This window comes from Bufo gargarizans, unplaced genomic scaffold, assembly GCF_014858855.1.
Source record: "Bufo gargarizans isolate SCDJY-AF-19 unplaced genomic scaffold, ASM1485885v1 original_scaffold_1973_pilon, whole genome shotgun sequence".
NCBI lineage: Eukaryota > Metazoa > Chordata > Amphibia > Anura > Bufonidae > Bufo > Bufo gargarizans.
In genome coordinates, this window is record NW_025334591.1 from 138,843 (window position 1) to 197,104 (window position 58,262).

General features: G+C 44.6%; 1 protein-coding gene and 1 pseudogene across 2 annotated transcripts; one reads left to right on the forward strand and one right to left on the reverse strand.

Annotated features, from left to right (window-relative positions):
• Positions 1-5,620: 5,620 nt before the first annotated feature.
• Positions 5,621-47,535, reverse strand: LOC122923838. 2 transcript variants are annotated; one of them, XM_044274679.1, is made up of 7 exons: positions 47,461-47,535; positions 28,126-28,209; positions 19,402-19,665; positions 15,727-15,750; positions 14,480-14,754; positions 11,268-11,356; positions 5,621-5,943 (listed from the first exon to the last, which is right to left on the reverse strand). In XM_044274679.1, exons 2-6 carry the CDS (start codon positions 28,187-28,189, stop codon positions 11,276-11,278), a joined length of 708 nt encoding a protein of 235 aa, XP_044130614.1. In that variant the 5' UTR covers positions 28,190-28,209; positions 47,461-47,535; the 3' UTR covers positions 5,621-5,943; positions 11,268-11,275. The 2 variants fall into 2 exon arrangements, with proteins under 2 accessions (XP_044130614.1, XP_044130615.1); XM_044274680.1 differs by lacking the exon at positions 47,461-47,535 and adding an exon at positions 32,229-32,302.
• LOC122923842 lies at positions 24,259-24,418 on the forward strand (annotated as a pseudogene).
• Positions 47,536-58,262: the final 10,727 nt, after the last annotated feature.

Below are 58,262 nucleotides of genomic sequence, written 5' to 3' on the forward strand. Positions count from 1 at the left end.
TCACTGCGGTGGGGCGGGCGTGGGTGTACGCACGTGTGGGCGAGCGATCAGGCCTGATCGGGCAAACACTGCGATTTGAGTGGAGGGCGAACTAAAGTGACACTAGTGCAGTGTCCCAGGGGGTCAGTAGTGTGTGCTGGGCTTTGTAGTGCAGATTGACCACTAACCTGGGATCCACTGTCGTCTTCAATTGGGGCAAATACTGGAACAGGCAGGTATTTAACAGTTCGTGACGCCAGTGTCAGTTAAACGGTGACACGCCGTGTAAAGTATGGTGGAAGAATGAAGCAAGCACAGGATAGCCAACAAAAACTGGAACTTTTACTGAATATCAGTCAGGATAATACACGGACACTGGTAGTGCACAGTTCCATAAAAGACGGTTGGTTTTAGAAGAATAAAGATGGTTCTTGACATTACAGAAAGGCCGGTCTTAGCGATGAATTATACAGAGTGTTAATTACAGGAGATGCAGTACAGGCGGCTTGCACACTATTCCTGACTGGTCCCGCTATATGTGAATTTCTCCAAGGTCTAATGCCCTTTATCTGGCGTACCCTTGCAGCTGTCCTTATCTAGTACCTCCTCTGTTATCTTGAGTACCTCTCGCTTTATCTGATCGGCTTCTGTGGTAATCTGTGTCTTGGCTTGTGGCTCACTTATGCTGCTTCAGCTGAACGGATGGTGACTCAGGAGGGGAACCTTTTCCTTGGATCCGGAACCCGGTTACAGGGCCTTTACTACCCTCTCCTAGCCGACAGGCTTCAGGCCTGCTATGCTCTCACAGGCCCATAGCCTTGCTTTCTCTCAGACACAGGATCATTTCTGACCTCTGCTTCCCACTGTCTGACTCCTCAGCCTGCTATTACTTCCTGACTGGGCCTTATATAACCTAGGGTTCCCTAGCTCCCTCTAGTGACTCAGAGCTGGAACTACACCCTAGCCGGCCTGCAATGCACGTTTCACAGTAACAGGAAATACATAGCATGACATTATAGGATATTCTATACCAACTTCCCCATAAATACAGGGGGAACGACAGTACCCAAGTGACCCTTCAGTAGTGACGGGCAACTCGCTCCTGTACACTACATACCCCGCTGCTTTAAGCTGAGTACGACCTCGTACTCCATCAGGGCCCGTCCAACTGGAATCATGACCTGCAATAGAGGAAGACACATGCACGCATACAGATATGTCATTTACACTCTTATCAGACCCAATTGGAAATGGCGAAGTGCGGTGACAAGGGGCGTCGTTCTCTTTTTCACAGGATAGTGAGTGGAACGGGGGCGCTGACCTGGCACAGCGGATGTTGAAAGAACCAGGATAGTCCATGACAATAAATAAGTCCATAATAAATTAACCTCTCAGAGGCTTGCACATAGGAAGTCCATCTCTGGGCACATATACTTGAATAGAAAAACCGGTTATTAAATACTGTCAGCAGCACATATATAAAATGACAATACAGGACTCTGACAATACCAGGGCCTTGTTATCCTGGCAAGTCCTGCTTACCCTTTAAAATAGTGCTGACATAAAAATGTCTTTTCAACCTGAAATGGGGGTAAAAGGGGTAAATTTGTGCAAAACTTCAAGGCACAACCGGGAATTCAGCAGCAAACCGGATGTCCCAAACAAAACAGAGGCAGCTGGAAGCCTTGGTACACAGTGGCACATCATTCAACTAGGAGGCCACCGGCCGTGGGTAACTGGCAGCGAGCTTCACCAGCTCTGCCAAACTGGAGGGACAAACGGCCATTAAGGAAAGGAACAAGAGGGCAAAAGTACTCACAGCCGGGTATCGTGCTCTTCCTCAGACGATGAGTCTACATATGGCACCTGCAACAGTTGCTCCGGCAAGGACGGCCACATTTGAAATCCATCTCCTCTCATTATTTTCAGAGGAGGAGGTTTGTCCTTCACGGCCTCCCTCTCGGCCTCCGTCCTCGGGAATGGGAACCACTGTATGCCTCCTGCGATACCGAGGTCCGCCACCCAATACACCTTTTTCTTCAGGGCCTCTAGTTCGGCCTTGGAACAAGTGGTCGGATCCACCGGGAGTTCAGGGGGTCCGGACGCTGGGGGAGCACTGTCAGCTGCTGCTTGACTCTGGGCCTCGGCTCTCTCCTCGGCTCTCCGGTAACTATCCTGCCTCTCCTGCTCTTCCGCTCGTTTCACTGCAGCCGGAGGGGGGTACCGCTCTTCAAGGCCCTGCAGCACGATCGGTTCCCAGAAGACATCTGGGCTGAGGTAGGCTTGACTGTGAAGATGGGTGGACCGGCCCTTGTCCACGCTTGTGCTGGCTATCTCACCCAGGTCGGCCTTATCTTTTTCCGGATCCCAATTTTCAGCCGGCGCCCTCGGGCGAGTCACCGCGGTGGCGTAGGGGCCTCTCAAGCTCTCAGCAGGAGTGTACTCCACGATTTCCCCCATGGTGAGATTGTGGAGATGTTCTGGGAGGTAATGCCTTTTCACAGATCTCCGGTTGACATAAAAGTCCCGGCCAGTCCCCAGCTCCTGGATAAATCCATAGCCCTTGTCCTTGTCGAAGGACACCACTATCCCTCGGCGCCTTTCAAGCTGGGGCTTACCCGGGAAGGAGTCTCCCTGGATCGACTTGGCCATCTCCTCGAAGCGCTTCTTCCGGCTGGTATTCTTTGCGGCTACCGCGGCTTTCAGCTCTTCCATGATAGCCGGCCACTCTGCATGCCGGCGGCGGATCGGTGGGGACTCGGGCCGGATAATACTCAGATCCATGGCCTGGGCTCCGGAATTGACCGTCCAGCCTAAAGGATCCCACGGGCCCAGCTCCGGAAAGTCCGGTGGAGTGTCGCCCCACGCGCACGTGGTCTCATCATCACTCTCAGCAGCGCACGCCATTTCCTCTCTTTCTGATTGCTGCATCGCTTCTGCCTCCTCCCACGCACTGGGCCAGTCTATTTCCATCGGAGTCCCGCCTTCCAGGCGTAATTCTTCAAAGTACTCAGCCGCCTCGCCACTCCTCCAGGTGGGCGGCGCTCCAGGGCAGTCATCCCCTCCTTCTTCTTGGAAGGTTTCGGCGCCAAATATTCGCGCCACTGCACATCCCGATGGCGCAGTAAAAAGCCTCATGGCGCCGGCGGCCATTTTAACTGTCGGGAAGCCGCAATTCACTGCCAGCAAGCAGGATAATGAGAAATCCAGCAAAACACAGTCCACAAATACGATTTCTTTCTCTGGGGGTAGCGCAACACAGTACAGCGTCTCTGATTCCTCCCAGGCGTAATTGTAATCCACAAGTTAGGAATAAAGGTTACAGTCTTTGTAAAACGGTAGTGGAATGATTAAAGCACACAGTTCACACTTCTCTGCACTTCAGAAGTATGCGTATCCTGTTCGTGACGCCAAAAAGAGCGATGCAGTGTCCCAGGGGGTCAGTAGTGTGTGCTGGGCTTTGTAGTGCAGATTGACCACTAACCTGGGATCCACTGTCGTCTTCAATTGGGGCAAATACTGGAACAGGCAGGTATTTAACAGTTCGTGACGCCAGTGTCAGTTAAACGGTGACACGCCGTGTAAAGTATGGTGGAAGAATGAAGCAAGCACAGGATAGCCAACAAAAACTGGAACTTTTACTGAATATCAGTCAGGATAATACACGGACACTGGTAGTGCACAGTTCCATAAAAGACGGTTGGTTTTAGAAGAATAAAGATGGTTCTTGACATTACAGAAAGGCCGGTCTTAGCGATGAATTATACAGAGTGTTAATTACAGGAGATGCAGTACAGGCGGCTTGCACACTATTCCTGACTGGTCCCGCTATATGTGAATTTCTCCAAGGTCTAATGCCCTTTATCTGGCGTACCCTTGCAGCTGTCCTTATCTAGTACCTCCTCTGTTATCTTGAGTACCTCTCGCTTTATCTGATCGGCTTCTGTGGTAATCTGTGTCTTGGCTTGTGGCTCACTTATGCTGCTTCAGCTGAACGGATGGTGACTCAGGAGGGGAACCTTTTCCTTGGATCCGGAACCCGGTTACAGGGCCTTTACTACCCTCTCCTAGCCGACAGGCTTCAGGCCTGCTATGCTCTCACAGGCCCATAGCCTTGCTTTCTCTCAGACACAGGATCATTTCTGACCTCTGCTTCCCACTGTCTGACTCCTCAGCCTGCTATTACTTCCTGACTGGGCCTTATATAACCTAGGGTTCCCTAGCTCCCTCTAGTGACTCAGAGCTGGAACTACACCCTAGCCGGCCTGCAATGCACGTTTCACAGTAACAGGAAATACATAGCATGACATTATAGGATATTCTATACCAACTTCCCCATAAATACAGGGGGAACGACAGTACCCAAGTGACCCTTCAGTAGTGACGGGCAACTCGCTCCTGTACACTACACTAGTACTATTATAGATCTGACTGTGATCAGTTTTGATCACTTCCAGATACTATAAAAGTACAAATGCTGATTAGCGATACGCTAATCAGCGAATCAGTGACTGCGGTGCGGTGGGCTGGGCGCTAACCGATCCCTAAACTACCTAACCAAGGGGCCTAAACTATACTAAAACTATCAGTCAATACCAGTGAAAAAAAAAATGTGACAGTTTACCCTGATCACTTTTTTCACTTTCACTAGTGATTGACAGGGACAAGAAGGGGTGATCAAGGGGTTTATTGGGGTGATAGGGGGTGATCTGGGGCTAAGTGTAGTGTTTGGTGCTACTCACTGTGAAGCCTGCTCCTCTGCTGAGACCAACCGACGAAAAGGACCAGCAGAGGAGCAGGGAAGCCATTTAACACACCATATTTACTAATATAATGTGTTAACTGGCTTCTGAATGGAGATTTTAAAAATCGCCAGCCTGCCAGCCACGATCATTGGCTGGCAGGCTGGTGACGTGACCCCCCTCTAACTTCTGCCGGCCCGCGATGCGCATGCGCGGGCCGGCTAAGCGCGTCATCGCGCGTCTCGCGAGATGACGCGTATATGCGTGTGACTGTTTGCAGAGCTGCCGTCTCCGGACCGCGATCCTGCGTTAGGCGGTCCGGAGGCGGTTAAATGATAATAGCTAATAATACTAAAAAAAAGTTTAAAAGAACTTCAAAAAGCATACATGCAATTTTAATGATTTTTTTAAATTAAACAAACTATGATTTTTAAACAATGTAAACATGATTTTTTTTTCTCCCAGCATTTTCTCCCCGAAAAAGCAAAATAAAATCTTAGGTACTCGAAGGCTACTTTCACACTTGCGGCAGAGTGATCTGGCAAGCAGTTCCGTCGTCGGAACTGCCTGCCGGATCCGTCAATCTGCATGAAAACAGACAGCATTTGTAGACGGATCCGGATGCGGATCCGTCTTACAAATGCATTGCAAGAACGGATCTGTCACTCCAGATTTCATCCGGAGATGATGCGCAGACCAGAAGGACGGTTCCGGCATTGTGGTATTTTTAATGCCGGATCCAGCACTAATACCTGTAAATAATGATAATGATCCGGCATTCCGGCAACTGATCCAGAATTTTGGACAGAGATAATACCGCAGCATGCTGCGGTATTTCCTCCATCCAAAACGCCGTTCAGTGACTGAACTGAAGACGTTCCGATGCATCCTGAACGGATTACTCTCCATTCAGAATGCATGGGGATAAAACTGATCAGTTCTTTTCCGGTATAGAGCCCCTGTGACGGAACTCTATGCCGGAAAAGAAAAACGCTAGTGTGAAAGTACCCTAAAACTGTGCAAAAACATACAAATACAAGGCGTCATACAGCCAAATTAATGAAAATCTAAAAGGAAAATTGCTTTGGAGGCAAAAACAAAAAATTCTTCACATTTCAGGAAAAGATGGGACAGATGTATGATAATGACTACCATCAGCAGATGATAATACTTTCTGGTTCTGGATTCATTCTTATGGCTCAGTCATACGATCTTTTTAGATCTAAAAAAAAAAAAAAGACCAAAAAGGAAGTTTAGACATAAATTCTCTCTTTTCACTCGTAATAAGCAGTTTGCAGATATCATATGCATCTTTGGGGCTATATGTGAGGGACTATTTTCTATGCAGAGAAGGAAGGGGTTAACAAAAGATAATGGCAATGTATTCTGGGAGATACAGGCAGTGGCGTACGTGCAATAGGTCATGCAACTTCCATGGGGCCCTGCACAGAACTTGTTTCTCTCTTCCCGGATGAAAACACAGCATTTTCATTTAGCCACCACTAGGGGGAGCTCAATGCAAATAGTTTATTAAAGCTCCCATGGTCGTTGGTATTAATTCCTATTCACTGTGCTCCCCCTAGTGGCGGTTGCAGCCAGCCAGCTTTGTAATAGAAGAGAAGCAGGAGATTTATCAATGTATTTTTGCCAGTTTTCTGGTGTAAATACATTGAGAAATATGAGTGCCATATATTTGAAGCACCTGCTTCATTTTTTTCTGACATAAAAGTCAGATAAAGTGGGTCAGACCAAAGGGAACTTTTTTGTGAGCTGGTATTTAATTAAAATTTCTTCCACTTGAAAAAATAAAATAAAAATTACATTTGTCAGAAATCTGGAGTGTTGCACATGTTCTGTATTGCCTAGAAGTGACTGATGCACATACACTGGGAAACTAGGTGCAGGGGGGCCCATACTAAGTTTTGCTATGGGGCCCTATGAGATCTGCGTACGACACTGGGTGCAGGTGCTTTTTTTCATGTGGGCTTCTGCCCACTCACAGAAAGTGAAGAAAGTCATATAAGATATGCAGATAGGTGAGTAAAAGAAAGAGTTTTGAATTCATGGAATAATTTGTGTAATGATGTGGCAATACTTCCAAAAAATACCAAGGGCCATCTAGTGGTAGAAATATGAATTGCAAATGTATTTTTTTATTTTCTTTTAAACATTACACACATATCCTAGCAATTAATGACTAAAGAAGATGACTTACAGTCCTTTGATTGTATCTATATTTATTTTTTTGTAGGTTGGAATATGATTTACCTCCTGAATTTCGCATACTGGAGTTTCGGAGTCTTTTAAAAGGGATGTACTTTTCTACTAATAAAAATCAGTACTTTTTTGTTATCTCTTTTTATTTTCTTTGATTGTAGTTTTTGTTTGATATGTGCTTGATTATAAGAGAGGTTGTTTCGTTTTTGATGGTGAAGGATCAGATAAAGGTCTACTGACTTCTATGGGAGCGTGAGCATGCACAGCAGTCACTGCGCAGGTCGAGGTAGGAGGAGCTAAACTCTCTCCCCTTCATCTATTATCAGTGATGTCATCCTGTATTAAACTTTCCTGTTTGAGCTCTAGTAAAGCTGTCTAAAACACTATTCCTCCCAGTCTCCCCATCATATACACACCCAGTTGTGATTAATTCACTGCCAGACACCTCTCTTTTGTGAACAAAAGGATTGGGCATGTTGAAATCTAACAGCCTGATCCTCACTCTTCATGGCATCTGCCATTGGGGGAAAGCGAAGACATCCTTACACACACTAAAAGTTTTTTTATCGTTGGGGGCCTATTGGGCAGCCCCATACCCGGTTGGACCTTCAGAGGAAAGCATAATGACACAGCAGAAACAATAGAAAGCATAGAGTTAAACTGTTGTTACTGAGCAGGAGTCTTGACCAATCACAGCCAATCTTACACTCAGCCTGTGTGGGAAATTCCCCTAGCTGGAATCATTATACACCAGAGGAGAGGAACTGAACAGACATTTACTCCACTAAGAGCTGTGTTTAATGGAAGCAAGAGGCCAAAATAGGTATTTAGAACAGTTATATAATGTTACTATTGTTATTGTAGTAATTAGAACTGTATACTGAACCAGTTGTGTGTTTACTTACAGTTCCACCAAACCACAAATTGCAAACTGTAAACTGCAAACTGCTCATACCAGATCACAATCAATTGTATAGAGCAAACTGCAAACCAAGTTGAGCAAGTAGAACTATTGGTTAACCTCAGATATACCTCTCAGAGAGATCATAAAGTGCTTAAATAACTTAAAGTGACAGTACAGATACTGAAGAGAGAACCACCATTTTATATTGAATGACCAGATTGAACAGTTGAACCACCATCTTATGCATACCACCATTTGTGATACTTTATTTTGTACATGGACTATCTGCTGCGCAGGCGGCAGAGTTATATATGAAGAAAAGTTGAAGTTAATAAAGAAGTTATTTCAAGCGTTTGGTGTGCTCTTTAAACCTACTGTTTCCATAGAACGGCGCTAGAGGAATTACAGAGTAATAGACAGTCTGGTTAGATTAAAAAGTTAGAGATATCAAAATTCTTCTAATGCCACAGCGCAAAAGGCACTTCTGCTGCGCCTGCCACACCTTGTCATGTGACCCATTGACATGCTGCAAAGTGAATGTGTCACCACTCGCGAGGAGCGAAGGAGCTGGATCCCAACAATGAGGAACATATGAGTCCAGGGAGGGGGGGTTTGGAGTCTGTCCAAAAGGAGCCCTGAAGAAGGAAAACCCCTTAAATTGCCATCTGGTTCCACTAAAATCTACTAGCTTGGCTGACATTTATCTAATGCACTGCTAGCTTAACGCATCCTTCTCCTCCACCACTGGGTGATACATGGTGGGTACAGCCATCCAGCCAATTGTCCTACCTGACCTCCATTACCTGGGTCTGGATTGTCTGACTACACTTCTGGTTACTCCACAATACCAAATTACTTTAAGGGGTTGTGCCATAAATTACTTTTCACTGTAAATTTTATTTTTAGGTTCTCTAGCTCTCTTTCATCATTGGATTTTTTTTCCAATTTTTTTTTATTCACCTCATTTGCAGTTTTCTCTTATTCCCCATGCTTGAATCCTACTTCCTGGTTTGTCATGTGTCAGCTGTCCCTTAGGGCAGTGAGATGTGTAACACTAACCGGTTCATTTTTTATATGCACATTGTAATGCTTGTAGATAGGGACAGACACGGACAGTGAGCCCTTACCTGGAACCCAGGCCACTTTCCCTAACTACTGAGGTAGCAAGACTGCAACTGGTTGATGGTCCCTATGGTACTAAGGTGCAGAAACAGACAAGCACCAAGAGACAAAAACACCACAAAGGTATGGTCATACGAAAATGGGTTAGAACCAGGCAGACAATGCAGTACAAATCAAGTGAGACAGAGAGTGGTTAAAAGACAAGCCGAGGTCAAAAGCACAAACAAATCCAAGAACCAGGAACCTAGCTAGTGAGCCCAAACAAGACTATTACTCGCAAAGGTATATGGCCAGGAAGGGGTTTAGATAGAGCACCGAGTCGCAGGATCAGACCCTGATAGTCCATGTCTTGGCGCTCCATTAGCCAGAACACTAGCACATAGGAATAGAGCAGCTGAGCAATCAGCCCACTGCTAGTCTCCTCCAGCACATGCCCCCCGTGGGGAGAAAGAGCATTGCATCCTGATGCTATGGATGCTGTCGCGTCACCAGGCGGCATGGCATAGCAGTGTGTCTCTCACAGCTGGAGCTCTTGCTGCTGGAGCTCGGACATATTGCTCTATCTGTGTTTGTCTGTATCCATCCATAACTGATACTGTGACGGACATTGCACATAGAGGAATGGTCAATGAAGGGAAGTAAAAGAAGCAATGTGAGCATATGCATCCTGTATTACAAGACTTTACTGCAGGACATAACCAACATCAATGGATCAAAACTGATATGACAGGATGCAATGGTAGCTAAGAACTTTACAATAAGACAGTTTAATAAACAATAGTACTTGGGTAAAGTAATATAACAGGAGTATCTGTTAGTCAGGATACATTTATATTACTGGCCCCAATAACTCCCTGACCAATGTTCAGGGGCGGACTTGGAACTTAATAGGGCCCAAATTGATGGAAGGCAGGGCCAGCAATACCATATTGTGGCACATTATACCGCCCCAACAGAGCCAAATACCACAGTCCATCAGAAAATACTCCCGCCAGCAGCACAAAATACATCCTCAAAAACTTCCACTGGCCGGCTGTGAGAAGGGTCCAGGCGGCCCCCTGGGCATCGCCCACCGGGAAATTTCCCTGTGAGGTCTATGGCCAATCCGCCCCTGCCAGTGTTACCAACTCTACCTACAAGTACCTGCATCATCACCTCCAGATAACTGCTCCCAGGAGCAAAGGAATTCCAGCAAAAGAGGTCAGGTGAGAAGAGTCCGGTATGGGGTCTGTTTTTGTTTAAGCGGTATGGCCTGGCCTAGGGTCTTTATTTTGCTGCTTGGTATGGATTTATGGTTTCTATGATTTTCATGGGGGTCTGATCTGTGGTCCAGGGGGAGGTCTGTGTTTGTATAGGGAGTCTGGCCTGGTGTCTTGCTTTATTTAGAAGGGAGTCTGGCCTGGTGTCTTGCTTTATTTAGAAGTCTGGTCTGTATTAACGAGGTCTATATTTTTGAAAAAGTACGTACTGTGGTCTATTTGGAAGTATGTATTTGTTTAGGAGTCAGATATGGGGTCTGTGTTGTTTAGGGGACCTGGTCTGTTTAATTGCAGAGTCTAGTCTGGGGTATGTGTTTATTTGTTTGTGGCCTATATTTTTAGAGAAGCTGGACTGGGGTATGTATTGTTTAGGGGGCCTGTTTACCAAGCGTCTCTGGTCTGGGGGTCTGTGTTTGTTGGTGGTCTTCATTTTTTAGAGCAGCTGTACTAGGGTCTTTATTTAGCAGCCTGGTTTCTATTTAGGGGGTGTACATTTCTGAGGGGGTCTGGTCTGCAGTCTAGTTGTTTTTATGTGTTTGTTTAGGGGGTCTGGTCTAGAGTCTTTATTTACTGGTCTGGTGTGAATTTAGGGGAATCTGTATTTTTGAGAAGGTATGATCTGAGGTCTATTTAGAGGTCTAGAATTTTAAGGTCTAAGGTCTACTCTGGGGTCTTTATTTAATGTATCTGGTTTTGATCTGTATTAAGAGGGTCTGGTCTGGGGTCTGTATTTGTTTAGGGAACTTGTCTGAGGTTTGTATTTGTTTTCCTTAGCCACCTGTAGGGGGAGCTCACTATATGAATTTCTGCAGCTAGTATTCAACTCAAAGTAACTCATAAATCTAGGTGTCATCTGCTGGCATCTGTAAAGGCAGTGTCACTGCGCAGGGGCTGCAGTTCAGATTATGGGCCCCATAGCAGATGTAGGTGCACCACTGAGTTGGGCACTCTGCATAGAAATTACGGTAATATAATAGAAATATAACAGCAGGGACAATGGCAAAAACATATCATGTCTGATCTACAGTACATTGCAATACTTACCAAAGCCATTACAATTTAAATAACCATGATGCCAATACCATGGCAAACGCCGATCCCAGATTGCCAGTGTGACTGCTTTTCCCGTGATTCTGAGGAGGACAAAATGTTATATATATATATATATATAGTGATAGGTTATAAAACGCTATAATTTATCACCAGATGATAAGAGAACAGGACTCATGGTCTGTGTCCGAAGTAAATTGCATCATGTGCTGTCAGATGGCGTTGCTTTGTGTTAACAGGAAACACCTGGAGGTCAAAACATGGAAACCATGGGCTTCGAGGGGAGAAATATGAGACTGTGGAGAAAATTATGAATGCAAAGAAAAAAAAATGAAGACATTTTACAGTTTGTATCTCTTATATATCTCCAATTTTGAAGACTAAAAGAAAGGGCTTCATAGAGCAGGGATTTTTATAGCAATGATTAAAGGGCATCTGTCAGCAGTTTTATACCTATGACACTGGCTGACATGTTACATGTGCACTTGGCAGCTGAAGACATCTGTGTTAGCCCCATGTTTATATGTGCCCGCATTGCTGAGAAAAATTATGGTTTAATATATGCAAATGAGCCTCTAGGAGCAACGGGGGCGTAGTCATTACTCCTAGAAGATCTGCTCTCTCTGCTGCTGCGCCCTCACCACTTTGATTGACAGGGCCAGGCAGTAAAAACGTCATCACTCCTGCCTAACCCTGTCAATCAAAGTGGGGAGGACGCAGCAGTTGCAGAGAGAGGAGAGCAACTAGGTGTAATGGTAACGCCCCCGTTGCTCCTAGAGGCTCATTTGCATATATTAAAACTTCATTTTTCTCAGCAATGCGGGCACATATAAACATGGGGCCAACGCAGATGCCTTCAGCTGCCAAGTGCACATGTAACAGTTCAGCCGGTGTCATAGGTACAAAACTGCTGACAGATGCCTTTTAAATTGGGCTCCATCAGTCCTATAGAAGTGAATGGATTGGTGGACTGATATGCACAAGACAGCTCCTTTCAGAGAAGGGACATGTAGACCTCTCATTTTCACAGGGGATGGAGGAGAGTGGTCCTGGCCATCTGTAATTTTACGCATACTCCACCTTTTTGGGGCGTTCCAGGTGGGACCGACTGACAGCCTGTCATTTTTAATATATTTTTCTACATTTTGGTAAGTTCACTCTTATCATGTGGGAGTTGGTCTGTGTGGGATATTTAGCAATCAATTGGGTATTACTTGGCGAGGTATATAATAATAATATTTTTATTTTTTTTGGGGGGGGGGGGCAGATTATGAACTTGTAATTTTAATAGTATAAGTGTGTTGGCGATTTTATTAATTTTACTTTGCATTTAGCACTTTATTGCTGGGGAGGGGGGAGGTCATAGGTCCTGACATTTGTCATGGGTTTTACATCACTCATACCCCAACATATATTACTTTTTACACGGTCTGTTATTAAGGTTAGTAGCTATTTAAGGGTTTTTTGATCTGGTCAAGGCACATTCCCCTTACCATTAGCCCATAATTGGGGTTTGGTTGTGGAGACTGTGTCTTACCCACCATGCACTTTATTGATTGATAGTCATGTTTTACCATACAATTTTTTCACAGGATAGCACACATAGATTTTTGAGCACTTGCACAAATTTTATTTATTTATTTTTTTATATATATTTTTTTACATATACACTTAGTATATACATATGTGTTTATATAGTCACTATACACATATATACACGCAACACAGGGTTTAGATATAATATTTATTATATATATATACACTGTATATATTTTTATTTTATTATTAATCAAGATATTATGGTGTGCACTGCAGTTTTGTTATTTTATGAGTTTTATATAATTGAGATGATAATACTGTAGTGCACATTGAGTATTATGCCTGCCCAGTGCATATTTAATTATGTGGTACATACCATGGATTATTCCCTTATTATATATCTTAGAATCAGTGTGAAAAGATTATATGGACTATGTATTTATAACTACATTTCCTTATGACAATCATGTAATTACTGTGTTGCGCTCCGTGATGTCATTGTATGCGCTTGGGATGGCGTGGATGCGCTGAACGGTGGAGATGCCACTGCTTGCTCTCAGGTGACTCCCTCTATTCATATCCCTGGTTTTTAATCATACGATTACCTCCAGACGAAGCCGATAGAGGTAAAACGCGCGTCGAGGTGTCAGCGCTCGGGGCAGGACTTTTTCCACTTGTGGTGCATCATGTCACAGGGTATGTTCCTTATATGTATATGAATACCTTTGAGTTACAACTGTTTAGGGTTTGACTCAGGCCTCCTGGCATGATTGTGGTGGCTAGTGATGAACCATTTTGTGTTTATACCTGTGCCGTTATTTGTTAATTGGAGATTTTACTTTATGATATTATACACATGCTCAGGGTATACTTTCCGTGCATGTGGGGGCATATGTTTACATGAAGTGGTTCATTACTTTACATAACGCACATGCATGAGAGGACAGACATCTGTAGGGAGTGTATCCTTTAAATATTTGTAATCTACTGTTGAAGATATAGATCACCCTGTGTACCTGCCCTTTGCTATGTTCCCTGCATCCTTTTCCATCTCTGCCAACTGATCAGATATTTATATTTTGTATATAATATTTTCATATAATTTTTAATATTTATGTGTCCCATTGGCTTTTTCTCTTTTTTGGTGTTTGAGTTCAGATTTACAGGTGAAACTCGAAAAATTTGAATATCTTCTAAAAGTCCATTTATTTCAGTAATGCAAATTAAAAGGAATTGCATTAATGCAGATTAAAATTAGAATTTTGTGAAAAGGTTCTATATTCTAGGCTCAAAGTGTCGCCCTCTAGTCAGCTAATTAATCCATATCCCCTGAGCAAAGGGGACCTCAAAATTGTGACTTTGGGGTTTCATAAGCTGTAAGCCATAATCATCCAATTTATAACAAAGAAAGGCTTGAAATATCTCGCTTTGCCTGTAATGAGTCTCATATGTTAGTTTCACGTTTAAAGTTGCATTACTGAAAAAAAGAACTTTGCACGATATTCAAATCTTTCGAGTTTCACCTGTATGGTATCTATGGGCGTGATTTATTTAGTATAGGATAGGGAGGTGTTTTGTAGGTTTTGTCATCTGTAATTTATCACCTATCTTCGGGATAACCCCATCAAACACAATCATAAAGTGGTCAATGGCAGTGTAGCACTTACTTTCACGTTAAGAATAGTCGGCTTTCCATGTAGGCTGTCTTCTGCTATGTTCTTTGCTCTTCCTTTGCATTGGTATGAATCAATATCACTTATATTCACATTCTTCAACGTCAGGGTGAGAGACAAAATAGTACCAGAGATATCTAATCGACTGCGGTACTCTCCGGGGATCACAGAAAGAGATGCGATTTTCTTGCTTCCGTTATTAAGAATCACGTTGGTTGAGGATTCATCCGGAGAAGGGCAGTCAATTTGGTTTGTTTTATGAACTCCCTCTAGAACAGAAATAAAGTACTTCATTAAAATAAACTTACATTTATAGCAGTGGTCTGCACCCTGTGGTTTACCAGCTCATGCCAGGCCAAGCTGGGAGTTGTAGTTTTGTAACAGCTGGAGAGCCACAGGTTAGTGACCACCGAATTATATCATTACAATGCAGAGTAGCTTTACAAATACTGGATTGATCTTGAAATGCGTGACTTCTTATGGTCCGTTCGCATCCAAATTGATGCTAGTTTCCTATAAGCAGGGGCGGACTGGGAACGTAAAGTGGCCCTGGAGAACAACTGAAACATGGCCCCATGTTGTAGGTGGGTACAAATTGACAACCTATTTAAGCAGGGACAACAGACGTAGGGGGGGATCAGCACAGGGGTGCACCTAGCCTTTCTGCTGCTTGAGGCGCCCTTCCCTCCTCAATGCTAATTTTATAACCTAACCCCTTTAGCCCATGGCCCTTCCGTTGCCCCCCTCTGACCCCTACCTGGTGCTGCCTAAGGCGATCACCTGGCCTCATTGGTGGTGCACCCCTGGATCAGCAATACTGTAGGGCAGACCATATTATCACCCCAGCACAACCAAATACTACAGTACTGCACAAGATACTGCCACCGACACCACAGTATGAAACTGTATTATCGTCCAGAGGTTGGTAATACAGTTGACTTCAGGAGGGCACCTACGGCGGCTGGCCAGGTGCATAAAGGTCTGATGCTCCTACAGTTAATTAATGCATCCAATTTTTATGTACCTAGGATGGTGGCCATAAGGAGGGCTTGGGTGGCCACCTGGGCATTGGCCCACTAGAAGATTTCCCTGTAGGGTCTATGGCCAGTCCACCCTTGCCTGTAAGCTGTCATACTGTGTGACTAGCACCTCACCACAACCATATCTTAGTTGAGCTTTGACTGGATGGATAACAATAGAATATTTACTATAATTGCTAAAAATCTCTTTGTCCTACGTACCTGAAAGCTTCAAGGCGTTCATTTCTGAAGAAAGCAGAAAAGAATTAGTGCATTTCATAGTCTGACTCATTACAATACCTCCAACTCTCTCTAATCTACAACTGTCAATTATAAAGGTAAATTCCTACCCTGTATATACTATGCTATGTTCTGCCTGGCTGGCTCGCCAACATTATAGTATGTTCTTTAAGGAGGATGGACAGTGTTCTAGAGAAAATGTCTAAAGGGATCACTTCTCATGTTGGCTCTTACTATCCCACACCCCCTTTTTGGGTTAAGAGTAGCTAATACTTTTTTACCCACCTACAACTACTGCTACTCCTCATCCTATGCAATAGACAAAGTAGAGAAAATAGAGAAGCCTCTACAGTTTTTTACTCCTTTGTATGCTTATAATGCAGAACCTGTGAACAAGGACAGCCAGGTTCTAGTTTCTCTACCTATTGGTGATATCAGAGCTAGACCCCAATGATTTTTGTACACAAGGCAGCTTCATGGCAGCCTCCATTGTATGTATGGCCTAGGCCAGTGATGGCGAACCTTTTAGACACAGAGTGCCCAAACTGCAACTCAAAACCCGCTTATTTATTGCAAAGTGCCAACATGGCAATTTAACCTGAATACTGAAAAATATCGGCCAATTTAAGCTTTGAAAGCGTGGTTTAATACGGGCCCCAGTAAAATGAATGCCCCCGTTGGCGCCCCTAGTATTAAAAATGTCCCATTAGTGGCCACCTGTATTAATAATGCCCCAGTAGTGGCCTCCAGTATTAATAAGGCCCCAGTAGTGGCCTCCAGTATTAATAAGGCCCCAGTAGTGGCTCCCAGTATTAATAAGGCCCAGTAGTGGCCCCCAGTATTAATAAGCCCCCCATTAGTGGCCCCTAGTATTAATAAGGGCCCCAGTAGTGGCCCTCAGTATTATTAATGCCCCAGTAGTCTCCCCCAGTGTTATGAAGGTCCCATTAGTAGCCCCCAGTATTAATAAGGCCCCCATTTTGAACACTTGCAGGGCATACTTGCTGCTAACTGGAAGCTCAGCACAGGACCTGCGCTCCAGCGTGATGATGTTTCGCAGATCCTGTTGCTTCCAGTCAATGCTGCGAAATGTCATCATGCTGGAGCGCAGGTCCTGTCCTGCGCATCCAATGAGCAGCGAGCGTTCCCCGTTGCATGAACAAATGGATGAGATGAGTATTATTTTTTTCCCAAAAAAATAAGAATGAATCTGGATCGCACATCGTCATACTATGCTTTGATCTAATACCTGCTTCTCAGCATAATAACATTGCTTCACAGCGAAATTGATCGTATACCGCCCCCTATGTTTCAAGCTATACATGAGGTATTATTATACATTTTGATCAAAAAGCATAGGCCCACTCACCACAACAAGGTTGCCTCCTCAAGTGGGAACCTACTCTAAATTTGTTGCGGCACTGCACAGTAACCACCGGCACCGTAGCACCGCACAAGCAGGTGGTGGGACCCAGCAGCCAAACAGCACCCCTACTGCCTGGCAAAGCCACCATGGCACAGGGCCCCACCAACCCACCAGCACAGTACCAAAGCAACAATGGCCGCTGCGCAGCACCGCACCATGTGAACAATTGTCAAAGCTCACCTTATTATATGCTCTTATGAACTCCAACTGAGAGCTGGTAGGAATTTGTGAACCCTTATGCAGACTCCTGCTATTCATTCTTATTTTTGGATATATTTTTGTAGAATCTGTCCCTTTTTTCCTTACTCTGGTATCAGCAATCCTCCCCATTCGGCCCAGGTGATTTTAATTAGCATGCAACATAGCGGGCGGTATACTATCAATTGCGCTGCGAAGCTATGTTAATAATGCTGAGAAGCAGTTATTAGATCAAAGCATAGTATGAGTATGTGCGATCCAGATTCATTCTTATTTTTCGATGTAATTTTTTTTAACACAAGCAAAAGAGGCTGCACATTGGAAGCGCTCATTAGTAATAGTGCACATGTGGCAACCCTACGCAGGGTCCACTCCACAGAGAACCGCATGAGAGGGCTCCGAGTGCGCCCTCTGGCACGCGAGCCATAGGTTCGCCACCACTTCCCTAGGCATGTAGCTTGTTACATACAATATATTCTCTCCCCAATGGTAAAGATCAGAAAAAGATCCAATCTCCCACGTCACCTGGCAAATATCAGCTCTGTCTTAGTGAAACACATCTGATGACATCACCCAACATTGCTTGCCCAACCACTCCGTTATGAAGAAGTTGATCCAGAAGAGACGGTGAGAATTCATTTTTTTCCCTAGACACCTACCATTGTCTTTAAATTTTGGTGGTGGAGGCAGAGCCACTGTCTAGTTAGGAGACTGGGAAGATGTTTAAACATCAGGGAGGTCCCTGGGCAACTATCTGATTGAGGTCGCCATGCCACTTCTGGGACAAGATCCTGCCTGTCCATTCTTATTGCCACATATAAGTAGTGACTGGATATATACAGTACAGACCAAAAGTTTGGACACACCTTCTCATTCAAAGAGTTTTCTTTATTTTCATGACTATGAAGGCATCAGAACTATGAATTAGCACATGTGGAATTATAAACATAACAAAAAAGTGTGAAACAACTGAAAATATGTCATATTCTAGGTTCTTCAAAGTAGCCACCTTTTGCTTTGATTACTACTTTGCACACTCTTGGCATTCTCTTGATGAGCTTCAAGAGGTAGTCACCTGAAATGGTCTTCCAACAGTCTTGAAGGAGTTCCCAGAGATGCTTAGCACTTGTTGGCCCTTTTGCCTTCACATGGTTTGGGGTCCAGCTCACCTCAAACCATCTCGATTGGGTTCAGGTTCGGTGACTGTGGAGGCCAGGTCATCTGGCGCTGCACCCCATCACTCTCCTTCATGGTCAAATAGCCCTTACTTTCAAAGTTTTCCCAAATTTTCGGACTGACTGACCTTCATTCCTTAAAGTAATGATAGCCACTTGTTTTTCTTTACTTAGCTGCTTTTTTCTTGCCATAATACAAATTCTAACAGTCTATTCAGTAGGACTATCAGCTGTGTATCCACCTGACTTCTCCTCAACTCAACTGATGGTCCCAACCCCAGTTATAAGGCAAGAAATCCCACTTATTAAATCTGACAGGGCACACCTGTGAAGTGAAAACAATTTCAGATGACTACTTCTTGAAGCTCATCAAGAGAATGCCAAGAGTGTGCAAAGCAGTCATCAAAGCAAAAGGTTGCTACTTTGAAGAACCTAGAATATGACATATTTTCAGTTGTTTCACACTTTTTTGTTATGTATATAATTCCACATGTGTTAATTCATAGTTTTGATGCCTTCAGTGTGAATCTACAATCTTCATAGTCATGAAAATAAAGAAAACTCTTTGAATGAGAAGGTGTGTCCAAACTTTTGGTCTGTACTGTATATCTGGACCTCTCCACTGCCATCTATAGAAGGTGCAACCAGCAACCCCCTTAGACTTCAATGGAGAACACCTCTGCATCTTTTCTTGACTTCATAGTATCACCAGATGACCATAAGGAGACCCATTTTCCTTGAAAGGTGTGGTTCCCAGAGATAACCAGTATATACATGACCCATATAAAGAGCGGGTTGTCTCTGTTTTTATCACAAAATATAAAATCTCCTCATTAACATTCATATCCATTCTTTTACCTGTCTTGGCAGTACATATATATGAATCCGTATGTTCTCCATCATCTAAAATCCATTTGAATTCACCAAAGGTGCCAGAAAATCTAATCTTGGAGGAAATGTCACTAGTCTGTATTGTCAAATTGAGAAGATTTTCCTTGTTCTTCCAAAACTGCATTTCTCTGATGTCAATATTCTTTTCAATGGAGCACGTGATGGTAGCAGACTGACCGACTCTTAGGGTTATTTCACTCGGCGTTTGTGTTAGGGATGTATCTGACGTCACTGCAATATCAATAAGATAACATGAGAGAATTCTATGTGCAATACCTTATTTCTCCTGTAGTAGTGCTCTAGGGAACACTTCATCACAGACTACAGCTGATTCATCGGGATCCCAGGACACCCTGTGATTAACTAACCTTTCAAATTTAAAGCCTAAGAGAGCAAAACTAACCCTAAAATGTTTTTCAATTATATAAATGGTAAAAGGTATAAATCTGAAGGTGTTGGCCCTCTACAGAGTAATGAGGGGGGAGTTGAAGAGAGCGATGAGGAGAAAGCAGTTATTAAATATTTTTTTCTCCACTGTATTCACTGAAGAAAATAAACTGTCAGATGCACTGCAGAATGTTAAAGTTAATTTCTCATTAAAAGTGCCCTGTCTGACCCAGGAAGAAGTACGGCGGCGTCCTAAAAATATTAAAATAGACAAATTGCCAGGACCAGATGGCATACACCCTTGTATCCTAAGAGAATTAATTATGTCATAGCCAGACCATTATTTCTGATATTTAAAGGGGTTGTCCAAGTTATATTTATTGATGACCTATCCTCAGGATGGTGGCTTTATGCTATCCAGACAAACGACATAGGTTCTCCTTTTTACTGTATCCTTATCCGTGATTGAGGCCTGCCCCTGGTTTTACTTTGTGGCCCTTTAAATATTACAGCAGTCACATGTGCCTCTATTTAATTCAAGTGTATTTTCACTCTCCACCACAATGTGGCGCACTTTCCCTGCCAGGTGCTAGATCACGAGCGTTACTTCCTGTGTACTTGAATTTTCACTTTCATTTCTGGCTTATATGCATTTTGTATTTTTGTGGTGTAGACCTGTCCACAGGGGTGTACACAGGAATCATTGGGACCCTGCAGCAAAGCTTAGAATAGGTCTTATACCGACTGAGAGCTCTGACTAATGTGCTATGCCTGTATTAAAGTTTATGCCCCCCTTCCAATTTTAGGTCCAATATGCTAATGCTATGCTGATTCATTTCATGATATATTTCCAGGGGCGGACTGGGAACTTAACGTGGCCCTGGAAAAAAGCTAACAGTGGCCCATGTTGTAGGTAGGCCCAAAATGAGAGAAGGTGGGGGCAACACAAGTAGGGGGGTCAGCAATACTATAACGCAAAATACCATCCCAGCAGAACCATATACCACAGTGTAGTGCAATATATTGCCCCAAAAGCTGTCCCTCTGTGGTGGCCATCAGTAGGTATCATTTTTTGTCCTCCTCCTCCAGTTGTTTCTGTTTAAGATATTGGACAGGGGGCTTACGAGGTGAGATGCAGGCCACAGCAGTTGAATTCAGGAGGCCATCTGTGGTCGCTCGCTAGGTGCATGAGTACCTCAACTCTCACAGTGTTAATTACCGCTGAGAGCCTATTATGTACCCGGCCAATGGCAGAGTGTATGGCTTGGGTGGCCCTCTGGGCATTGGCCCACTGGGAAATTTCCCTGTAAGGTCTATGGCCAATCCGCCCCAGTATATTTCTTTAGGGGGTTATTTTTTTTTCCTATAGTGTTGACTATGGTTTCAAACAACCACACCATCTGCCCTTCAGTTTGTGACTCCTAAGTCCACACAGGAGAGGGGCATCATTGTATACTACTGACCTGTAAGGGGTATAAGTAGAATAATGGCAGTCCCCCTGGAAGACAATATTCACTTGCGCATACTAACGTTATTACTGTTGCAATGCTGCCATCTAGTGGTGAAGCTTTGCAATAACTCTTACATACTGAGTGGAGAGGAATCCTGGGATGTGCAGTACCCCAGTACAGGGAGTATCTGCAAATCATGGTTTGTAATGTTATGTTATGTACTGTCATTTAAAGGGAATCTGTCACCTGGATTTATCATTTTAAGCTGTCACCATTGCCATGTTCAATAAACTACCTTATTTCCTGCAGTGGTCTTCTTTCTTCATTTCGTGTTGTCTTTCTTTTTTTCTGTTATGCAAAAGAACCTCCAAGGTGCCCAGAGGGGCGTTTTTTTTCCCATCTCTGGAGCCCAGTAATGCCCCTCTGCAATGTACAGCCCGCCTTAATTTGAAACCCAAGCACGCCTCCTGATCCAGAAATATCATCCCATAGCCAAGGCAAACGGCGCTGCCCTATCCACTACATCATCTTTAACCTTCCAGATAAGCCCCGTTATTCTTCATGTCTGCCGCTGAAAATCTGGCGCAGGCCCAGACTGCCTGCGCCTGCGCGATCATAAAACTCCTGAGGGCAACAGCCTCAAAATTGTCACTGGGCCTGCGCCGAGTCCAGTGACGTAATCTGAGCGCTGTTGCCTCAGGAACTTTATGATCGTGCAGGCGCAGGCAGTCGGCGTCAGATATGAAGCATCAAATTAAGGCGGGCTGGGCACTGCAGGGGGCGTTACTGGGCTCCAGAGATGAAAAAAAACGCCCCTCTGGGCACCTTGGAGGTTCATTTGCATAACGGAAAAAGAGCTCTTTTTTTTAATCAAAATGACAACACGAAATGAAGAAAGAAGACCACTGCAGGAAATAAGGTAGTTTATTGAACATGGCAATGGTGACAGCTTAAAATGATAAAACCAGGTGACAGATTGCCTTTAATGTAATGCATGACCTGGTATGGTTGACAGGGACAGGGTTAACTTCCCTGTCCCACCCGGCCGCTAACGCACTCAGTTCCTATATGGACTGTTACTAAGGAGCGCTTCCATTGTGCAGCGCTCATTAATACAGCCTTTCACTCCTTCCTCCCCTTGTGTTAAGAAAAAAAAACGCACCTCAGTCATTTGATGGCGCCGGGGTCAGGATCTGCGCTCCAGCATGATGATGTTTCACAGCATTGACTGGAAGCAGCAGGACCTGATAAACGTTATTATGCTGGAGCGCAGGTCCTGTGCTGAACTTCCAGTGAGCAGCGAGTGTTCACCGCGGCACGAGCAAATGGAGGAGATGAGTTTCTTTTTTTTTGCACAAGCAGGGAGGAGGGTATTATTAATATGGGAACATTAATAATTCTGGGGTGCACTAGTGGGGGTATTACTATGACTGGGGGCACTAATGGGGGCAATACTATGACTGGGGGCACTAATGGGGGCATTACTATTACTGGGGGCACTAATAAGAGCATTAATATTACTGGGGACGCTAATGGAAGAATTATTAATTCTGGGAGGCACTAATTGGGGCATTTATATTACTGGGGCACTAATGGGGGCATTAATAATTCTGGGGGGCACTAATTGGGGCATTACTATTATTGGGGGCACTAATGGGGACATTACTATTACTGGGGACACTAATGGGGGCACTTTTAATTCTGGGGGGCACTATTGGGGGCATTATTAATTCTGGGGGGCACTAATGGGGCATTACTATTACTGGGGCACTATTAATTCTGGGGGGCACTAATAGGGGCATTATTCATTCTGGGAGACACTAATTGGGGCATTAATATTACTGAGGGGCACTAATGGGGGCATTATTCTGGGGGGCACTAATGGAGACATTACTATTACTGGGGGCACTAATGGGGGCATTATTAATAATGGGAGCCACATTTTGACATAACAACGTAACAACCTATGTTAAGACACGCCCACAACCACACCCCCTTTGGGAGGTGGCTTAACTTGGCAGGTATTTTTTGTTGGGAAAGGTGGCAACCCTACCCCCCCTTTTTTTGGTAGGGGTGGACTGGTTGTACTTCCTGCCTGGAGGGAGAGAAGTAGTCTGGTGAGTGAAGAGGGAGGAAACAGGTCCATGTGCTCCTTCTTCTTAGGCCTCAAAATCCGGAGACTAACAGATCTCTGTGAAGATTTATTACTTCTACTACAGCAAGAAATAGAGAAAGAAACAATAACTCAGAATCTGTATGATCAAGCATAGGAGTCAGCAAGGTAAGCTGCAACTACAGCTAACCAGACATTGCTGCTTTTGAGGGTCTTCAGTTAAGACACCCCCCCCCATACTCAACCATGTCCTGACCAGATGTGCCTCTGAAACCTGTATCCCGCAATGGACACTACAGCGACAATTGCCAGATTACAGCTTCTAGCCAGAAATTCTAGAGAGAGACTTTAGCAAGATAGCATGCCAAGAGTGTCATTATCTGCAAATCTGGGAAAAGGATTTGCAATGTGTCAAGATTATTGTTGGATGTACTACAACTCCTATTTTACATTTATTTTCTTCCTCTGGCCTGGTTTCCTGACTCCTACCACACTATATGCTTGCCATTACACTACTACAACTCCTGCCATCATCAATAGCACCCCAAACTACTATTATGCCGGAACCCCAGTGACAGGGAGTGCCCAGAGGGAAGAAAGGGTATGCCCTCCATTCACTATACTGCCCCTGGTAGCAAGGGCCTGAGGGAAGACACTGTCGTAGACTGTGTTGCACCAAGAGCTACTGCCAGTCTCATCCTTTTCCTAGACCTCAGCAGGCTCTGGAGGATGTGGGAGAGCAGGGTCTGAGAGCTAAAAGAGGGGTGTAGGTCAGCTCTGCAAATGAGAGTAACTTTAAACTGTGTTTCTGGGTAAGGTAGCATCCTCCAATTAAACACAGAGGGTGCATTCAGAGATAGAGACCGACCGGGTATCGCTTCTCGGCCTTTTGGCTAAGATCAAGTGTAGTATCTGTTCTTAGCCGTCCGGTTGAGTTTACTCCCGGTTTGTAGAGCAGAGAACCACTGTCTAGTACCTGTCCTTCAGTGTAGCAGCACTGTACTCCATCTATGGGGAGGAGTGGTTACCCAACCCATGGATGTTGAGCGGGACAGAGAACCACGGATCAAAGCCATGAGGCTGGGTTGTGTTGAAAGCCCAAACTGCTCAGTGCCTCAGGGGTGGTGACCCTGGGGTGCCTGAACTCACTGGGAACCTTGACCCACAGAGTAATGGCACATTTGCCCAGGCACTTTTCTTTCTGACATTTTTAGCGCACACACCTCTATTTGCTAGGTTCTGGCCTTGAAAATATTAGGAATTTTTATAATTCCGGTCGAATGTCTGGGCCGTAATGGCACACGTTCACTTTATTTATTTTTTCTGTTCACTGTGCACTTTTACACGTTTGTAGTGTTCACTAGGATTTTCAGGGTTGCGGCACCCTATACGGGTACCCCCCCTGAGGTCTAGGGGGTGTGTGTGTGGCTATATTGGTTCTTCACCCCCCTGCCAAACCCCTTGGGCTCTCCCTCCAGGGAAGCCTAGACCTTTGTTGAAGCTCCTGGCGGACGCCCTGGGTGGCAGCCAGGGCCGTTTCTACGGGGCTTATCACTCAGGACAGAAGAGGGGGTGCAGGGCCCAGCGCCGTAGGGGGGGCATTTCTGTCCGGAGGCAGAAGGAGTGGAGATGAACGCTTCCATTGTGGAAGCGCTCATCTCCATATTCATCTGTATCGCCATCCTCAGGACAGCGATACAAATGAATGGTGCGGAGTAGCAGGAGAGAGGCGTCTCCCTTATCATTCCTTTGATAGGCTACAGGCCTAGTGCCTGTAGCCTATCAGGGGCCGGTGCAGGCGGCGCTATGACGTCATCGCGGCGCCTGAGCCGTACAGAGCAGGACACAGGGTGAAAGAAGCCTGCATCGCATCACTGACAGCAGCATAAGGTAAGTGTATGTGTTTATTGTTTTTATTATTTAGAGTATACTGTGGCAAGAAGTGGGGTGGGACCGTATATACTGGCACAATATGAAGGGCCACTATGGGGGCCACTATGGAGAAGAGGGGAAGCACTATGGGGGCCCTATATAATGGCACAATATAGGGGGGCACTATGGAGAAGAGGGGAAGCACTATGGGGCCCTATATAATGGCACATTATGGGGGGCACTATGGAAAAGAGGGGAAGAAGAACTATGGGGGCATCTCCTGGGGGCCCTATGTATTGGCACACATTATTGGGGGCTCTATGAAGAAGTGGGGGGGAAGGAACACTATGGGGGCATCTACTGGGGGCCCTATTTACTGGCACGCATTATGGGGGGGCACTATAGAGAAGTGGGGGAGAAGAGCACTAAGGGGGCATTATATAGGGGCATTTAATACTGGCACCTATTTTGGTGCCACTATGGGGAAAGGGGAGAGGAGCATTATGGGGCATCTATATGGGGCAGTCTATAGGGGTATTTTATACTGGCACATTATGGAGGACTGGGGAGAAGCACTATGGGGCATCTTCTGGGGGCACTATATAGGAGTATTTTATACTGGCACAAATTATAGGGACACTATGGGCACCTAAGCTCAACTGGGGGCACTAAATGTTTTTTCTAGTGGCACACAGTACGGGTCATTGGAACACATGAGGGCACTCTGGGGACATTGGCTCTACTGGGGGCACTGAGAGATGTTTTTTGTTTTGTTTGTTTTTTACTGACATACAACGGAGCATTTTTTGCACTGGCGCACATTACAGGTTTGTGAGGGAACATCAACTGGAGAGCCTCAAGTCCGACTTGTGGAAACCAAAGACTTTCCACAAACTAATCAGAGCAGAGGATATGGTGGAATCAATTCCAGGGATCCATGACGACACCGTAGAGACAGTTTGTATTAATGTGTCTTCAGACAGGTTAACAAACGGGCACAAGGACTTGTCATGGATGGCCATCCAGGGAGGACTGCCGATTAGGTCATTCATGCACGCCCACAACCTGTGCAACACCCGGTACTGCCCCAATTGCCCCTTCCTGGAGGAAACATCGTATCACCTGTTTTGGGAGTGCCCCTTTGCACAGGGCCTGTTGGATGACCTGTAACATTAACTCAAAGACTCTGTGCCCAAGAACAGCCTTCAATACACATTGGTGTTGTACGGTCTATTTCCTGGGATTCATACTGTTAGGGCCATCCAAGAGGCCTGGCACCTTATGAACTGTTTTAAGGATGCTATTTGGCTTGCCAGGAACCAGCTCGTACTCAGGAGGGAGAACATGTACGTCCTGGACTGCCACAGACTTATCCATAGTCTGTTGTGGGATTATAACATCTTGGACGTCGACAACGAAGAAGAGGACTAAACCCCTCTCCTTTGCCCTCTCCCCCCCGTTTGTTTCTGTCTTCTCAATAAAGCTTCGGGCATATGATTCCCCCGCCCTACCCCCTCCTTCCCATCCCCACTCCTCATCACATGTCTAAATGCTTTGTTGTAAGGTTTTGTGATTGAATAGGAATGCTAGTGTAGCATGCATTGTGATGTATAGTGTAGGTTAACCTGTGCTTTACATAACAATGCCATGCTTGCAAAGACGATTGCATGTAATATATTTAGTTCTGCCTCGTGGCCTACGCTGCATCGCAGTACTAAAGTATGTATGTTTGACGATTGATTGTAATAAAGGTGTCTTCAATCAAATCTGTTTTTATCATAACCCCTCGACTTCTCCCTTCGGGGAGAAGCAAGACCTATACTTTTGGCTCTTGGCCAACACCTGGTGCGGCAGCCAGGTGGAAGCCAGAGTGAGACATGCACTTCCCCAGCTTCGGCTGTGGGATGGCCTCTTGTCCTGGTTCCTTGCAGGAGCCTTCTGACCCAGAGGGACTGGGATTGGTTTATGGGGGATCCCTTCTCTTATGGAGAGGACCACGACCAAGTGCACATTTTTGTGAGACACAAACATGCTTTTGATGCATTGGTGTAGAAAACATATACCTTGGACTTTCATAAAAAATAAATAAATGTGTTATAATCATGTCCTGGTGGTGTCCAGGCCACCAGGATGTAGAACAGAGAACCACATGGAGGACCCTAGGCTATATGCTTTTGGCTATTAGTGCCATCTGGTAGGTAACCAAGGGCATCGGGATCAGATGAGATGTTTTAAAGCCTGAGGTGCTGAAGTGCCCCACCAAGTGGTAACCCTGGGGTGTCTGAACTCACTGGGGATGTCACATTTGCACGCACTTCACTTTCACACATTTTAAGCGGACTCTTTGCCTGGCTTTATGGCCTAGCGTAAGAAGAGTAATTTTCCTAATTCTGGTTGAATGTCCGTGCCATAACATTCACTTATTTATTTTTTGTGTTCACTGTATGTTCACTGTTTGTTTTTGTCTCTAGGACTGTTCAGGGTTGCAGTGCACTTATGGGTACCCCTTACTGAGGTCTGGGGGGGGGGGGGTCATCTGGTTCCTCACCCCCGGGGAGAGGATAGACCTAGACTTTGGCTCTTGGCCAACACCTGCTGTGGCAGCCAGGTGGAAGCCAGAGCAAGACTGGTGCTTCTGCAGCTTTGGCTGAAGGATGGCCACTGGTCCTGGTCCCTTGCAGGTGCCTTCTGTCTAGAAAGGATGGGGATTGATTAATAGGGAGCCCTTCCATTATGGAAAGGCCTGCAATGGACCGTGACCTTGTGCAGGTTTTGTGTATCTCGGACTTTAATAAAAAAAAGGAACACCCAAGGCAGATGGCAAGTATGACAAGTTATAAATAAGGCCTTTTTTAGATGTACACTTACCTTTACTAGGAATCAGGGTGAAGATTAGGTAGACTGGAGTCAATGAACTCAAAAATATTTTCATGTCTTCTGCCTGTAGACGACCTGAAAGGGCTCATGGTTAGTGATGGTAAAGATATTCAATATGTTTGGACAAGACATTAGCATCTATATTTCTAGATCAAAAAGATGCTCTCAGAAAGTTCAATCTTGGTTTCATCAGACCAGAGAATCTTGTTTCTCACAGTCTTGTAGTCCTTTAGTTTCTTTTTATTTGTTTTTGCAAGCTTCATGTGTCTTTGACTGAGGAGAAGCTTCTTTCTGGCCAATCTGCCATAATGCCCATATTGGTGGAGTGCTGGAGTGATGGTTGACCTTCTGGAAGTTTCTCCCATCTACACACAGGATCTTTGGAGCTCAGCCAGAGGGATCATTCGTGACTTTCTTACCAAACACCTCTCCCCCTAATTACTTAGTTTAGAGGGTAAACCAAACAGACATTGGACACCTCCACACATAGATATTATACAAAATTAGTAATTTATTGAAGACTATATCATAGAAAATATCTGCAACAGCAGACTGTGGTGCACACAGCAGACTGTGGTTTGCTTGTGCACCACAGTCTGCTGTTGCAGATATTTTTTTACTATATCCTCTTCAATAAATTACTAATTTTGTAAAATATCTATGTGTGGAGGTGTCCAATGTCTGTTGGTTTAGTGACTATGTATTTTGTCCTTCTGACAGTATTACACATGTATATAATTGCCCGGCCTTGCTAATAGGTGTGGCGTTAGTTGAGAGGGGTGGCTAGCTCTAGAAAGAGTCCTAGTTATTCCGAACTTCTTTCATTTAAGAATTATCATGGCTACTATGCTCCTGGGAACATTTAGTGGAGCAGAATCCACACAATCCTGTCTCTGAACTCTATAGTCAGTTTGTCGCTCATCATGGCCTGGTTTTTGCTCCAATATGCATTGTCAACTGTGAGACCTTATATAGAATGGACTGTGTCTTTCCAAATTATGTCCAATCAACTGAATTTGCCAAAGGTGACTCCAATAAAGGTGTAGAAACATCTCAAAAATGATCAAAAGAGAAATGGAAGGCCCCCAGAGGTAAAATTTCAAGTGTCTTAGCAAAGGGTCTGAATACTTATGTGACTTATGTCCATGCAAAATTTAAGTTTTTCATTTCTAATAAATTTGCAAACATTTCTAAAATATTATGTTTTCTTTTTTATAATGGGGTATTGAGTGCAGAATAATGGGGGAAAACTTTTTATTTTAGCACAAGGAGCAACATAAAATGTAAAAAACGTGAAAGGGTCTGAAGACTTTCCAAATGCAATGTATGATTACATCTATGGCTGGTATTGCTTTGATGAGATTTTTTTCTTTAAAGTATTTAGAATTTGTTTTTTATTTTGTTTATAAAAAATAAAATAATAATACAAATCAGTCCTGGTCTACACATGTTTATTTTCAGAATTCCTAAAACTCTAGTTTAATTAATAACTTTTGATTGTTAAAATTGCAAAGATTAGGTAAATGCTTCTTTTAAAGATCGAACCCCTGTTGCCACTTTGTCCCTTAAAATAACCCCTTGACACTCTACTGTTATACACTACTCACAAAAATTTAGGGATATTTGGCTTGTGGGTGAAATTTCAGGATGAACCTAAAATGCACTCTGAACTTAATGTGACCTTCTCTGAACTTTTGAATGCAAATGTCCAACTGTTCAATGTTTCAGTACTTTTTGCAAAACTTGCTGTTCTCTAACAAAGAGCTTAATGGCAAAATTCAACAGATTGATCCATGAATTGCCCAATACATTTACTGGTTCGATTAGAATTGGTATTTAAACAGTCCTCCTAATCATGCTGTTCACATTTTGACATTATGAGTCCAAGGACGACACCTAACAATTGATCAACACTACCTTGCTATTGCGAGGCCTAAAGCAGGATGTTATCAGATGGAAGTGGCCACTGAGCTTAGAGTGTCACCAAGTGTCATCAGCAGGTTGTAACAGAAATACTGGAAGAGTCACATAAAGGCATACAAGTGGACGTCCGTTGGCCATGTCCCACACTGATGACATTGTAGACAATGCCCTGCGGAACCAGATGATGAATGCCACACAACTCCAGGCACATTTAATGGATGTGAGAGGCACCCAAGTGTCATGTCAGACCATTTAAAACCGTTTATATCAGTGTGATCTGCATGTTAGACAACTTGCAATGGTACCTGACCACAGGCGTCATCATCTTGCATGGGCCAGGGAGCATCTACGTTGGATGAGGGACCAGTTGGCCTCAGTGCTGTTTACTGATGAAAGACAATTCACACTGAGCCGCCATTTTTTGTGTGCAGATTTTCGATTTTAATAATTTTTTCCTGTAACACAGCAAGGGTTAGCAGCCAAACAAACCTCAATATTTATTACCCAGATTACAAAAACACCCCATATGTGGTCAGAACCTGCAGTATGGGGGCACAGCAGGGCGCAGAAGAAAAGGAACGCCATATTAACAGAGGGCAGATTTTGCTGGAATGGTTTTCAGGTGCATTTCATATTTGAAGAGACCCCGAGGAACCCATAGAAAGAAAACCCCCAAAAGTGACCCCATTTTGCAAACTACACCTCTCAAGGTATCTATCTAGGGGGTGAAGTGAATGCTTTGCTGTGAAAATGAAACATTTACTTTTATTTCCAATATAATGTTTCTTTAGCCCCAATTTTTTTTTTTTTCACTAGGGCTAACAGGAGAAAATGCACCCCACAATTTGTTATGCATGTTTTCCTGAATACAGCAACACCTTGTACGTGGTCGTAAACCGCTGTTTGGGGGCATGGCAGCATTCAGGAGGGGAGGAGCGGCATTGGGATTTTCTAATATGTAATTTTCTAAAATTGTTTTTAGGGAACATAACATTTTTATTTTTTCACCAATGTAGCTGTGTGGGGGCTTGTTTTTTTGCAGGAGGGGCTGTAGTTTTTATTGGTATCATTTTGGGGTACATATGTCTTTTTGATCACTTTTTATAGCATTTTTTTATGGAGGTGAAGTGGGTAAAAATGACAATTCTGTCAGTGTTTTTTATTTTTATTTTTTAGGGGGTTCCTCTTGCGGTAAATATAATATGATAATTTTATTCTGTGGGTTGATACAGTTATGGTGATACCAAATTTATATAGTTTTTTTTATGTTTTACTACTTTTTCAGCATAAAATCACTTTTGCAAATAATGTAAAAAACAAGGTATGCACTCCTCCTTCTAGTTATTAATATTATTATTTATTATTAAAGCGCCATTCATTCCAAAGTGCTGTACATATGAAAAGGGCTACACATACATAATACAGACAATTGCATTAGTCATAAACAAGATGAGTTACAAACTGGTACAGAAGGAGAGTTTTGAATACAGGACTAAATTGTTTATTAATACAAAATGAATAAAGATAATAAAGAATAAACTATAGACATATACACTTCCAAAAAGTTTTAAAAATATGAAAACAAAAATTCATAAGTTACATGATCCCACTATCAATTGCAATGCATGATTATGGAGAAGTCATTAGCAATATCGCTGGTATTTGCTGATAAACCATGCAGAGCGATGTCATATGGTATGCTCCCACTCAATAGCTCACAATATTAATAAAAAATCCCATATACATAATGAGCTCATATCAGCGATTTCATACCACAATTCATTTATATTAAAAAAAACTGTATTTGGATGTATAAGGATATAGTACAATATTAGAGATGTTATAAACCAAAAATCACAATTAGTCCATAAAAAATATATAAAGTGCATTTGCAATTAGTCCATAGTCCTCACTTGAACATTTATTTGAAAACAAAATGATCACTCCACAGTATGCAGTAAAAAGGCTGACTACTTGATATCAGCAAGCCAAGAGCTAACTGGTTTTTATCTGTAAGCCAAGCGCACGTGTCTTGCCCGATTCAAGACACTCCGCAATGTTCAATCAAAAGCGCGCTCAGTGCTACTAAGGACCAATGTTACCAGCAAGCTCGATGTTTATGTCCTGCTTCATTCAAATCGCCAGCATTACTTGTAATATCGTTTACTTACTTGGAGCCAGCTCGTCAGTCCTGAGGTATATGGGGTTGGGCACTCACCCCTATTCCTTCTACTTTTATCTCCACTTGCAGTAGCAGACTTGTATGTTCCGAGTCATCGGTTAGCTTGTGTGTGGCTCTACCACGCTGCTTCCTCCTTCAACTTGAAAACATAAGCGACAATCGGGCAAGACACGTGCGCTTGGCTTACAGATAAAAACCAGTTAGCTCTTGGCTTGCTGATATCAAGTAGTCAGCCTTTTTACTGCATACTGTGGAGTGATCATTTTGTTTTCAAATAAATGTCCAAGTGAGGACTATGGACTAATTGCAAATGCACTTTATATATTTTTTATGGACTAATCGTGATTTTTGGTTTATAACATCTCTAGTATTGGACCATATCCTCATACATACAGTCTCCTTATAATCAGTTTTTTTTATATAAATGAATTGTAGTATGAAATCACTGATATAAACTCATTACGTATATGGGATTATTTATTAAGGCCTCATGCACACAACCGTTGTTTAATTCCGTGTCCGTTGTGCCGTTTTCCGTGATTTTCTGCGGACTCGTTGATTTTCAATGGGTCCAGTTGAAAACTCAGCTAATGCACCGTTTGAAATCCGCGTCCGTGGTTCCAGTCCGTCAAAAAAATATAACCTGTCCTATTATTTTCGCGTAAAACGGTTCGTGCACCCATTCAAATCAATGGGGCCGCTAAAAAACGCGGAGGCGCACAAGATTGTCATCCGCGTCCGCACCAGTTTTTTTTCTATCATTTGCATGGCAAACCTGTTTTAGACTTTTTTTTACTTCCTTTATGTCTGGTGATCCTCCAAAAATAAAGGAAGACACACGAAAGCAAAAATGGAAACGGATCACGGAACAACGGAACCCCGTTTTGCGGACCGCTAAAAAATACTGTTGTGTGCATGAAGCCTAATATTGTGAGCTATTGAGTGGGAGCATACTATATGACATTGCCCTGCATGGTTTATCAGCAAATACCAGCGATATTGCTAATGACTTCTACATAATCATGCATTGCAATGGATAGTGGGATATGTACTTATGAATTTTTGTTCTCATATTTTTTATAACTTTTTGGGAGTGTATATATACAGGTGAAACTCAAAAAATTTGAATATCGTGCAAAAGTTCATTAATTTGAGTAATACAACTTAAAAGGTGAAACTAATATATGAGATAGACTCATTACATGCAAAGCAAGATATTTCAAGCCTTTATTTGTTATATTTGGTGATTTATGATTATGGCTTACAGCTTATGAAAACCCCAAATTCACAATCTCAGAAAAATCTAAATTTTACATGAAATCAATAAACAAGGACCTCTGAAAAGTATAATCATGCATATGTACTCAGTACTTGGTTTGGGCCCCTCAATGCGGCCTATGGCACTGCTGAGGTGTTGTGGAAGACCAGGATGCTTCAATAGCAGCCTTCAGTTTTTCTGCATTGTTCGGTCTCATGTCTCTCATCTTTCTCTTGGCAACGCCCCATAGATTCTTTATGGGGTTCAGGTCAGACGAGCTTGCTGGCCAATCAAGCACAGTAATCCCATGGTCATTGAACCAGGTTTTGGTACTTTCGGCAGTGTGGGCAGGTGCCAAGCCCTGCTGGGAAATGAAGTCACCATCTCCATAAAGCTCATCTGCGGAAGGAAGCATGAAATGCTCCAAAATCTCCTGGTAGACGGCTGCGTTGACTCTGGAATTAATGAAGCACAGTGGACCAACACCAGCAGATGACATAGCTCCCCAAATCAACACAGACTATGTAAACTCCACGCTTGACTTCAAGCATCTTGCATTGTGTGCCTCTCCATTCTTCCTCCAGACTCTGGGCCCTTGGTTTCCAAATGAGATGCAAAAGTTGCTCTCATCAGAAAAGAAGACTTTGGACCACTGAGCAACAGACCAGTACTTTTATTCTTTAGCCCAGGTAAGACGCTTCTGACGTTGTTTGTTGTTCAGCAGAGGCTTCACAAGAGGAATACGACATTTGAAGTCCATGTCCAGGAACCGTCTGTGTGTGGTGGCTCTTGATGCACTAACTCCAGCCTCAGTCCACTCCTTGTGAATGTCCCCAACACTTTTGAATGGCCTTGTCCTGACAATCCTCTCCAGGCTGCGGTCATCCCTGCTGCTTGTGCACCTTTTTCTTCCACACTTGTCCCTTCCACATAACTTTCTATTAATGTGCTTTGATACAGCACTTTGGGAACATCCAACTTCTTTTGCAATTACCTTTTGAGGCTTTCCCTCCTCATGGATGGTTTTCTGCACAACTGTCAGGTCAGCAGTCTTTCCCATGATTGTGATTCCTACTGAACCAGCCTGAGAGACAATTTAAAGGCTCGGGAACCCTTTGCAGGTGTTATGGATTAATTAGCTAACTAGAGTGTGACACTTTGAGCCTAGAATATTGAACCTTTTCACAATATTCTAATTTTCTGAGATTGTGACTTTGGGGTTTTCATAAGCTGTAAGCCATAATCATCCAAATTATAGCAAATAAGAGCTTGAAATATCTCGCTTTGCATGTAATGAGTCTATCTAATTACATAGTCAAATAGTTAATACAGTTGAAAAAGACATACTGTACGTCCATCAAGTTCAACCAAAGGATAGGTGAGGATACCTATCCCAAAAGAAGTGAGACTCAGATTTCTACACGTTTTCATAAGCATTAATGTTTTTTACTTTTAAGAAATTGTCCAAACCCTTTTTTAACTGTTCACTGTTCCTGCTGTGACCACGTCCTATAGAAGTCTATTCCACCAATTCAAAGTTCTTACAGTAAAGAAGCTTTGACGCTTCTGGAGACAGAACTTTTTCTTCTCCAGTCGGAGGCAGTGCCCCCTTGTCTTTTGAGGGTATTTTACATGGAAGAGCTATTCACAGTATTTTTTGTATGGCCCATTTATATCATGTTTCCCCTTAGATGTCTCTTCTCAAGACTAATTAAATTCAATTCTTTTAATCTTTCTTCATAACTAAGACCCTCCATTCCCCTTATCAGTTTAGTCGCTCTCCTCTGTACTTTTTCCAGCTGCAGTGCGTCCTTTCTATGGACTGGTGCCCAGAACTGAACTGCATATTCCAGATGAGGCCGCACCAACGCTTTGTAAAGTGGCAATTGCCAGTGCCTCGTTTAATGCATGACAATATCCTGGTGGCCTTAGAAGCAGCTGAATGACATTGTATGCTGTTATTTAATCTACCATCTCATATATTAGTTTCACCTTTTATAGGGCTTCTGTCACCCCCCAAAAGTCATTTTTCATTTTTGTTATATTTTGTTAATTTCCTGGCTACCAGCAAGTAGGGCGGTTACTTGCTGGTAGCCGCCGCATCCTCCTTTAAAAAAAAGCCCCCTCCTCCTGTTGATTGACAGGGCCAGCAAGCGCTCTCCACCAGTGCGCCTGCGCTGATGACGTCACATCTACACCTGGCGCAGGCTCACTGAGGAAGGAGCGGCCGAGCAAGCGTCCTCCTCTCAGTGCGCCTGCGTCTACTGAAAACCGGTACGGCGCAGGCGCGAGATTTAGAACGCAGACAGGGCCAGCCAGAGGAGGAGAGCGCTCGCTGGCCCTGTCAATCAACAGGAGGAGGGGCGTTTTTTTAAAGGAGGATGCGGCTGCTACCAGCAAGTAACCGCTCTACTTGCTGGTAGCCAGGTAATTAACATATTTTAAAAGTGCAGTTTTTAAAGAAACTAGACAACAGAAAAAGGTAAGAGTACTATATATTGAAAAATCGCACTATAAGGATTTTAATTAGCCCAAAAATGAAAAATGACTTTTGGGGGGTGACAGAAGCCCTTTAACTTGAATTACTGAAATAAATGAACTTTTGAACAATATTAAAATTTTTCGAGTTTCATCTGTATATATTTTATTCTTTATTATCTTTATTAATTTTCTATTAATAAACTATGTAGTCCTGTATGCAAAACTAGAAGGAGGAGTGCGCACCTTGTTTTTTACATTTTTTGCAACCTTTTCTTACTGGTACTGGGTGACCAAGTAAGGTAGTGAACCCCCACTATCCATTATGTCCAGGGTTTGAGCCCCTGCACTTTACTACATAAAAGCACTTTTGTTTTTAAAATAAATTATATTTTGCATCACCATATACTAACATCAATAACATTTAATTTTTTTTTTACCAATGTATCTGTTTGGGGGCTTGTTTTTTGTGGGATGGGCTGTAGTTTTTATTGGTATCATTTTAGGGTACATATGAATTTTTGATCACTTGTTATTTATTTTTCTACAGCAATTTCGTCATAGTTTTTTACATAATCTGTTTACAACGTTCACCGACGGGATTAGTAACATGGTACTTTTATAGATCAGGTCATTACAGATGCGGCGATACCAATTTTGTATATTATATATATATTTTTTATTTTTTAATGACCTGAATGAACGGATATGAGAAAAGACTAATTTTATTTAATTTTTAGTTAAATATTTTACTTTTTTAACTTTTTTTTACACTTTTTTTTATCAAGACCCATTTGGATCTTGAAGATACAGTGGGCTTGATAGCTATACAGTGCATTTAAATAGTCATCTATTGCAATGCACTGTATGGTCAGTGCTACATATACATTAAGACTGATTAGACCCTCAGGGTCTGATCAGCCTCAGGCCTCATGCACGCAAACGTATTTTCTTTCTGTTTGCGTTCCGTTTTTTTGCAGACCGTATGCGGAACCATTCACTTCAATGGGTCCGCAAAAAAAAAAACTGAAGTTACTCCATGTGCATTCCGTTTCCGGATTTCCGTTCCGCAAAAAACGGACAAGGATAGTACTGTTCTATCAGGGGCTAGCTGTTCTGTTTATCTGTTCCGTTCTTCAAAATACGGAATGCACACGGACGTCATGTGGACCGCAAAATACATACGGTCGTGTGCAAGAGGCCTTAGGTACATGGCAACCTGGATGCCTTTGTAAGGCATATGGTTGCCATGGCAACCACCGGGCTGCTGCCATCGCAGCAGCGGCGGCCCGATGGAAGAGAGAGGGTGCTCCCTCCCTCTTAACCCCATGGATACCGCAGGCGCCTACTGACCACGGCATCTATGGGGTTAAACAGCAGAGAACGGTGCTAGCACAGATTTCGGCCATAGCAGCAGAGTGTTAGCTGTAAGTTGACGGTGAAGCCGGTGTGACACAGTGAAGGCTCTGTTAGTAGATGGGAGGTATTTTACTCCCAGCATACGCTGCAGAGACTGTTTGCAGCAAGGTGAAGTCAAGCACCGGGCCAGATTTCACTTGCCGTTCCGGGCTTTGTGGATGCCTCAACTCTCATTAAAGGCAGCTAGAGTGTGGGATAGAGTTGTCTGTGTGTTCAGGTATGAAGCCTGTGCCTTGATGTATGCTTGCGACTGGTTTGGGGCAAAAAGGTTGCCTAATCCCTGGACTTGGACTCAGGGCCATCTTTAATATTGATTGGACCCTGGGCAAGAATTTACTTGGGCCCCCTGGATCCCGCCTTCACACACCCTAGCATGCAATCACGCCCTCCACCACAACACACACAAAAAATAATAATCCACACACCTCGTAGAGTAAACCGCGGATCCGCAAAAAACGGAAGCCGTCCGTGTGACTTCCGCAATTTGCATAACGGAACGGGCGGCCCATTGTAGACATGCCTATTCTTGTCCGCAAAACGGACAAGAATAGGACATGTTCTATTTTTTTGCCGGGGCCACGGAACGGAGCAACGGATGCGGACCCAAACAACGGCCCAGTACAGGACAGGACCAGTACAGGACCAGTATCTGCACACGTATGTATGGCATAATTGGGATGCACATCACACATGACATGACACAGGTCTTTACCAGACCAGATTATTATTGCTACATGTGTCACATGCCACTACCGATTGTACAGCCAGAGTTCAGACAGTTCACAGTTCCACTTCCTTCAGAAAAGCGAGCCTGCCGTGCACGCCAGCGACTTACAGAGAGAGGCAGTGGCGTTGCTATGGCTGGTGTCACCCTTTGCTCAGGGGGGCCCTCATGGTATGGTGTGGAGTGGTAATTTTTTTTACTAAGGAATATAGTTTAACCGTTTATGTCCAAAAGAGAAAAAAAGAAGTCACTAAATCAGCTCCAATCAGATATTTGCACATAGACCAAGACTCTTAGTCTATGTGCAGATATCTGATTGGAGCTGACTTCTGATTTTCTCTTTTGCACATAAATGGTTAAACTATATTCCTTAGTAAAAATGACCAGTCCACACCACACCACACCATGAGGGCCCCCGTGAGCAAAGATTAGTAAATGTGGCCGGCCGGGTGTCCCCAGGCCAGGCCACAGTTCAGCAGACAGAGAGAACCCAACCCCTATGTCTCCCGTCTCTATAATAATCCCCCACTAATGGGGTTATTTAAATTACTGGTGGATTATTAGAGAGACGGGAGACATAAGGGATTCTCTCTGTCTGTCTGCTGAACTGTGGCCTGGGGCCACCACCGGCCACATTTACTAATCTTTGCTCAGGGGGGCCCTCATGGTGTGGACTGGACTGGTCATTTTCACAAAGGAATATAGTTTAACCATTTATGTGCAAAAGAGAAAATAAGAAGTCAGCTCCAATCAGATATCTGCACATAGACCAAGACCTCTTTTTTTCTTTTTTGCACATAAATGATTAAACTATATTCCTTAGTAAAAATGACCAGTCCACACCACACCATGAGGGCCCCCCTGAGCAAAGATTAGTAAATGTGGCCGGTGGTGGCCCCAGGCCAGTTCAGCAGCAGACAGAACCCAACCCCTTATGTCTCCTGGGGTCGTCTGTCTCTAAAATAATCCCCCACTAATTTATGAATGGTTGGTCCTGGATCTGGGGTTAATTATGAATTCGGTGACCAGCCTGACCGGTCTAAATTTCTAATGTAAAATTAAGTCAATATATATGCGTGCTTTTTGCTTTAAAGCCTTTACCTACCGAGTCTTCCCCTCCTGGCGCGGCAGTGGCTGGTCTGGTCTGGCTGTGTAAGGTAAGGTGAGTGACTCACTGGTGGTCTGGTCACGTGAGGCCGTGACTCACCACCCAATCACTTTAGATCCGGACCGGAGGCGGAGACTTAGTCCCTGCTGCTGGCTGCTCCGCCGTGGCCCCACTAAACAGGCTGCGGTGAGTCACATCACACATCCCCTTTTACCACGTGGCGCCGACGTGCTTGCTAACTAAGCAGCTCAGCGCAGTTTGTAAGTTGTTCTGAAGACTGCTGCGCTGCTGCATAGTGAATCGGAGTTGCGAGTCGGAACTCGGGAAACGGAGCTCCCTTGGGCCCCCAGGAGCAACTGGGCCCAGGGCAGTTGCCCCTTTTGCCCTGCGGCAAAGTCGGCTCTGCTTGGACTCTGTATGGAAAGGTCAAGTTGATTACTGAACTGTTAATCGTTAATACCTGCTTGTGTGAATAAACACTGCAGTTTGATCAAGTTTTGTTTTTGGTGCCTATGTTCTGCGACTGCTCACCCTGCCTATCAAAGCGAATCCCCACAATTGGTGGCTTGTATAGGGCAAATGCAGCGAGGCTGACGCAAAACCGGAATATTTTTTTAAAAATTTTTTTACGGGCATTGTTTTATGTCCTGGATTAAGCCTGCTAAATTGCAACCAGTGTCATGGGACAATAGAGAGAGTGTAGTGAAAGCCCTCGTGGAGGTTAACCAGCAACAGCAGGAGACTAACCGACAACTGCTAGAGGCTAATCAGTGACAGCAAGAAACGACACAGCGGCTGCTACAACACGTGATGGCCTTACAGAAGGCAGGAGTATCCTAGGGAGTCCACGATGTCTGGAAAGCAGTCCACATGGCGATCCCCAAAATGGTTCCAATGGATGACGTCGAGACCTACCTGGCAGTGTTCGAGAAGGCGGCCGAGTGGGAGGTGACTTGGTGCACCTATTGCAAAAATGGCTACAGCCTAAGGTACTGAATTATACTGCCATTCTGGATCGTTTTGTGGCTGACAAGTTCTGGAGGGCTTTGTCACACCTCCTCCAGCACTGGGTCAGCCAGGTGTCTCCTGCTAGTGCCCTTGAGATGGTCGACCTGGTAGAGCGGTATGAGGCTACCAAGAACCTAAAGGGGAGCTGGGGGTCAATAAAACCCAGAAAATGTCTGCCCCAAAAATGGTGGCCAGAGCCAAAAAAGCCAGCTCGGGATGTACCAAATGCGGATCTGGCCCCGATAATTTATTGGTGGTGTCAAGAGCCTGGCCATGTAAGGGCCAACTATCCCCATCTAGCTGAGCCCATGGACACCAACTTTGGTTACTGACAGTCGCTGTATGCCAGGAAGGTATGTGCGACAGGCACCCCAGAGACTCTCGATAACAAACATTTGTGTCAGGTGGAAGTAGGAGTCATTCTCGCGGTGGCTATGCTGGACTCGGGGAGTCTGGTGACCTTTGTGAGGGCTACCCTAGTGCGACCCACTGAGTTTACTGGCCGGAAAGTCAGTGTGATATGTATACATGGAGACTTAAAAGACTACCCCACCGCTCCGGTGTTTTTATCCGGTGTTTTTATACACGGCTTTTGGCAGGTGGATCCATGAGGTGGCAGTGGCCATGAACCTGCACCCTTTGGCCAGCAGTTAGACCTAGCGATCCCCTAGGGTCAGAGATAGCCCCAGTGGATTGGCCTTGCTTAGAGGGGAGGCCAGAACCCTGGGAGCCCGAGGAAGAAGGGCCAGCAGTAGGGGTGACCGTCACTAAATGGGAGAAGAGAACCCCGCTGAATGTGTTGGTTGGGGAGGTGGAGGACTTGCCACTGGGCCCTGAATTGGCAGACCTGAATGTCTCCAGTGACAATTTCGGCACAGCACAAAACAGGGATCAGATTCTATGCCGAGCCTGGGACAATGTGTTGATAGTCGATGGAGAACCGCAACAACCTGGAGCCGAGTCAGTGTTTCCGTGTTTTGTGGTTCACCACAATTTGTTGTATCGGGTAACCCAACTACGGGTGAGAATTTTGAAAAAGCATATCGTGAGCTGGCCATACGAAAAAGAGCAGGGGGCGGCACAGTCAAACAAGCACACAGTCAGTATGCGGCGATCACAGGTGCTCCAAGGCCAGCGAGGAAAGAGACGCTCAGCGGTGCACTGCTGCAAACAGTGAGTGGAGTGTAACAAATGTGGATCAGTAGAAGAAACATGCAGCGGCACTCACCGGTGTACGTCAAAACAGCTTTATTCAGCCACAATCAGGCCGGGGGTGGACAAGTCAGACACGCAATGGCAGCGGCGGCCGTTTCGCGCTAATTGCGCTTCATCAGGCTGTGCTTCCTGATGAAGCGCAATTAGCGCGAAACGGCCGCCGCTGCCATTGCGTGTCTGACTTGTCCACCCCTGGCCTGATTGTGGCTGAATAAAGCTGTTTTGACGTACACCGGTGAGTGCCGCTGCATGTTTCTTCTACTGATCCACATATCGTGAGCTGGTATTAGATCTGGCCCACCAACATATTCTCGGTGGCCACCTGGGGTTACAGAAAACTCAGGACTATATACTGCAGCGGTTTAACTGGCCCAGTGTGTTCAGAGAGGTGGAAGAATTTTGTAGGTCTTGCCCAACCTACCAGATAACTAGCCCCCATTCACACTTTTGTAGTCTCCTAGTACCTTTCCCGATTATCGTGGTACCTTTCGAGAGAATCACCATGTACCTCATAGGACCAGTACCAAAGTCCACTAGGAGTCTCCAACACATCTTAGTCGTCCTGGACTACGTAACCCGGTACCCGATACGGCATCATACATCTTCCAAATTCATAGCTAAGGAGTTAACTGAGATGTTTTCCCTAGTAAGAATACCTAAAGAGGTTCTGACAGACCAGGGGACACTTCATGTCGAAGGTCATGAGGGAACAAATTTTTTTGCGGAACGGAAATGCCGACATAAGGAAATGGAATGCACACGGAGTACCTTCCAATTTTTTTGCGGACCCATTGAAATTAATGGTTTCGTATATGGTCCACAAAAAAAAAAACGGAACGGACACGTAAAGAAAATACGTTTGTGTGCATAAGCCCTAATGCAAAGTGACTGGGGAGAAATGATCACTACCACAGTCATTCCTCCCTCATTTACTTCTATCGATTATCGGTAGCATATTCCTGATTACACTGTTAGATGTGCTGACGATAATTGTACATCTTTCATCCTGATAAAGTATCCAAATCAGCCGATAAGCCAGTAATTCCTTGTTTATCAGCTGATCAGCGGCACGATTATACCGGCCAGGTATCAGGAATGATCACTCCTACGAACACTTGTTCCCAGTAATTGTCCTGAATATCATGCAGTGTAACAGGGGCTCAGAGATTTCCTGGTAAAAAAATATTTTTAACACGTTCCTGCAGCTTGGACCTGAAACAGAAGATTCATACTCTCCTGCTCCCCGCCGCTCCCACTGTCTCCATCTTCTGGTTCCACCACTGTTTACACCCAGCTGGCTATGGTTACTTGTACCTCTCCAGCTAATGACTGGCTTCAGTGGTGATGTGGCCACAAGCAGAGTGTCACCTCTAAAGTCAGTCATTTGCTGGAGAGGTGCTCCGGGACCGGAAGATGGAGACAGCGAGAGCAGCACGGATCAGCAAAGTAGAAATCTTCTGTATCACGGACCATGCTGCAGGAACTTGTTAAAAATCATTTTGACTAGGAAACTCCTTTAAGTGGCAAAGTTTTCTTCCTGCCTCCTATTCACAAATGAGTGCTTCTCTTTACTGCAGAGGACGGCGCTCACTAGTTCTTACCACTTCCTTCACCCCTAGATATGCTGTAGGTGCCCTGCCATAACCAGTGTAGCTGGCCAGCTAAGACCTGTCGTAGGTTGTTAATATGGCTTATATGTGTATACAGCTAGACCTGCCAACAACCTTAATACAGTTCCTATGTTTATACGTTAAAGATAAAAGCAGAGTTATTTACTGTGACTTCATGTTTTGGATGTCATGTAACAGTTATATATTTTGTTCACAGAAGCAGAAAAGATAATATGCCTTTAAGATTCATTATATAAATGTAAGGTAAGCTCAATGACACAGCAGAAACAACAGAAAGCATAGAGTTAAACTGTTGTTACTGAGCAGGAGTCTTCCCAATCACAGCCAGCCTCACACTGAGCCTGAGTGGGAAATTCCCTAGCAGAAGCTGCTAGAATCATTACACCAGAGAGAGGAGCTGAACAGACATACAGTTCCAGTCAAAGCTGAATTTTATGGAAGCAAAGAGGCCAACATTTAGGTATTTAGAACAGCTATATAATGTTCCTATTGTTAGTATTGTGAACTGTATACTGAACTAGTTGCATGTATGTTTACTTACAGTTCCACCGAACTGCTGATACCAGATCATACAGAGCCATAGAACGCAAACTAAGCACCAAACTAAAGTGCAAAACTGCATAAAAGCAACCAATCTGGAAATAGTTACTGCTAACTGCAAACCAAGTTGAGCAAGTAGAACTATTGGTTAAACCTCAGATATACCTCTCAGAGAGATGATAAAGTGCTTAAAGGGGTATTCTCAACACGCCGTTTCATACTTACCTGCTCCCGGCGCGCTGTCCACTTCCTGGTTTCGGCACTCGGCAGGGGGCGGGCTCCATCTTGATTGAAGTCTTCTCCCGGCCGGGCCGTGCGCTGGACTGAGCGTGCACGCCGAGGCCGCGCATGCGCCCTGGTGACTTCTTCCTGGCAATTATACTATACTGGCCAGGAAGAAATTACCATAGCGCATGCGCGGCCTCGGCGTGCGCTTTCTGGACTGCGCGCGGACGACCGGGAGAAGAGAAGAAGTCGTCTGCGCAAGCGCGGCCACCGCGATTCCTGAGAAGAGCGGTGGCCGTAATCAGGGGAGACGGAAGAAAACAGTCAGGTAAGTATATGTTTAATTTTCTTCTAAGGGGTGGGAATTAGTTAATTAAATATATTTAGAAAAATGATCAGTGTTAAATCATTAATCATTAAGATGAGAATACCCCTTTAAATAACTTAAAGTTAGAATACAGATACTGAAGAGAGAAATATATCAACTGTTTTATGTTGAATTACAAGATTGAACAGTTGAACCACCATCTTATGCATACCACTATTTTATGATACTTTATTCAACACGTGTTTTGTACATGGACTATCTGCTGCGGAGGCGGCAGTGTTATATATGTGAAGACAAGTTGAAGTTAATAAAGAAGTTATTTCAAGCATTGTGTGCTCTTTAAGCCTAATGTTACCATAGAACGGCGCTAGAAGAATTAAAGCAGAGTAGCAGACAGTCTGGTTGGACTAAAAGGTTAGAAATATCAAAATTCTTCTAATGCCACAGCGCAAAAGGCACTTCATAGTGCTGCGTCTGCCACACACCCCTGATGTAGGGAAAGAGATTCCGGCCCCTCTGTCTGTTGCAGGCTCAGTAGGCTAGGGAGTTTGTTAGTCGGAACACAGATGTGTTCTCTGACCTCCCTGGACGTACTTCCATAATCCACCATGATAAAAGCCGTACCGGGTACCCGAGGCTCGGTGACAAGCCATCTCGGAGGAAGTGCAGTTGATGCTGAGGCTGAATGTTAATGAGGAGTCTAAGAGGTCTAAGAGTGAGTGGGCCAGCCCAATAGTTCTGATACCCAAGCCGGATGGGACTTTACGGTTCTGTAACGATTTCCGTAAACTGAATAAGGTCTCTAAATTTGATGCGTATCCCATGCCCCGGGTGGATGAGTTAGTCGAGCTATTAGGGCAGGCACTGTATTTTTCTGTGTTGGACCTCACAAAAGGGTACTGACAAGTGCCCTTAATGGAGGATGCCAAGGAGAAAACTGCCTTTATTACACCTGAGGGGCTATATCAGTATAAGGTGTTACCCTTTGGCCTGCATGGCGCTCCCACCACATTCCAGGAGTTAATGGACATTCTACTTTGTACGCATTGTTGGTATGCCTCGGCATACCTGACGATATTGGCATACCTTGACCAGAGTGCTATAACTAGTGATGCCGGTCGTGATCAAATGTTTGCGAACTGCGCGTTTGCCGCGGGCCTCATTGACTTTAATGGCAGGCAAACCTGAAAAACCTTCAGGTCATTATTGCAGCCACCAAATACTTATTAGGGAATGGCTGCTGGAGACTGGGGTACCTCAAATGGAGTGGCATGCACTTTCTCCAGACCTGAATCCCATTGAAAACGTATGGGATTAGCTGAGTCGCCGTGTAGTGGCTCGTAATTCTATACCCCAGAACCTCAATGACCTAAGGGCTGCCCTTCAAGAAGAGTGGGATGCCATGCCTCAGCAGACAATAAGTTGACTTGTGAACGGCAAGAGACGTCATTGTCAAGATGTAATTGATGCTCAAGGACACATTTTTGAGACATTGAGATTTTTTGTGGCGGTATACCCACTACTGTTGTTGGCATTTGTTTCACTAAATTGTTTGACATGAGGAAATCACAATTGCATGCTCCTACTTAAATGCCCTACTTTCATGATATAATATCACTGTAGCGTGAACTTTTTTACGTTTTCCATAAATTTCACCCAAAAGCCAAATATCCCTAACTTTTTGGGAGTAGTGTATATTTAGACAACTCCCGAAACACACTTTTGTCCATCTCATATTCAGCTATAGCTATGAACATCCATTTTTGGCCTCTTCTCCCCATATTTATCTCCTTCAAATGTCTCTAAAATACATTGGTCACGTCAGTAGACAAAGACTACACCTTGACTTAAATTTTGGACATGGACTCTCTCTTTGCCTTGTCTAAGTTGTATCATCACAGCTTCACTGATGACCATTCTCTAGATATGTCATATAGGACATGATATGATATATTAAATTGATCCAGGAAAAATTATCAGAATTCCTTTTCTAGGGTCAGAAAGGAATGTATTGTCCCTGTGAGCTACAACTGATTAAGGGCTTTGTTTGGCCCATCTCTGGATTAAAAATTTGGCCATGTGATCCAGCGTGCCATATTTCCAGCCACAGACACCAGATAACTAGACCGCTGAAGAAGATCCATCTAGGATCGAAAAGTCCGGTCGGCACGATTATCAAAAGTGGCTATAATAATGCACAGTGTATCTGGATCATGACAAAGATTATGATGTCAAATTAATAAATGATATGTAATTGCAAAGAAGTTCCTGTGTGCCGCAATCTTCTCTTCTAAAAATGTGGCCCTGTGAAGTTGATGTCAACCAAATGATCTATGTAACCACAATGCTTCCAGGTAACATCCAACTGTTGATCCCAGAAACTTCTTTAGAGGACTATAATGGTATGCCCTCTCAAAAAGATTCAAACATTTCGCTTGTCAAAATCTGACTCATGAAACTCTTCCATGATGGGAGATGACCAGACATCCATCTATGAATCCATTACAATTTTTTTTCCCCTTTACCCCAGCTTTACAGGGATTAGGTTCAAGAACATTTTTAGGTGCTGAATTATTCACACCCGAATATCTGTACACTATAAACACCTCCATAAATGATTGGCCATTTTGGACACCCTCAAGATTGCCTTACATTTCCATAACAAGTGGGGTTTACCAGAGTCTATGATTTTCTTTAGAAAAAAATGTTATAGCCCGATGGGCATAGTTATGGGTAAAAACTCATGGACAATTAAACCTCTACTGTGCCACAATTAATGATAATTGTAGCATTAACAAAGGGAAATGGCTATCTTTTGTAATGAATAACAGCTCCTTACAAATGGGCTAGCCCTAGATCTTGCAACGTCGCCCAGGGCTGTCATGAGAAAATAGACCCTCAAAAGTCTACCAGGACCAAACCCAATTTGGATATGACTTTATAGCTAGCTACTTCAAGGGTCTATTCCATATGGCACAATTTACTCTTTACCTAGTAGACCTTATTGATAATAGTATGGTAGACTCTTGGTTCTAATACAAATTTCGTAACAGGGTTCCCACCTCCCATGGACCATGTTGTGACAAAGGGACCTTTGTACCTCCTCAGACACCAGGGTCTGGGACTGTTACCCCAGTACCACATTTAGCCACACTCATTGGAATACACCATACAGTTCAACAAAAATGAGTGTGTCCTTTAGATTTACTTAGGGCCAGAAGTTGTGGTAGATCTGTATATAGGAAGATAAGTATATACAAAAGTGTTAGTGAATGAGCTCCTCTTACCTGGCACTTAGATCTTGAGAGCTAAGAAGCAAAGTGTCAAGACGCAGTTGGAGAAAAACATTAGCATGCATTGTAATTTCCTTTGTGAAACTTTTTTAAACTTCTCCTTTTACACTTCTTGTAACAGAGGCTGCTATGCGCCACTGTTCCCCTGCTTACCGCCACGGTCCTTGGCGCTGTGTTTAGAGGTGATCTGTGGCCAGTGCTTCCCATTCACAACTGCAGTTCTGGGCTCTGTCTGTGTAGGTACTGTGGTTTTGGGATCCGCTCCACAGTTTCTTCTCAGCCCTGGCCACAGCATGCTTGCTGTTTGTTTCTTGCAGCACTTCCTTAAGGGTCAGCGCGCTTCACTTCCTGGCATTTAGGGGTTAGGTCATGTGACCTCGCTGACTATTCCTAGCCCTTCTGCACATATATAATTGGCTCAGCCCCCTTCCCAGATCCCTTGTGTCCTGCTAAGGTCCCTGATAACCACTTGTGTTCCTGACTCATACTTGTGTTCCTGGATTCTGCTACCCATCTGATCCCTGCCTGCTTGCCTTGACTCTCCTGTTGCCGACTCGGATTGCCTGACCTTTACCTGTGCTGCCTGCCCTGACCTTTTGCCTGTCTGACTAGGCTTCTGCCTCATCCTTCGGTCCTGCACTGTTGCTCCCGGTAACGACCCCGCCTGCTGACATCGCCTGTACTTCTGATACCTTTCTCAGCTACCTCCTGGCCCGCCTGGACCAGCTGACTCGTGTGCCTATCCTATCAAGAGGTAGCCACCTGGTGTTCCCCTTGGAAAAGTCTATCCCCACCATCAGGGTTACTGTGGAGAATCGAGGGGTTCACTTAGACAATGCCCTTAGAGGAGGTAGGACACGTGGCACAGTGGGTTCACACCTGACTTCATTGCTGTGTTAAGAAGTGTCCTCCAATGTTAGATTTCCACAATATCGCTGCGGTAATTGGCCACCTCCTCGTAACTCACAGTTATATGTCCCCACGTGTTGCTGGCGTCCTGCGTATTATCAGCAGTCCATGTGATCAGGACTTCAGGATGTCCTTGTTTGTTAGTTGGTTTAGGATTCCTGTAGAGGATCGGGGGTGGTATCAAACAGCCGTCTAAGTGGTTTTGTCCGTAGCTGATCAGCTTATATTTCCAATCTAGAGAGGTGTCTTTTCAATACAAGGATCCCATCCGCTATACGCGTTTCGAGGTCTCAGACCTCTTCCTCAGTAGCTAGTTATGAGATCCTCCATTACTTCCTTATATATCCATACGGGTTACACCTCTATTGATTGATCCAAGTTCGGTATAAGATCTGGTTTGGATTGGAGTGGTTTTCCGGTCTTTCATTATATTCCTTGCCTGATATTATCGCTCCTTAGTCAGCTTATACTACATATATTTCCAACAAACTTTATTAACTGTGATATATAGCTTCATAATGATAAAATTTACAATAAACATTTCATGCGAAAATTTCCATGCGAAAAATTCCCCCATGGAAATCTAACATTGGAGGACACTTCTTAACACAGCAAGGAAGTCGGGTGAGTGCACTGACCTGTGGTGGGACGCCGCCACAGACAGAGACAAGCCAGCCGGACATCAAACAGTGAGTAACTACTCAGCATTGATACTCAGTGAGATCGAGGACCATATTCCCTAGCAGCGATCTATACGATTGAGACTCTTTGAAGCGCTAATATTAGCGCATATATTCACACATGCGAATTTTAATGGACAGTTTTACAGGATTCTAACTTACATATTCATATATCTGGAACCTATTGATAGACCATTGTTTACTGTATTGTAATTATTGTTGAATAAAATGTACTGTGATTAATAATAGATGGACCTGATGTGTAGCGCCAGTTATTGAGTGCCCACTAAATACTATATACAATGTCTTACTTGCTAATGTGGTTTGGGTGAACCACACCTTAGTGAGAGCACCTGACCTGGTTTTCAAAAGGGTGAGCCACTATTAACCCTGTATCATCCACAGTGGGTTCACACCCGCTAGTTCGTGACACTTCTGATACAATATGAATATATAGAGTATAACCATAGAGGCACACGATGTACGTGGCCCTGGTTGATTCCATACCCCATTGCTTTAGGGAGGAAAACTTTCCAACCATACTTTCTCTGTCATCTGTTGTTTGGCTGTTGCTGGCTTCTCCCCACCAAACTTTCCATGATTAAAAATTTCTCTTCCAATTTTGTATAGGGTCAGATCTGTCAATCAGGCTACCCTCGGTAGGAAGATGCCAGAGACGTAATAGTCTTATGACTCCTCTTCTTATTCAGGCTTGTATTTAAATTAGCAGAGAACCCCTTTAATAAAACAAAAAAGATTTTCTGATAAGTCATAGATACATTGGTGAAGTTTATGGGTGTAATTTATCATAAAAGTTATATTTGAAGACAGTTTTTCAGTATACTGTGTTAAAGTACTTTTCACCAAATGTATCACGTGTTGCAAGGTGTTTGTTAAATTTCATGCATCTTTAAACCTAACACCTTTGGGGGTCAATTATTACGACTGCCTATTCCAAAGTTGCAAAAGTTGCAAAGGCCCAGGGCATGGCCTGGCAGTGGTGGCTGAACACACATCTTCGAAGAGCTCCTGCCATGAGACTTCCGTTTTGCTAGCAGCTATAGTTATCAGCTCAAATGGTGGTGAGGAGAAGAAGGGGGAACATCCCGGTAATACAAAACCAGCCTGTGACATCCAAGAAGTGGAGCACCGGAAAAGCAGGTTGCCATTCAGCCGCCTTCCCTTTCACACCCAAGAGGCAACGGACCTGCTCCCTTCCTGGTTCCCGATTCCTGGGCTGACAAGGATAATTTCTCAACACTGCCGATGCTGCCATGGCCTCTCTTCTCCACCAAAGCAGAGCAGAATTGTTGAAGGGGCTCAGGCACTTCTGGGCACAGACCAAATATCTTTGCTGAGGTGCCTTCGATAGACATGCTTATAGGAAGCTTTTATCCTCGGGGCAGGAGATGAAGAATTATGTAGAAGGGCTGGAGCACTTATATAAACATGATCTAAGCTAAAGGGGTCCTCTGGATAGATCATCAGCATCTGATCGGCGGGGGTCCGACACCAGGGACCTCCGCCGATCAACTGCTTGAGAAGGCAGCGGCGTTGGCAGCAGCGCCGCGGCCTTCTCACTGTTTACTGCTGGCCCAGTGACGTCACGACTAGTATAAAGAGAGAAAGATGTAGCGGAGTTGAGTTTGTCTGCCAGTTTAATGCTAAAGACTACTTGAACCAAGACAAAGCCTGTTAACCGTTTTGGAGAACGTTTATGCAAAGTAAAGCTTCCATTGAAATTCATCTCAAGGTCTGAACTCTTTCCAATCCCTCAATTATTCCCCCTATTATTTGCTTCGGAGCCAAAGCCTGGGGTCCAGCAGTATCCAGGTAGGAGCACCGTGACACAAAAAGAGACATTTAGGCCACACTATACCACTCGCCAGTCCTACTACACCTGAGACGCAATATAGAGGCCCTGGGGTAAAGCGCCCATTGCAACAAGGCACATTGAGCATTAGGGCCTATGAAGCCTGACTCTGCTAAACTACAGGATGTTATTTGCCGCATGCATAGCTACTTGGTGAAGGAGGAGGTAATGTTGAAGGCTAGAGACGTTGAATACTGGGAATTGGATGGGGCCTGCATACTGCTTCTGCAGGACCTTTCTCACTCTACCCTAGTACAACGTAGGGCACTGTGTCCCTTATTGGATTTCCTGAGAGAACGAAATATCCAACACATAGGCACATGCAAGGGGTGTGCCGGGTGTGCATGGGCACACCCTAATCAGGCCTGGACGGCTGTGAAACTTTTTACATTTTTTAAATAAACCGCGTTGCTCCGCTGCCTGCCCGCCTCCGTTACGTTGACTAGAGTGGATCCCGTCCTCGTCCACCATCTTTACACAGACTGGGAGGAGCTAAGCTAACGGGAGTCACAGGCAGCATCCAGTCTCCGCCTTCAGCCCCTGGGGTGAGTGATGCTACAGACAGGGCCAGCAGCATGGGCGCCCGGCAAACTTTCCAGTTGTGGAGTGAGAGGGAGCCCGGAGCAGGTGTGTCCCCAGCAGGTAAGTGTGCAGCTTGCACCCCTCTGACTGCAATGAGTGGGAACTGAAGCAGAGCTGAGTGGGAGCGGAGTGAGCACTGAAGTTGGGGTTCACCTTGCAGCAGCCAGGCTGTTCTTATAGCCTGGAGGTTAGTCATGTGGAGATGGTGACTTGCTTTGCTGAAGTAGGTGACCCCGACCCTCTGATAAAGTGGCAGTGATAGAGGGGCTTTGTGGAGATCTGCACCCCCTGATAGAGAGGCTTTTTTGGGGACCCCTACCCCCTGATTGAGGGGCTTTTTGTCGACCTGCACCCCGTGGTAGAGGGGAATTGTGGGGACCTGCACCCCATGATAGAGGGGCATTGTGGAGACCTGCATCCCATGATAGAGGGGCATTGTGGTGACCTGAACCCCATGATAGAGGGGCATTGTGTGCACCCATATATATATATATATATATATATATACACACACACGCGCGCCTGGCGTGGGTGTTTGTCCTTTATGGTGCACACCCTAATGCAATAGGCTGCGCACGCCTATGATCCAATATGCTTGTGGCCTCCCATTACGGCTTGTGGTCCGTAAAGATGGGAAAAGATAAGAGCTATGTGATTCTAATGATTTGTCACTTAGACTTTCTCCAGTATCCCTACTGATTGGTGTCCTATTCCTCCTCTTATGCAACCTCCAGCTATCCGTTGAGAAGAGAAGTCGGAGATAGACACCTGAGGCTTCTCAGTTAATACTTGGCCTTGTGTATTGGCTTAGTCTAAATTGTGATTATCTCCTTACTTATTGATGCCATGATTTAACTTGGAAACTTTAGGTGTCCTGAGGACATGAATGACCTTATCCATCCCCTCTCAGTATTCTTTGATAGTGTTCTTGGCTCCAATTTTGTTGTTCTGTTTATGTTTAGCCGAGTGGCAGACTCTATATACCATACCTGCTATTGATAGTCCTCACCTAGCTGAACGCCAGTAGGTTTTTAGTAGACCTTTAGGCCCCTTTCACACGGGCGAGTATTCCGCACGGATGCGATGCGTGAGTTGAACGAGCGATAATCCACGCAACGCAGGCCCCATAGAAGTGAATGGGGTTGCGTGAAAATTGCAAGCATCTGCAAGCAAGTGCGGATGCAGTGCGATTTTCACGCACGGTTGCTAGGAGACGATCGGGATGGAGACCCGATGGTTATAAGGGGAAATAATAGCATTCTGAATACAGAATGCATAGTAAAATAGCGCTGGAGGGGTTAAAAAATAAATAAAAAATAATTTAACTCACCTTAGCCCACTTGTTCGCATAGCCCGGCATCTCCTTCTGGCTCCTTTGCTGAACAGGACCTGGGGTGAGCATTAATTAGGCTACTTTCACACTAGCGTTCGTCGGTCCGCTCGTGAGCTCCGTTTGAAGGAGCTCACGAGCGGACCCGAACGCTTCCGTACAGCCCTGATGCAGTCTGAATGGATGCAGATCCGCTCAGACTGCATCAGTCTGGCGGCGTTCAGCCTCCGCTCCGCTCGCCTCCGCACGGACAGGCGGACAGCTGAACGCTGCTTGCAGCGTTCGGGTGTCCGCCTGGCCGTGCGGAGGCGTGCGGATCCGCCCAGACTTACAATGTAAGTCAATGGGGACGGATCCGTTTGAAGATGCCACAATGTGGCTCAATCTTCAAGCGGATCCGTCCCCCATTGACTTTACATTGAAAGTCTGGACGGATCCGTCCGAGGCTATTTTCACATTTAGCTTTTATATGCCAATATAATGCAGACGGATCCGTTCTGAACGGAGCCTCCGTCTGCATTATTATGAACGGATCCGATCGAACGCTAGTGTGAAAGTAGCCTTACATGAACAGGACCTGTGATGACGTCACTCCGGTCATCACATGATCCATCACATGATCTTTTACCATGGTGATGGATCATGTGATGACTGTGACGTCACCAAAGGTCCTTGTTACTGCACAAAGCTCAGATGAAGACAGAAGGAGATGCCGGGCTACGCGAGCAAGTGGATTAAGGTGAGTTACATTTTTTTTTTTTTTTTAAACCTTCCAGTGCAATTTCACTATACATTCTGTATTCAGAATGCTATTATTTTCCCTTATAACCAGGGTGCGTTCAGTGAAACTCGCACTATTTTGCAAGGAAGTTCCTTTTTTGGGACTTTTTCACTCCATTATTCTGACCTGAGCTAATGATAAATCTGGCCCCAAGTGTTCTTCCTGGTGCCCAACCCCAGGCTGCAGTCACTACAGGGACCAGTTAATCATTCTGCATGTTCAGATGTTGTGCCTCACTGCTGTATTACTGTCAACCCTACACCTTGGCTCTTTCTCTTTCTCTTTCATTGGTCATTTGTTTGCCTTCTTATGCAATCTCCGATATGCTGTACTTGTTTAGCACTGTGTACTTTATTCTATTGCACTTCAGCTTTTTTGTGTGAACTGCGAGCTGTAAGATTAGGATCAGCAGTGTATTTTTCAGTTAAGTCGTGTACTGCCCAGAAGGGGAATTCTAGTGACCTGAGTGGGGGATGCCTCCATTGCTCATGCCCTTGGAATGAGAATTTTACATGAAATATAGTGAGGCTGCCAGGAGGGCATATGAGGCCTAAATATAGATTGGGTCTGGCTTAATAATGGAGGATTGTTACTGTGGAGAGCCTAGGTGGAGTCTGCACAATGAGTAGTGCTAGTAAGAACCCCACAGTAATAATCCTGTTTATTAAGCCCTCCTCACTTAGGCCCTATGTCCCCGGCCACCCCAACTGGGGATTTTATTTGCACGAATTTCAGTGTAAGCCTAAATGGGGATTGGGAATGGAACGTCTTCGCGACCCCTGACGTAATAGTACATTAGCAGAGCACTAGAGATGTGCGGATAGGGGTCATCTGCAGATCTCGTTCCACATGCAACTGGGGCATGATATTATAAAAGGAAGTGTGCCCGCAACTCAGGGGATGCAATATGTGGCTTGATCCAGGCACTGACACTGCTTACTTGTAACCAGTTTACCCAAGCCCTTCTCTTGTTCTGTGTAACTTCATTTAAAGGGAACTTATCTCCACCAAAATGCCCCCTAAACCGCCCACGATACCTCACTGCTGAAGCCATCTGGTTTTTAATTATGTCTTTGGGTAATTTGTCTGATGGGCAAGATTGCAGGACACCAACTTTTATTCTGCCGCAGCCTGTATACAAGTGAGGAGTTTGAAGTCAGGCTTATCGAACCCCATTCCTGCTCATTCATGCACAATTCCTCAGGAGATCTCATGCCTGTGCCAGGGGTTCTTGTTTTTGGTGCCTGCACAGTGTTACGCCTTTCTCACAGTCATTAATTTGTATACCTGCCTGGGGAAGGAGCCTCTGTGCCTTGTCCTTTTTAACACAAAAGTATTTCACGTCACAAAGGTTTGGTTTTGAAAGTCTATATCTACACTCTTTTACCTTTCAGTTAGGTAAAGGCCAGGTTTTAAGTCATAAGTTGGGCCAGGATCCTGGAGGTTCAATAGTAGAATTGGGAATGAAGATCGCCTGGTGGAGCTTCTCATCCAGACTATGATCTGGGATAAGTAATTTGATGTGTTGGCTGACATGTTTGCTAATTTAATATTTAAGATTGAGGATGGGGTGAGGACAGAGCCAGGTTGCCTGAGATACACTTCAGTCCACAGGCGTGTTATTTTTGGGTTTAGAGAATCACATGGGTTCAGAAGGTCCCGGCTGTAAGAATTCAACATGTCAGATCCTTTTGTTCTCGGAGAGTAGTCTGGCAGTGACTTTCTCCCCTCTCCCCGTTTGGCCAAGCCTATAAATGAAAGGAGGGTGGAGGAGTCAGAAAGGACAGCTACCAACAGCTGTAGAAGGAATGTCGATTTTTCAAGAAACAGATGGACTATTAAGCATAAAGCCATGTTTTACTTTCTGCTTTGCTGCAGAAATGAAGAGAGTCATCTCTTTTCTGGTGGGTCAGGTCTGACTGTCACCTTCTGGTGGTATTTGATAAAAGAAAGTCCAATCAGAAGTAAATGTTGTATTCCGGGTGTTGGAAAAAAGCAATATTCATTGCTAGAAAATTTTTGAAAAACAGTCATAGAGGTCTGCAGTCTGCTCCTTGCCTTCGAAGCAGCACTCCTCTGAGATATCCATCAGTAAGTTTTAGTGGTATATACCATATTTTTGGCTCCATAAGATGCACCAGACCATAAGATGCACCTAGGATTTAGAGGAATAAAATAAGAAAAAAATATTGTCACACCTCAGCTCGAACCTCCAATCTTCATCAAACCCCAATTTTCATCAGACCCCCAAATCAGACCTCTAATCTTCATCAGAGCTCAGATAAGACCCCCAATCCTCATCAGACCTCAAATCAGACCACAGATCAGACCCCCATTTCTCATTAGACCCCCATCAACCTCAGATCAGACCCTTAAATCAGACCTCCCTTATTCATCAGCACTCAGATCAGACCCCCATTCCTCATTAGACCTCATATGAGACCCCCTAAATTAGACCACCATTCCTCATTAGACCCGTTACTAAAATCAGTCCTCCATTCATTATTAGACCTCAGATCAGACCCCCATCAGACCCTCATTCCTTGTAAGGCTACTTTCACACTTGCGCTTGATCGGATCCGTTCTGAACGGATCCGATCATATTAATGCAGACGGAGGCTCCGTTCAGTACGGATCCGTCTGCATTAATAACTTTAAAAAAATTCGCAAGTGCGCAAGTAGCCTGCGCGGATCCGTTCAGACTTTCAATGTAAAGTCAATGGGGGACAGATCCGCTTGAAGATTGAGCCATATGGTGACATCTTCAAGCGGATCCGTTCCCATTGACTTACATTGTAAGTCTGAACGGATCCGCACGCCTCCGCACGGCCAGGCGGACACCCAAACGCTGCAAGCAGCTTTCAGCTGTCCGCCTGTCCGTGCGGAGGCGAGCGGAGCGGAGGCTGAACGCCGCCAGAGTGATGCAGTCTGAGCGGATCCGCATCCATTCAGACTGCATCAGGGCTGGACGGAGGCGTTCGGGTCCGCTCGTGAGCTCCTTCAAACGGAGCTCACGAGTGGACCGACGAACGCTAGTGTGAAAGTAGCCTTAGTCCTCAGATCAGACCCCCATCAGACATAAAATAAATAAATTAACTTACCTCTCCTGCTCAAGGTGGCGCCACCACTCTGCAGATCCAGATTAGATATCTAAAAAAATTTGCATATCATGAAAAGGTTCTCTAAACAAGCTATTGACCTAATCATCTAAATCAACTAATTAACTCTAAACACCTGCAAAAGATTCCTGAGGCTTTTAAAAACTCCCAGCCTGGTTCATTACTCAAAACCGCAATCATGGGTAAGACTGCCGACCTGACTGCCGTCCAGAAGGCCATCATTGACACCCTCAAGCAAGAGGGTAAGACACAGGGGAAGACATTTCAGAACGAATAGGCTGTTCCCAGAGTGCTGTATCAAGGCACCTCAGTGGGAAGTCTGTGGGAAGGAAAAAGTGTGGCAGAAAACGCTGCACAACGAGAAGAGGTGACCGGACCCTGAGGAAGATTGTGGAGAAGGACCGATTCCAGACCTTGGGGGACCTGCGGAAGCAGTGGACTGAGTCTGGAGTAGAAACTTCCAGAGCCACCGTGTACAGGCGTGTGCAGGAAATGGGCTACAGGTGCCGCATTCCCCAGGTCAAGCCACTTTTGAACCAGAAACAGCGGCAGAAGCGCCTGACCTGGGCTACAGAGAAGCAGCACTGGACTGTTGGTCCAAAGTACTTTTTTCGGATGAAAGCAAATTTTGCATGTCATTCGGAAATCAAGGTGCCAGAGTCTGGAGAAAGACTGGGGAGAGGGAAATGCCAAAATGCCTGAAGTCCAGTGTCAAGTACCCACAGTCAGTGATGGTCTGGGGTGCCATGTCAGCTGCTGGTGTTGGTCCACTGTGTTTTATAAAGGGCAGGGTCAATGCAGCTAGCTATCAGGAGATTTTGGAGCACTTCATGCTTCCATCTGCTGAAAAGCTTTATGGAGATGAAGATTTCATTTTTCAGCACGACCTGGCACCTGCTCACAGTGCCAAAACCACTGGTAAATGGTTTACTGACCATGGTATTACTGTGCTCAATTGGCCTGCCAACTCTCCTGACCTGAACCCCATAGAGAATCTGTGGGATATTGGGAAGAGAAAGTTGAGAGACGCAAGACCCAACACTCTGGATGAGCTTAAGGCCGCTATCGAAGCATCCTGGGCCTCCATAACACCTCAGCAGTGCCACAGGCTGATTGCCTCCAGGCCACGCCGCATTGAAGCAGTCATTTCTGCAAAAGGATTCCCGACCAAGTATTGAGTGCAGAACTGAACATCATTATTTGAAGGTTGACATTTTTTTGTATTAAAAACACTTTTCTTTTATTGGTCGGATGAAATATGCAATTTTTTTTAGATTTAGAATTTTGGGTTTTCATGAGCTGTATGCCAAAATCATCAATAATAAAACAATAAAAGGCTTGAACTACTTCAGTTGTGTGTAATGAATCTAAAATATAGGAAAGTCTAATGTTTATCAGTACATTACAGAAAATAGTGAACTTTATCACAATATGCTATTTTTTTTTAGAAGGACCTATATGTACAAGTAATGTAAGCTCTCACTAGTATTTGCTCTATTAGATGCCCTCCATTCCCCCCCCC

Excerpts from the sequence above, each read along its gene's own strand:
- LOC122923838 (XM_044274679.1), bottom strand. The coding sequence starts at position 28,189 with ATGAAAATATTTTTGAGTTCATTGACTCCAGTCTACCTAATCTTCACC. Across the intron at positions 19,666-28,125 it reads CACCCTGATTCCTAGTAAAG|TGACGTCAGATACATCCCTA; the intron begins GTAAGTGTACAT and ends TTGATATTGCAG. Across the intron at positions 15,751-19,401 it reads TATATGTACTGCCAAGACAG|AAATGAACGCCTTGAAGCTT; the intron begins GTAAAAGAATGG and ends TGCTTTCTTCAG.